The sequence below is a fragment of the Papaver somniferum genome, chromosome 7 (genome assembly GCF_003573695.1).
Source record: "Papaver somniferum cultivar HN1 chromosome 7, ASM357369v1, whole genome shotgun sequence".
Taxonomy (NCBI): domain Eukaryota; kingdom Viridiplantae; phylum Streptophyta; class Magnoliopsida; order Ranunculales; family Papaveraceae; genus Papaver; species Papaver somniferum.
Window position 1 is genome coordinate 242,151,963 of NC_039364.1, and position 72,089 is coordinate 242,224,051.

General features: G+C 37.9%; 4 protein-coding genes across 4 annotated transcripts; 2 read left to right on the forward strand and 2 right to left on the reverse strand.

The window, feature by feature from the left end:
• Positions 1 to 19,024: 19,024 nt before the first annotated feature.
• LOC113296273 lies at positions 19,025 to 19,645 on the reverse strand. The gene has a single exon (XM_026544585.1). The coding sequence runs from the start codon at positions 19,643 to 19,645 to the stop codon at positions 19,025 to 19,027; it is 621 nt and encodes a 206-aa protein (XP_026400370.1).
• A 20,593-nt stretch (positions 19,646 to 40,238) lies between these two features.
• LOC113300002 (oligouridylate-binding protein 1-like) lies at positions 40,239 to 44,706 on the forward strand. The gene is made up of 11 exons (XM_026549133.1): positions 40,239 to 40,682; positions 41,672 to 41,733; positions 42,003 to 42,105; positions 42,263 to 42,339; positions 42,462 to 42,611; positions 42,697 to 42,772; positions 42,893 to 42,923; positions 43,011 to 43,130; positions 43,268 to 43,353; positions 43,460 to 43,633; positions 44,097 to 44,706. Exons 1-11 carry the CDS (start codon positions 40,554 to 40,556, stop codon positions 44,412 to 44,414), a joined length of 1,326 nt encoding a protein of 441 aa, XP_026404918.1. The 5' UTR covers positions 40,239 to 40,553; the 3' UTR covers positions 44,415 to 44,706.
• A 310-nt stretch (positions 44,707 to 45,016) lies between these two features.
• On the forward strand, positions 45,017 to 46,970 carry LOC113300003 (pentatricopeptide repeat-containing protein At3g42630-like). The gene is made up of 3 exons (XM_026549134.1): positions 45,017 to 45,169; positions 45,577 to 46,782; positions 46,908 to 46,970. Exon 2 carries the CDS (start codon positions 45,751 to 45,753, stop codon positions 46,660 to 46,662), a length of 912 nt encoding a protein of 303 aa, XP_026404919.1. The 5' UTR covers positions 45,017 to 45,169; positions 45,577 to 45,750; the 3' UTR covers positions 46,663 to 46,782; positions 46,908 to 46,970.
• Positions 46,900 to 51,364, reverse strand: LOC113300001 (U-box domain-containing protein 52-like). The gene is made up of 11 exons (XM_026549132.1): positions 50,939 to 51,364; positions 50,327 to 50,439; positions 50,078 to 50,199; positions 49,713 to 49,903; positions 49,552 to 49,600; positions 49,119 to 49,407; positions 48,891 to 48,992; positions 48,389 to 48,817; positions 47,522 to 48,277; positions 47,345 to 47,426; positions 46,900 to 47,254 (listed from the first exon to the last, which is right to left on the reverse strand). Exons 1-11 carry the CDS (start codon positions 51,123 to 51,125, stop codon positions 47,241 to 47,243), a joined length of 2,334 nt encoding a protein of 777 aa, XP_026404917.1. The 5' UTR covers positions 51,126 to 51,364; the 3' UTR covers positions 46,900 to 47,240.
• Positions 51,365 to 72,089: the final 20,725 nt, after the last annotated feature.

Below are 72,089 nucleotides of genomic sequence, written 5' to 3' on the forward strand. Positions count from 1 at the left end.
AATCGTTTTTCCCCATCTACACTCCGATTTCATGATCGAATCCACAACTGGTCTCATAAATGGTATTAGATAAATCTTAATTACTCCGATTCTGTGGTCGAATCTACAATCCCATGGAATGGTAATGCTCACTTTATTATTCTGAATTCGTAGTCGAATCCTCAGCTGATCCTATGAATTAATAATAAACATTTTATTACTCAGTTTTGTGAATTATTCTCCACTGGATTCCACAATTAGTAATAAATAATCAACAACCGGGCGTCTGAGCTACCTCTAAGTAAGCCCCGATCAAATGGTGAAGGTGTATCCAACGACGATACACTAGCAGTCATCGCACGAACGAGTATTTCAAAAATACAACGAAACGATGAACCTATGCAAAATATAGAAGAAAATAATAATAATTAAAAATATTGACCAGGGTGCTAGGAGCATGGACACACGACAAACCGACCGTGTCATGGTCAATCCCACGCCAGTTTTATTTTTTTAATGCATTTTTATTATTTTTCATGATTTGATGAAAATTCTCTCATTTTATCAAATTTCCTTCGTCTCGAGGAAACTCCTCGGTTTCATGGTACTTCCATAAATCCATAAAAATAACATAAAATTAAGGAAAGGAGTGTGGGGCGTGACCATTGGCCAACCGGCCATGCCTTGGGCCCAACCGGCCCCACATCTCATGGTGTTTTCCTCAGTTTCGTCGAAACCCTAATTTTGACATATTTTCTCGAATGGATGCTCAATTGCACACCAGAAACTATCAAAATTCTCAGGACTGAGAAGCGGACGCCTTGGGGACACGAGCATGCTATCTTGACCGACCAAGATTGGCTCTTTGGCTCACGGAAGCCGGTCCCATCAATTTTCACAAGTTTTGACCTAATTTGCACAATTGCTCGTATTAGGTCCAAAACTCTCCCAAACACTTTGGATTTTCATGAAGTGATCGTCAGGAGGTCACAGGACAACCCAGGGCCGGTTTCATGACTCCATGGTCGGTCCCTCGCCTCGTCATAATTAATTAGCTTTTCTCACCTAAGGCTTAGACGAGCATTTTTGAATAAATGATTAAGCCATCATTTAATCATTCTTCCACCAACAAATCGTCAACTCTTCAGGACTTCTTCGTATTTGCTCACGTGAGCATATGGACACTACATGGTTGATCCACGGTCCCATGTAGTTGCTCCCTCCTTCGTCCCATGGTTAAAATTCTGACGAACCGTGAATTGATCATCAATTGATCAAATTAGGGTTTCTGAATCCAAGGATCATCATTCCAGATTCCAACCTTAATAATTTTACGACGACCTCATGGTCATTAATCTTATTAATTATGCTCGGTTCAACAACCAGTACTTTAATTAATATTTTTGGTACGCTGCCAATAATCCATCAGATGAGCAACACATGCTCAGATGATCAAATATTTAAAAATTCATCACATGAGCAGCATTTGCTCAGATGAGGAATATTTGCTCTAACCAAGGAATATTGGTTTAACAATCGATATTCAACGACCCATCGAATGAGCGATACTTGCTCACTTCATCGTAAGAACTATACATCTGTCTCATGACATGTTCAATTCATGAGTTTCAGAACATCATGTTCAACTCAACGACTACATGGACTCATCGTCCCATCAAACCACAAAGTCATCAATTAACTAACAAACCACGAGATGTCAATCGTGTCACTTGGGGGGATATCACTTAGGGTTTTGGTCTGGCGGTCTACGGCACGTGTGTTCAAACACACGATGGAATGTGAGCAAGTCGTGCAATCAGTTGAAGGAATTCACGAGGTAGTGGGTGGAAAATCGACCAAGTCTCCACACGTTGATCAAGTGGTTTCAAACACGATCTCCACTTCCCCACTACTTGATTCCATCAACTGTCACACTTCATGGAATCATGGTGTCTAAAATTCCAGCAATATAAATAAGTCTCTGAATCATGATTGAATCAGCATCATCAGTATCATCAATCTCACATCTCATCGACAAACACGAGATCATCAACTCATCAATTGAGCAACTACTCTCAATTGAGCAATTTCAATCACTCAGAGCTTATCGTATTCGGAGTTCACACACCCACAATCTTTGATTACCATTGATTCCACACATTTCTCAGCTTCCCTCCTACAGATCAACCCATCCTCTCTTGTGACCGAATTTACTCTAGAACGGTCATTGTTATGATTTAGGCCGGAGTACTACAGATTGATCTCTCGAATCTAAAGCACCCCCTTTGCAGTGGTGCATCTGTGTGAGGTTTAACGTTTCGCTCGGTTCGAGGAGTCTCCTCCGTACGATCGTCTCCTCAATTCCTTAAAAACCAGCAAATCGTTTTTCCCCATCTACAGATTGGCGACCACAGTGGGAGATCATTCTCTCGGTTGCAATCTCACAATTTCACAAGATGATTGATCTCAGGTCAGGTTCAGTTACGAATCCTAACACAAACCGTGCTAGCACTAGCAACAACAACAATCAGAATATCCCGGAGACAATTCTGACCTCCAACACTGATGGTGGTGACACTACTCCTCCTCACGCCGAAGGTCATCCACTGTCCGGACGACACCCTGAAGAAGTCAGAGGAGATCCACCGCCTACCATTCCTGATCTTATCAAAGCACATGAGACACTTGCAAAGAACCAGACTGACATGGATACTACACAGAAGGAGCTGTGTAATTATCTCAAAACTCTTACTGACAAGATGTCAGAGAAGACTCAAGAGAAGGGAAAGGAGAAGGAGAAATCCTCGGACGACGGCCCTGAAGTAATTCCAATCCATACAGTAGAAGACGACGAAGTCCACAAAACTGCTGCAGACAACTCATCAGCGAAGGGATCACGAATTTCATCACTCGCGAGGATCTGGAGCACCTCTTAGAGAACCATGGAAAAGGCAAGACATCGCATGACCATCGTCATCAACCTTTATCCTGCCGCTACGCAGAGGATTCCACTCCCCAAAGGTTACGTTTCTCCAACTTTCACCTTGTATGATGGAACTGGCAATGCTCGGGAACATGTCTCTCGTTTTCTCGAAGCCTTGGGAGAACATGAACATAATCATGTCGTCCGTCTCAAGGAATTCTCAAAATCTCTGAAAGGCAGGGCATACACCTGGTATAACAGCATCACACCAGGGACCATCAACAATTGGGGAGAAATGGTTAACGCATTTTACAGGAAATACTTCTTCGTGTCAGAACAAGTCACCCTCTCCGACCTTGGAAGAATGTTTCAGAGGGTCAGTGAAAATCCCAATGATTATGTGAAAAGGTTCAGAGTCCAAGCCCTGGATTGTCATGACCCAAACGTCACGGAGCAACAACTGGTGGACTTGTGCATCAATGCATGCTCCCGGTCTACAGGGCCTTGCTAGAAAACCTTCGATTCCAGACTTTCTCAGAGCTTCACGAAGCTGCGAAGAGGTCGGCAACCACTCTGCACCCCTCTTTTAAAGAGCAAAGTCTACAAAGACTGAAGATTCAAAAGACACTCGAGGAAGCAGGCGTCTGATCAACAAGCAGTATAACCTGCAACCTTCAACAAATGCTGTCGCGGAAGGGAGTAAGCGAAAAGCAGAACCACAACACAAGCAGACTTCCTCCACCCCTTCAAAGACACACAAGAAGAGAATTCGAAAATCCCTCCTCAGCATACGGAAGATCCAGAAGCACCTGATTTTCCCTGTTCAATGGAAGAAGTTAATGAACTACTCGATGCCTGGATTCAACGGCGCAATCAAATTGCCTTATGTCAAGAAGGAACCAACTGAAGAGGCCATGGAAAATCCTCGGTATTGTCGCTTCCATAGATACGTCAGCCATCCCACGAGTGATTGCAAAATTTTGAAGCGCATATTCAAAGAAAAGGTCGAATCAGGAGAGCTCAACCTGGGGACTGAGGGGTGCACAAAAACCCCCTCCCAGTCAGAACTTTTACCATCTCTAACCTCCTGTCAAGGAAACGGTCCAATCTCTGATCGAACATGTCTGCGAGCTGTTGTATCTTTCGAAAGCTCAAAGGAAAGACATGTTTGCTGCACTGAACCACATCGTGTCCGGAAGACGTCCGCTGATCCAAGAGACTACACCGGACCTTCAGCCACACACAAAGAAATGTATGACTGGGGACTGCTCACCACAGTGCACATTAAAGGAAATGAGTTCAAGAGGGCGTTCATCGATGTTGGTACCGCCGTCAACATCATCCCTTTGAAAACTCTCAAGATGCTGGTATTACTCGACGGAAGCCACCCACGCTCCCATAGCAATCAGGGACCACGAAGGAATCTCCAGAAAGCATACGGCTTCATCACTCTCAAAGTTACGGAAAGATCGATCTGCACTGAGGCCAAGTTTTTCATAATCCGGGAAGACCCTGGATACGACATGGTCCTTGGAGAACTTGGATTCATGCTGAAAGGACAACGATGCCTTCAACACATCCTGTCATCGACAAGGATTCCGAGTCGGAAGACGAAGCAGAGGACGCACCACCGTTTGAGCATCTGGAAGAAGTAAAAACTCTGATGGGACTTACACAGAACTTGGAGATAATCCGCACACCTTTGTCAGAAGGTTTCGAGCTCAGGCAAGTCTTATTCCTCCTCTTGCTCCAATATTACCAATGTTCAAATACGCTACTATGGTCCAAGGACTTCTCCCCATGAATAATTTAGCAGTCATCAAAAGCTACGAGTGGGTAACTTCACCTCAGCAATATTACACTCAATGGTTGGGTTCAGAACTTCTTCAAATCGGTCACTCCATCGAGAGGTTTATTGCTGAAGACTTGGCTAAGCATGATCAACACTATGCTGGATACTCTCTTCCGCGCGAGTGTCCATATGGGCCACAATCGTGGAATTCCATCAAACAGGGAATTCCGAATCAGCGGAAGATATTCAAGGCACGATCGACCAAGCCTAACAAGTTTCATGAAGGGGACCTGGTTCTCAAAGCAGTTCAGCGCGGTCTTCATTCTACAAGGAACTCCAATTGGGAAGGACCATTCATGGTCGCTGAGTCCGTGGCCGGAGGATACTACAAATTGACCAACACAGATGGCAGAACCCTACCAGTAATTCACGAAAATTGGCTCAAGGCGTTTATCTGAAATTATTGGACATTTAAGGTATTGGGCGTTTGAAGCACTCATGGCGTTGGGATTTAACATTTAGGATTTTTTTCATTTGTATTTCAATTCCTCCAAAACATTTGCAATACTTGCAATCAGTATTTGAATTCAGCAATTTATCAAAATTCACTTCATATCAAAACATTTGCAATACTTCGTAAAAGAAAATCTCTATCAAATCTACAAGAAAATCCTTAACCATCAGTCAATCCAAAACCATTTAAATATCAAAACCCAAGTATAAACCTCACATTTCTCAGAAGTTCAGAAGTTCAAGAGATCAGCAAGAAAAGGCTTTCGCTCATCAGCATCCTTCAAGATTTGCAAAGCCGCCCTCTCCTTGTTCAACTCCTCGGTCAGCTTGGCAATCTTGTCCTCCTTCTCCTTCACAGCATCATTTGGAAAGGGTATGTTCTTCTCACATGAATCCTTGATAATGTTTATTTGCTTACGAAGCCATTTCACGTTGAGGCCAAGTCTTTCTGAATTCTCCAAGTTAAACTCCCAATCAAAGAGTATATCTGGAGTCACGGTATTCCTGGGTCTCGTATGCATATCACTCACGACACGCAAGATAACGCCTACTTGCATGGTTAAAGCATAAGCACGCCCAGGGTTCCTGTCAACGATCATGTGGCCAAACTTCTTCCATATCGTCTCGTACAAGCGTGCATATCCAATGGGAACGCTGAATCCACCGACCAGTTCATGATACGGGAGTGAAGTGTTAAAGGGAGGATCGAAAGCAACCCCTGCAGTTGGATATTCATACACTATTATACGGTTCTCAGTCACTGGAGCGGCTTCCACGACCAAAGCAACAGTTCCTTCGGTATTCTCCGCTGCTATGTCGGTTTCTTCTATCACTGAGGCAACAACCATCTGGTTTCCATAACAGCAGCGACCTTCTCATGGCCTCGAAGTGCAGGGATGTGTCTCTTCATCAATAACTTCGGAAGGGTTAGAGTTATCATCATTGGCTCCAGTATCCTCAACTTCGGTATTTAGCACCTAATACGAAGATTACATGAGGTTAGAGTCACGAAGCCAAAGGAGATTATGAAACACAGTATACCACAAGGAAAATCATCAAATTCATCATACTACATTCAAGGCACGAGCAAATAACATGAAAGTCATGAAAACACATTTTACGATGAGTCCGTCTGAAGAAACTGAACTCTGCCTGTACTAGAGACGAACTGGGAGCAATCTACAAGGAATCTGAGGATGGGTCATATTCCATTCTCTTCGTATGGATGTCCTCTATGACATGTCAAAATTTCATGACAATCCGATGAACGAGCGAGTAGATGTGGCCAAAATATCAAGTGCGCCAATCTGAAAAAGTTCTGGAAGTCTCCTGGAAGTTTACTATTTCGCCTTTTTCAGGCTCTGAACGTGCTCAAAACTTAAAAAGCTTCTTAAAAACTTGGAAATTTTCCGGGCTTGAATTTGCACATGCAGATCATCAAAATCCGACTCCGGACGAAGATTCTACAGCGTTTCTACTAAAAAGCTGGGTTCTGAATTTTCTGACGACGAAATTCGACTAAGTTTTCATATATTCACATGGGTTCTCATTCATTCATTACAAGTCAGCACTTTTATACTTCTATGAAGAATATACAGGATATATACTTACTTGAGGAGTCTCCAAAGTGTCCAAGGGGTTGGAATTGTCCACATCAACGACAAGAGGAACATCACTTCCATCCGGCTCCGAATCTTGGGAATTACCTCCATTCCTATTCCCAGAGGATGATTGAGTTCCAGAATTCTCCATCTCCATGACGACATCCTCCTGTACACGTCCTTTACAATCAATATTTTCATCTATGAAGCACCCATTTGAACATGTGAAGAAATACTTACAGTTTCTTCGTCACTCAAATCAGCGATTGCTTGTTCAGTAGCAGAAAATTGAAGACCTTCAAGACTTGATGGAGTAAAATTCTGCAACAAAATTAACAACGTTGGCTTCATGATTCTAATGCTAATAGCAATGAAAGTCACAGTGAGAAATATTGGGAACTCACCAAAGCACCAACTGGGGACTTTACGGTATTAGGTAACAGCTTATAACCTTTATGCCTGCCTTCTCCGCCATGAATAACCGCCTCAGTCTCTGAGAAATCTACACCGATTCGAGGTCGTATATTACGACCGTCCTGTGGTGAAATCCAGTAATATAATCAGAATACAGTTCTTATAATTTCGTGAAGATTAAAAGAAACATACCTGAGAGCATCCTGGAGACGACTTTCGTTTATCACCAGAAAGATACTTCAATCTTGGTCGACTGGAAATCATCTCAGCCGAAGGAAGATCCTTGAATGGAGGTCTGGGAAATCTTACAAAGCCACGCAAACGCCAAGTTGTGATCCCAGAATTCTACATAACCTGGGGTTACATAGGCGAATCTATCAGAACCAGGAAACCAGTAGCTACTCTCTTCCACGTGAGTATGATCCAAATGAGTCATGAGTTGCTCAACTGATGGCTTCCTTCCGTATGGTTGGAACACACTGATCCATACCCATTTGTCGAGCTGCTCTATCAATATTATACTCCTCCACTGAAAGCTCTCCAAACGTGACTGATAGCAAATGACCAGGAGTGCAACTCAACATGAAAGATCTTTCGCCATCACTCAGATGCGCACCAGACGTCAAACTCGTGCCTTCTCCAGTATTGAAAGTCATCGGCTGAGAAACATAATCAGGGACTGACACCCACGGGCGAAAATTGAACTCAGATTCTTCATCTAACACATAAAACGTATTTTAGAACGAGGCTGCTTGGTGGACCAACGCATGATCCTAGCATTATCTTTCTCAGGGAAAGTATGGCGCGCATCAGTATTCGGTCCTTGCAGAACATTACGTGGAGTAGGTGCATAATTCTTAAAATGCTCCCACATCAAAGCTTGAAGAAACATCGTGTTGGCATAACACTCAATCTTCATAGAGCCGTTCGACACACTGGAGTCTATAATCAAGGAGTCCAGGTTGTAATACAAGGAGCCTAAGAATAAACTACCTATCGGAAGTTGCTCACCTTGAGCCATCTTAATAGCAAAGGGAATCACAAAAGGCTTCAACAAGTTTCCACTGTCTTCAAAAACGTCTCTGGACAACCATAAACATAAGAAAGCAGCAATGGGTAACATACCGTCGATGGGTTTATCAGAAACCTCGTCTTTGGGCCACCAGTGTGTCAACCAGGAAGCATAGCATCCTTTACTACCAGCCTTATTCGCTTTCTCCATTGCAGCTGTCAAGACATGAGAAACGGCGGTCTCCTCATCTGAAAGATCCCCAGGAAGATTGCCCGTGATCGGGAGATGCATCAGAGCCGCCACGTCTTCCAAGGTAATGGTAAACTCTCCCCATCTACATATGAAAGTGTGAGTGGGAATGCACCAGCGAGCAAACAGAGCCACAATACCACTTGCGTCATGATAAATGAACAACTCTCCAGAAGCTTGAATAGCTCTCGTCACCTGCGCCTGGTCGAGCATAGTCCTCACATGAGGAAAACCCAACATATGCCTCGCCCAGCCGGCAAATTTCTCCAAAGGTCGTCGAGAAAGCTTAAACTCTATGATTGATGAGGCGAAGACCCCTCGTTCAAGACAAAATCGAATCACTGTCTTAGGAGTCACCAATTTCTTCTGAGTAACAGTTCTGGGATTTATCAAAAGACGATACACTGGGGATTTCAAATGTTGCTCAGCTCCTGGAATATCTTTTTCAAAGAATGCATCATCTATGTTCGGGACATTCTTAATCCCAGGGATTTCGTCTTCGTCTCCCCCAACGGAAGTTTTCCATCATGTCTCATCTCTGGAGATACCATCATCAACGCACATCTCTTCCCTCGAGGCGTCGTCAGCTTGGGAATTGGACATCTTTGCTAAGTAGCTGAAAAGGTTCACACTACATTCTACTTCAGTATGCCGTCCAGATATAAATCAAGGAAATACAAGCAAAAATGGTAACTCTTAACTCTTACCTTTTATACTTCCACTAACAATAGTGATAGTAATGCTAGAGTTAACACCTCAAAATCGTTCGTCTCTTCGAAAACTGCAAAAACGAACGAAACTTTATTTAATTTCCGAAACTGATTTTTCATGAAATCACGGACACAATTTTCATAATGTGAACATTCACACAACTGACCTATGAAGTTTACAACAATAAAATATTTCATCATAAAATATTGTCTATCTTCGAAGGTTCCTCAAAACCCACGTTTCTGATTTTCGAAAAAAACAAATTAATGCAACTTGCTACATAAATTCTCAAGATTTTATCTAATGAAAACAAATTCATGCAAATAAAATATACCATCATATTTTACACAATATATGTCACGGCTGCATATATATAAAAAATTTTTTCCTTCGTATCGTCGTTATTTGTCTTTAAAACGAAGGTTTATTTCAAAAAATATTGTGAAAGCTCACATCTCATACATATGAAAAGTTTTGTATTTACATGAAAGCTCATAAGCAAAATTTTATCACTGGACACAAGTTCATCATACATATTTTCCTTCGTGTCATCGTTATTTGTCTTTAAAACGAAGGATTATTCCGATTTCATGAAAATTCACTTCTTTTATGATAAACCTTGGTACACATGAAAGCTCATAACTAAGTTTTATCACTGGACCTAGGTTCATATAAAAAAAAATCTCTCCTAAATCAGGGATTATAGTTAGTTTTCAAAACTAACGATCGAACGAACATACGTTTTCAAAAACGAGGGTTTTTCATAAAACTCACACTAATATACACACATGTATATATATAATTCATCATGATCAAAGCATGAACAATCATGAAGGATCAATCAGCAAAAAAAAAAAAACGCACCTGGTCGGCCGGAAATTGGCCGGCGGCAACGGCGACGGCGGCGCTGGAACGCGACTTCCTGCTGCTGGCGTGATGAAGATGAGAGTGATCAAGTGTGGTCGTGTGAGGAAAAAAAAGGATTAATCCCTTTTATATCAATTTTATTTCCAAAACCTAATTTTCTAAGGATTTCCTTATTGGGCCCGACCCGCGAATCCTAACCGACCACGGACTCGTCGTCCAAACCAGCGGTTCAACACCAATTTATCATCAAAAGCTCCAATCATGACATTGAAGCCTTCATCAAGTCGTGGTTTGCTCATGCTCTCTAAATCCGGTAACGTCTCAACTTACGACTAAGTTCAATTACTGGTATTATTATTTATGGCCGGAAAATCACCATTTAATGCTGACTGAGGAACACAGCTTTCCTCAGTAAGCAGGGGACTTAATGTAGATGGTGGATTTTCGACAAAGGCTAAATTCGTAAACTCATAATTATACGAAGCTCTGATTCAGCAATCAGACGTGAGTATCGAGACACGGTCTCTCATCGAATTCTCAACGGAGAGTACTTCTCTCAGAGTACATGTAGATATGTAGTCTCACGACTGGACAACGACATATCTCATGAATACTGAATACTTTCAGTGATTATTTCTATATAGCATCACGATGGACGGCTCCTAGACAGCTTGCTCTGCTTGTATAGAGCGATAACGTCTTCAGGAACAAACAACAAGTTTACCCTGACTATATAAAGGATATGACCTACCGAAAAGCTCGTATCAGGATAATTAATGCTCCTAGACAGCTTGCGCTGCTAGTATAGAGCCACAAAGTTAATTATTCCTAATTACAATTGCTCATATTCCATGGTCGAATCCACGACTGGTCCCATGGAATGTAAATAACAATTGTTCTGATTCTATGATCGAATCCACGACTTGATCTCATAGAATAACAATAACTATATTATCTCATTACTCCGATTTCAAGATCGAATCCACAACTGGTCTCATAAATGGTAAAGATAAATCTTAATTACTCTGATTCTATGGTCGAATTTACAATCCCATGGAATGGTAATGCTCACTTTATTATTCTGAATTCGTATTCGAATCCTCAGCTGATCCTATGAATTAATAATAAACATTTTGTTACTCAGTTTTGTGAATTATTCTCCACTGGATTCCACAATTAGTAATAAATAATCAACAACCGGGAGTCTGAGCTACCTCTAAGTAAGCCCCGATTCAAATGGTGAAGGTGTATCCAACGACGATACACTAACAGTCACCGCAAGAACGAGTATTTCAAAAATACAACGAAATGATGAACCTATGCAAAATAGAGAAGAAAATAATAAATAATTAAAAATATTGACCAGGGTGCTGGGAGCACGGACACACGATCAACCGACCATGTCGTGGTCAATCCCACGCCAGTTTTATATTTTTAATGCATTTTTATTATTTTTCATGATTTAATGAAAATTCTCTCATTTTATCAAATTTCCTTCGTCTCGAGGAAACTCCTCGGTTTCATGGTACTTCCATAAATCCATAAAAAATAATATAAAATTAAGGAAAGGAGTGTGGGGAGTGACCATTGGCCAACCGGCCATACCTTGGTCCCAACCGCCCCCACACCCACGATTCCTTATTATTTTATTATTATTATTATTATTTCTCTAATTTCATGAAAAAACTCCTTGATTTCATGGTATTTTTGCACAAATCATCAAATAATAATAAATTATGAAAACTTGTGGGACCGGGCCTTGGCCGGCCGGCCATGCCCTAGCCGGTCCCACACGCCCCTTTGTTTTATTATATTATTATTATTAGTTTTCCTTGAATTCATCAAATTCCTTGATTTCATGGTATTTCTCTCAAATTAGGAAAAATTCCCTCAAATCATCAAAATACTTAAACATATTAAAAAATAGGGAAACTCGTGGGACCGGTCCCTAGCCGGCCGGCCATGCCTTTCACGGTCCCACACGCCCTTGTTTTTATTATTTTAATATTCTTTGCTTCCTTGAACTCATGAAAACTCCTTCAATTCATGGAAACTCCATAAATTCATCAAATTTCTCAAAATTCATGAATATTTCATAAAATCGTCAAAATATTATAAAATTAAGGAAAAGGCACCATGGGACCGTGGTCACGACCGGCCGACCATGCCTTGACCATGGCGGTCCCACGCCTCCTCATTCCTTATTTTATAATTATTTTTCATCATCTCATGGTGTTTTCCTCAGTTTCGTCGAAACCCTAATTTTGACATATTTTCTCGAATGGATGCTCAATTGCACGCCAGAAAATATCAAAATTCTCAAGACTGAGACGCGAACGCCTTAGGGACACGATCATGCTATCTTGACCGACCAAGATTGGCTCTTTGTCTCACGGAAGCCGGTCCCATCAATTTTCACAAGTTTTGACCTAATTTGCACAATTGCTCGTATTAGGTCCAAAACTCTCCCAAACACTTTGGATTTTCATCAAGTGATCGCCAGGCGGTCACAGGACAACCCAGGGCCGGTTTCATGACTCCATGGTCGGTCCTTCGCCTCGTCGTAATTAATTAGGTTTTCTCACCTAAGACTCAGACGAGCATTTTTGAATAAATGATTAAGCCAGCATTTAATCATTCTTCCACCAACAAATCGTCAACTCTTCAGGAGTTATTCGTATTTGCTCACGTGAGCATATGGACACTACATGGTTGATCCACGGTCCCATGTAGTCGCTCCCTCCTTCGTCCCATGGTTAAAATTCTGACGAACCGTGAATTGATCATCAATTGATCAAATTAGGGTTTCTGAATCCAAGGATCATCACTCCAGATTCCAACCTTAATAATTTTACGACGACCTCATGGTCATTAATCTTATTAATTATGCTCGGTTCAACAACCAGTACTTTAATTAATATTTTTGGTACGCTGCCAATAATCCATCAAATGAGCAACACATGCTCAGACGATCAAATATTCAACAATTCATCACATGAACAGCATTTGCTCAGATGAGGAATATTTGCTCCAACCAAGGAATATTGGTTCAACAATCGATATTCAACGATCCATCGAATGATCGATACTTGCTCACTTCATCGTAAGAACTATACCTCTGTCTCATGACATGTTCAATTCATGAGTTTCAGAACATCATGTTAAACTCAATGACTACATGGACTCATCGTCCCATAAAACCATGAAGTCATCAATTGACTAACAAACCACGAGACGTCAATCGTGTCACTTGGGGGGATATCACTTAGGTTTTGGTCTGGCGGTCTACGACACGTGTGTTCAAACACACGATGGAATGTGAGAAAGTCGTGCAATCAGTTGAAGGAATTCACGAGGTAGTGGGTGGAAAATCGACCAAGTCTCCACACGTTGAGCAACTGGTTTCAAACACGATCTCCACTTCCCCACTCCTTGATTCCATCAACTGTCACACTTCATGGAATCATGGTGTCTATAATTCCAGCAATATAAATAAGTATCTGAATCATGATTGAATCAGCATCATCAGTATCATCAATCTCACGTCTCATTGAAAAACACGAGATCATCAACTCATCAATTGAGCAACTACTCTGAATTGAGCAATTTCAGTCACTCAGATCTTATCGTATTCGGAATTCACACACCCACAATCTTTGATTACCATTGATTCCACACATTTCTCAGCTTCCCTCCTACAGATCAACCCATCCTCTCTTGTGACCGAATTTACTCTGGAACGGTCATTGTCTTGATTTAGGCCGGAGTACTACAGATTGATCTATCGAATCTAAAGAACCCCCTTTGCAGCGGTGCATATGTGTGAGGTTTAACATTTCGCTCAGTTCGAGGAGTCTCCTCCGTACGGTAATTACCTCAATTCCTTAAAAACCAGCAAATCGTTTTTCCCAATCTACAGTAGCGACTTAATACAATGTGATGTTCAATATGGACTAGGTCCCGGGGTTTTTCTGCATTTTCGGTTTCCTCGTTAACAAAATTCTGGTGTCTGTGTTATTTCTTTTCCGCATTATATTTTGTTATATAATTGAAATATCACAGGTTGTGCGTTAAGATCAATCAGTTAGAATATCCAACCTTTGGTTGTTGATTTACATTGATTGACACTTGAACATTGGTCTTTGGTACCGTTCAAGTAATTCCTCTTATATTCAATCGGGCTCACAAATTTTTATTTGCTGATTGCGGATTGAATTAAGAGTTAGATACATTAAACTCTTTGATATACTTTATTCTAGATTGAGTCTGACGGTCTAGTTGATTCTCTAGAAAGTGTATTGGAGTAAGTCTTCTGAGATTTCCAAACGAATTGTTGGTTGTGGTTGTTAGACCCCGCATTTTCAATTGATGCGATGAAATCCAAGGCATCTGCGTACATATTGTTAATCTTACATAGGTGTCGGAAGGTAATATTGGGTATCTTCTATATGTAATTTCTATCCAATTGTAAATATCGCTGAAGACATGTGTCCGAAGCTTGGTGCCTATGACAATTTGTGAGTGACTAGTGAGTCTGACTTCGTCGAGTCCGGGATCGATTATTAATATTAGAGCATGTATGACTACTTCATATTCAGTGATATTATTTGTAGAAGAAAGTTATAGCCTTAAGCTATATACGATCCTTCGGCCTGTCGGGGTCGTGAAGACCATTTCGATGCCTGATCCTTCATAGTTACATGATCCATCGATCGAAAAATACCTCCCATCGCCTTGGATTTTCAGAACGAATCAGCTCGGGTGGATCGTCCATCTCATCATCCATTCCTTGTATCTCTTCGATCTCGTCGGTCTCGCCAAGTGGGAAATCGGCCAGGAAATCTGCAACAACTTGGGATTTTATTGTTGTATGGGATTGATATTCACCCCGATTTGTAAATTCGGCCTGCCCTGTCGGCATTATCAAGCACGGACTTTATTGGAGCCTTGGTGATGACTGTTATGATGTGTGCATGGAAATATGTTCGCAATTTTTGCGTTGCATACACTAAGGATAGTACAAGCTTTTCGATCTTTGTATAATTTTTCTCCGTCGAGGTTAGAGTTTTACTTATGAAGTAAATTGGTTTTTCTGCTCCCTCATCAATGCGAGTTAGCAAGGCACTTATCGATGTGTTCGTGAAAACTGATATATGTAAAGATCTTCGCCTTGATTATGTTTTTGTAATATTGGTAAGGTAGCTAGATGCTCCTTAATTTTCTGAAAGGCTTCTTCACACTAGGCACTCCATGAGAATCTCTCGCCCTTCTTTAGACTGTTAAAGAAATCTCTGCATTTATCGGACGATCTAGCAATGAACCTTGCTAGGGCTGCTAACCTACCATTCAATCTTTGTACGTATTTCACTGTGGCTGGCGAGGATATGTCAAGAATGTCTTGCACCTTGGAGGGGTCAACTTCAATGCCTCGGTTTGTAACTAGATATCCTAATAATTTTCCTGAGATAACCCCGAAGGCACATTTTTCCGAGTTAGTTTTTGTTAGAGCACTGCTCGGTCGAACTCGCAAGCGTTGCTATCTCAAACTTGCTTGTCAAGTTTAGGTGATCAAAACTATAAGTCTTGATTTCTAGTCTACTTATAGTTATGTCTCGGATTAGGATAAAATGTGTAGTTGAGCTTTAGACTTCACGACGTTCATCGATTGAAGACGAAGATCTACTGAGGATAGCTTGGAGAAACTTCATCAACAAAAGGTATATGGAGACTAAAATTTATCTATCACTCAGAAGTCTATTTTATTTTATCTCCTATTGAGACTAAGTCGTATAGCTATATAGACTTTTACATTATACACATTTGATATTTCGAGCCGAGTTTATCTCGCTTATCTATTACTAGAAATATGTGTTGGGGAGCTTTTTGCTTTAGCTACGTTCATCATTATTCTTGACAAGTTTAGTTGGAAACAATTTATTTGTTGGAAACTAAATAATAATTCAAAAGATGATCATGTGAAAATTTCCTTGAAACATCTTACAAAATTTGTGTGAGACAATCATTTGATGTCGACTCAGAATTTTTCGTATTGATCATTCGATCAATTGAAAATTACTTATAAGCTAATAGTTTGTGTGAGACAGCTATTGTCGTCTTCTAAGGATGTTTCAATGATTGAAATGGGCGTTTAGAACAATTAACCATTATGTGGATATAGCACAGTATGCATACCAGTATGCAAACTGTTGTGGTATGATTCAGGTCCGGGAACCAAGTTTGCATACCAGTATGCGAACGGTTTTAACTGTTAAAGTCCGGGAACCAAGTTTGCATACCAGTATGCAAACGGTTTTACCTGAGTTAGGTCCGGGACGACAATATGTATACCGCTTTGCGAACTGTCGGACATGACCAAAGTTTTACGTTTGCGTACCCATTTGCAAACTTAGTTGGTTAAATTCTAAAATCGGTTAAGTACGATTTCATACTCATGAACAAATATATTTATAAATGAAAGAATGCAATCTTTGCAAACCGTGGAATAATGTTCATGAATTGATTCTTGAATAAGTACTTTGTACAATCATGAATCAAATTCGATTTTGCTTCAATTCTGTCTTGTATACTTCTATGAGAATATAAACAATTAAACAACTTTATGAGTAACACAATTAGATTCATTTGATTATCATTTGATTTAGAAGTGTTAAATGAATATGGTTAATACAAAAGTGTTCATATGGCTAACTTCGGTTGAGTATTGTTGAGCCAACTTAATATACACGTTTAGGTACGGTTACCCATATCTAAATGAAGGTATATTTCATTTGTGTATAACAAGCTAAGACCATCTAACGATGGAGAGATATTGTTTTGATTTTAAGTAAACTTAGCTTGAATCTTAAATCAGGTTTTCATCTAACGATGAATATTAATTTCTTTGTTACTAAGCTAGTTTAGAATGCAAACCCATATTTGAAAGACTATATAAGGGAGAACTCTAGAAACTGGAAAACCTAATCCCCATACTTATTTGTGATACTAGTTGCGTACTAGAGTCGATTCTCCTTTAACCTATGTTTTTCCTAAAACAATTATAGGTTAACGACTTGAAGACTTCATTGGGATTCTGAAGCCAGACCCAACTATTTTCTCTGTAGTTGTGTGTTCTAATCTTACTTGTTCTGTCGTATTGAGTACTATCTTCTCTAAGATTTGCTCGAGATTTATCTCCGATAGGTAAGATATAAAAAGTAATCACAAATCTCTTCGTCTCATTCTTTGTGATTCCAGAATAACTTCTTCTACTACCATATATTTAAGTTATTGTGAGGTGATTGATATTTCTAGGCTGTTCTTCGGGAATATAAGACCGGATTCAATTGGTTCCTGTTGACCTTAATTTATCAAAAGACGGAAAAAAACATCATAGGTATTTATGTGGGAGACAAATTTATCTATCAGAATAGACTTTTCTGTGGGAACAGATTTGTTTATAAAGTCTTCGACTTTGGGTCGTAGCAACTGTTAGTTTTGGGTGAGATCATCTAAGGGAATCAAGTGCGTAGAGTCATCCTGGGATTCAGAGGCGTAAGGAACGCGATTCTACCTTAATCGGTGTGAGACTTGGTTAGGGATCAACTATATTCCAGTCCGAATTTAACTTGTAGTAGGCTAGTGTCTGTAGAGGCTTAATACAGTGTGGTGTTCAAATATGGACTAGGTCCCGGAGTTTTTCTGCATTTGCGGTTTCCTCGTTAACAAAACTTCTGGTATCTGTGTTATTTATTTTCCGCATTATATTTGTTTATATAATTGAAATATCACAGGTTATGCGTAGTTCAATCAATTGGTAAATCCAACCTTTGGTTGTTGATTGAAATTGATTGACACTTGAACATTGGTCTTTGGTACCGTTCAAGTTATTTCTCATATCAATCAGGCTCACAGATTTATATCTGTTCGATTGTAGATTGTATCGATAAATTGAGATATAACTCTTGGATGTTTATCCTTTATTGAGTCTAACTGTCTAGTTGATTCTATTGGAATTATATTGGAGTTAGTCCATATAGATTGTCGAACGAAATATTGGGTGTTTTTGTTAAACCGCTTTTTCAGTCTTCATATTATACTTCCTCATTTGTTCAAAGATATCTTTAAGATCCTTCGTATAATCTTGTGGAAGCTTACTTTTGACAAGCATGTCATCCACATATACCTCTAGGGTTTTATGTATTTATTTATCGAACATCTTTTCCACCATCCTCTGATATGTCACGCCGGCATTTTTCAGCCCCAATGGCATATTTGTGTAACGGTAGAGTCCTCGTGGAGTAAAAAATGCGGTATGTTCTTGGTCCTCCTCAGCCAATGGGATATGGTTGTATCCCGAGTATCCGTCCATCAATGATAATAGTTCATATCCATACGTTGCTCTACAAATTGATCGATGTTGGGAAGTGGAAAACTGTCCTTCGGACGTGCCTTATTAAGGTCGCTAAAATAAATACATATTCTCACTCCCCCATTCTTCTTTGGAACGATCACCATGTTAGATATCCATACTGGATACTGTACTTCTCGGATGACACCTTAAGCTTTCATTTTCTTTACTTCGATTTGAATCGCCTCATGGTATTAGGGTGCTACCTTTCTGATTCTTGTATCATAGGTTTATGATTTGGATTAATTTTCAAATGATGGTAACAAACTTCGGGATATATCCCTGGCATATCCTCCATTTGGAACGCAAAGACGTCGGAGTATTCCCTTAGTACTTGTACTAACTTTTCTTCTTCATCTGTGTTAATGAGGGTTCCAATTTTAACCATCCCTGGGTTTTCGGATGTTCTAATGTTTACTTCCTTCATAGGTTCTGAGGCCGAGAAGTTCGGTTTTGGCTTTCCAATTTCGTATAGGCTTTGTAATTGCTTTAAGGGCTCTATGGATTCACCCGAAGAAGGTCCTTTCACGATGTCTGAGTGTCTAGCTTCATTTGTTTATGCAATATAAGTATCAATCTCCTCCTGACTTTTAGCGTTTTTAGCTCTTTTCTTCCCCTTTTTTGGTAAATTGACCTTATTTTCACCATTTCGCACATCCATGTCGTAACAATACTTCGCTTCGCCGGAATCTCCTATGATCTCTACGATCCCATTGGGGGTTGGGAACCTTAACCTCTGATGGTAAGTTGACGCGAATCCTTTAATTCCATGAACCCAGGATCGCCCGAGAATAGAGGTAGAAGGTGAAACTACAGTTACTACACAGAAGGTAGTCGAGGTCAGTATTTTCCCTACACTAATCTCTAGAGTCACTTCGCCTCTAGGAAAGGTTGACGATCCATTGAAATCAAAGATATTATACGTGGATGGTATGAGGCATTTTTCTTTCAAGCCAATCTTCTTAAACGTTTCATATAATAAGATTTCGACAGAGCTTCCGCCATCGATCAATATTTTAGGCAGTGCCCATGGAACTGATTTTGGCTTCTCTTCTTCCTCTTCGTGTTCGGGCAGTGCAATAGCCATCGTGACCACTAGAGAATCATTATGGTTTCTTCCACTATCTGGTGCTTCGGAGGATGAAAAGTTGATGGGATGTTTCATCAATTCCTCCATCGGAGGTTCTTTTGCCACGCTAAAACCTCATTTCCTTCAAAGTTTCGTTTATGGATTCGTCCCGTGATGTTTCCCTCCAGTGTAGGTGCAGTAACATCCGAATGGGAAATCATATTACATCCCAAATACTGTTTTTCTCATGGGATCTTCACACGATGTACTGGGGATCCTGTCGCCTGGGGAGGAGCTGACAATGCGATATACTCCTGGAGCTTTCTATCTTCGATCATATCTAGTACCACCTTCATCAGATCTCTACATGGGTTTGTAGGATGATTATAAAATTGTTGTAACTCACAATAATCTTTCTTATTCTTTGCATGCTCGAGTTGTTTTCCTCTGTTCCATGGAAAAATGATTTTGTACTTTCCATCGATCTTCTTAAAGATTTCTGAGATGGGGGTGTTTAGCTTTGTGTAGACGGGGTCCACAAATTTTCCCTTCTTTTGCTGGCTATGGTCCCGTACTTTCCATTCTCCACTTCTCTGTTTTTCGAATCGGGATGACTCGTTGTGAGCTCGTTAGAAGATCTATGTTTCTACCACATTTTCTCCTCTACTATTACCTTGGACTAACTTGTCGTATGTCCCATATTGAAGTTCTTCGAGGGCCATGTAATCCTCTTGGATTTACCTTAGCTTTCGCAAGCAGGGTGGCATCGTTTCGTACATTCTCACAAATATAGGGTCTATCTTTCGTAGACTATTTTTGAAACCTAAGATCGCATAGGCTTCGGGGACCCTTCTGGTTTCTGCACGGAATTTCCTCCATCGTGTTACCAAAAATCGCAGGGACTCAGTAGGCCCTCTACTTAATTGGAACAACATGTCAATTCCTGTCTTAACACGACTGTTATGCATGTAGGCTTCCAAGAATAGTTTGGATATGTAGGCAAATGATTTGACTGATTCTCTTGGAAAGTTATTGAACCACATCAGGGCTTCTTCTTTTAGACAAGCCGGGAAAACCTTGCACATCACGACATTGTACTGACTCCATTGTGTTAACGTCATTCGATATGATCGGAGATGTTCAATCGCATCGCCTGTTCCATTAAAGATAGTTGTAAAGTTCGGGAGAGAACATTTTCTTGGAAACGGTTTGGATAACAAACTTGCCGCTAGGGGCGATTGTCCTTCTTCCTGCATTACTTCCGTCAAATTTTGGCATCCTTGCCTTCTGGTGGCTTCTTTGTACATTGCCTCAAGTTGGCATTTTCTCTCTTGCAGTTTTGTCATCGATGTGTATCTTTTAGACCTTCTTTTTCTACGAAAATCCCTTTCAGGTGAGAAAGAAACCTCTGGATAGCGATACCTTGATTGCCATGAATCCTCATCGGATTGTCTTTCGTGCGATGTGTGCTTGGAACGAGTAGACTTCTCTTTCGAAGTTTTCCCTCTCCTAGGATTTCCACCCGATGGGTTCTCGGGTTGGTCAGTGGTTTTGGTTTCGTCCTCACTTTTCTTCTGGACACGTTTGTGTCTGGGGTTGACATCGGACGATCCTTCTGAATGACTTTCTTCATCGTTTAGGGATGCCTTGCTTCCTCGTTGGAACCTATCCTTCGTCGCCTCGTTTGAGGTGTTTGGTATGACGATGTGTTCATCGTCTTGTAAGTGCTCAAGAGGATTTTCCTTCTCGGGGACCTCCTTCGGTGTGGTGGATGGCGCCTTGTTCTTCACCAGGTGTATCAATTTTCTGTTTTTGTTTTCTAATCTCTTGATACGTCGTTCTATATTTTTCATTCACTCTTCTTGCACCATTTGTGCTTTCATGATAGCTGCGAGGGCAACAATGTTGTTATTAAGGCTGGAGGAGTCCTCCTTTCTTACCATGGTGTTTACTATTGGGTTCAGCAGTCCTTTTGGTTGAGTCAAATGAATTTCATCTTGTCCCTCGTAAAGATTGTCCTCATCATCGAAATCATAGTTATTCGTCAAGCCTTCCCGATATTGATTCTCCGGCTATCCTTCGCCTGAGAAAACACCATTGAGCAGAGCTTCTCCTAGCTCCATCGCGTCGAGTCCTTCGGGTAATGTGCCACCAGTTTCTCATAGGTTTGTACGAGAAGATCGTCTCGTCCCATCATCTTACCTGCGAGATATGCAATAATACTTAATTTATCTTTTCTTTCAGAAAAGCGGCACTCTATGTTTGCAGTTCATGTGCAGTTTCTTGGTCATAGTTCAGACTGTACAGTTTTTAGTTCAGGGAGACTTTGCAGTAAGTTTTGTAAATATGTGAGGATGACGTTAAAACAGTCCCCAACTGGATAAAGTTTTGGTGTCAGGAAAAAGTGTTTTTTTTTTTAGTAAACTACCTCCTCCTGCACGTCATACCTTTAATGGGTAAAAACCAAATTATGACAATTAAGTATGTTTTTCCATGTTTGGAAGTGTTTCTCAACGCCTGAATTTTTGATTTTTACAAACTTATGTTTGATAAATGATTATATATGTACTCTTTAATATTTTTTCCTTGCTTAGATTTGCGTTTCCAAGAGGAAGAGTTTATGTTATATATGGAGTTTTAAGAGGCGAGAAATACCTCAAAATGCCTTCAACCTTTGAGCCTTTTCAACTGTCGTAGTGTATTTTCGTTCTACGAAGTTTACTTGCTTATATTCCTTTCTAACTCGTTCATGGAGGAGGTTTTGTGAACTTTTTCAAGAAGTCTATGACTCTCTAATGTTCTAACCGTCTACTCTCCCGAGCCTCTTTAGGAAGGTGATGAATCGATCATAGAAAGCATAAATCGGGAAGAACAAACGATATAGTTTTAGATCCGGTGCTTTTTGAGGATCTACAGGACTTTGCAACCATGAAATCATGTAGATCTTGTTGTGTCTGAGATCGAATCGCTAAGTCTTATAAAGATCTATGAAGTAAAGAAAAAAATAACTTTTTTCATTGAATTTTGAAAAACTTTGAAAAATTTTCAAGGGACGTAGACAAAATCTTCATACCTCCCTGTTTCTAGCGCCAAAATGTAGTTGCATCTCTTCTGATGACTACACCCAAGTAGATCTAACGACTATAAAATCATAAACATTCAAGATTCAAAGTAAAAAAATATCCAAATAACACGAAAGTAAAGATGAACACAAGTATTTAACGTGGTTCGGCCTTGTAGACCTACATCCACGGTGAAGAAAACTATCTATTTTTATTATTGAAGGTTTTACCCTTAGATGAATTACAAATATCACTTAAGATTCCCAATCTTTCTTTCTCTGAATCTCTCTTTATAACTCTTTGGAGAAAGACCATCTAAAATTACATGTTCATCTCCTTCTACATAGACTGGTATTTATAGACAAACTGGACCCGTGAAGATATGATGCGGTACTACTGAGCTGATAGTATCATCGTACATCTCATCGTCGATCGAACTGGCTCTTCATTTCTCTTTGATAGACGCATTTATGTGTCCACTTTGATATCAATTACGTGTATTGTTAGTACTCGATTTTGTATTTATTTGGCTTTTTACGTCTTTGTAGGTGTTTTTGGAGAAATAAGCTTTTGCGGATAATTTGGCTCGAAATGCGGTATTTGGACCTCCAACAGAAATTACTAAAGGCACCCATCAGTTGGATAAGAGCACCCACATGATAGTTGATAAGGGCACTCTCGGATTGGATAGGGGGCACCCTTTCTTCATCGTTCAAAAGTTCAGTTTTGGTGGGAAAACTGAACCAATCACCTGCGTATTTTTTGTCCGAATTGTGGAAGAGACTTGATGGGATTTAATCGTTGTTTTCGATTGGGATTGACTGGATTGGGACAAACAACGTTGGTATGGAAGATTAAATGGACTATATTGGGCTAAATCATTGATATGAAGTTAAACAGGGAAACGTATTCATCGGGTTTCAATTTGGAAGATTTGGACGAGATTGAGCCGGAGATTTTCACGTTAATGATTTGGTATTACCCTGTTACATCAAAACAGGGTAGGTTTGGTTTCAGAATCAGAATGAATGAAGTTTCTATACTTATTTCGATTAGGTAAGGAGTAAGCTATTCTCGGAAAATTTCCGAGTTTTATATGGTACTTATGTGGAAGAAGGGAAGATATCTTATTTGCTGGATTTGATTATGTCTTAAAAAGGATTTTGAGGAACCAGAAGACGTGTAAAGGAAGATTGCAAGTTGAGATAAACTCGTGACTTGAAGAGAAAGTACGATACTTTCTATCCAAGGAGATAAGCTTATTTTTGGAGATTTAATCTATCTGCTATCAATATATAGGGCTATAGGTGGTCATAAAAAGGTTGTCGAGAGTTGGGGGTGGAGCAGAGGCAGAGAATCACGCTGCAGGTGGAGTTGCAGCAGAAGCAGGAGAAGGAAGAAGAAGAAGTTGAAGAACAAAGACGCCCAAAGTCTGTCTCAGAGGCAGTCGTTAATCAACAGCAGACAAACATTGTCGTTGTTTAGTATTAGTTGCGAAAGACTTCCAGAAACTGTTCTCTATCTTTTAAAGCTGATTCTTCGTAACAGTCAGTCTGTAACGCCTATATAGCGTTGCAAACTGTCAGTGTTCTATAATTTCTTCAATACAAACACCTTTTGAGTCATGTTTCTATCTTTTGAGTGTGTTTGGGCATGATGAGCTAAACCCCAACACTGGGATGACGGAGGAAGCCTTATTCACAATTGTTTGGTACCTATATTTGATTATTTATGAATTTTTGCACTTGATTCAATTGATTTATGATTTTTACTAACTATTTGTGATTTCGTTTGATGGCGTATGCTTAGACGTAAGAGCTTTTGTATACCATACTTGTGATTTACATCTAATATTTTAGAAATCCACCTTGGCAAAGAAATAGAGTCCATAAAAAGAGCTAGAATTGTTGTGACTCATTATATGAACCAACTGAATGTGATTAATGGTGGAAGAACGGGCACCTAGATCAGCTGGTCATCCTCGTTCCTAAAAGTTTCATGCGTTCCAGGAGGTCCCAGATTCGAGCCCCCAATGGCGTAATATTGCACAAATTAACATGAAAGGTAGAGCTAGTTTTCCCCCCTTATGACACAGTCTCATCCCCCATCCGCTTTGGCTCATTTGGATAGGTTACCCATGAGGCTCGCTGGTAGGCTAGCACAACAACCTGTTCAATTAATGTAGTAGTATGTCGTTGGAGCTTAGCTTGTTAGGCTTCCAATTAGTTTCATGTAATAATCGTTATCCAATAATTATATATATATTTTCTTTATTTTTATTTTTTAATTCTGAAAACCAAATCTTCACAAGTCTGAGAATCAAACTCTATTTACCACTATCAAAAATTACATCAATTTTTGGCGTCGCCGACGCAGACTTGTTTTTAGGTTAGGTTTTAGATTTTACTTTTTTTAGGTTTATTTTTATTTTATTTATTTCCTTATTTTTTTGTTAGATTTTACTTTGGGTATTTTTGTTTTTGGTGTGCAGGTTTTGCTGGAAACTAAAGGTGGAAAGTTGGACTTTCCTAAAAGAGCAGAAAATCCCAAACTTTTATTATATATTTTTGGAACTTTTATATTTTTTTTGCTTGTTTGTATATATTTTATTTCAAAAAAACAAAAAAAAAAACACAAACACGAAAGCACACGTGCACTTCATATTGCATCGTCTGACACCGATTAGTAGGAAAACACGTGGTTTAGTAAGGTGAACCCTCTGGGCGTTATCGTCCGAAATACCACAAGCCTTAGCCTCGTACCTTTGACCAGTCTCTGACTGTAGGTATATTTTTCTAAAGGTAACCCAAGCTTACCCAAAATAGTGAACCTCAGCATTTGCATTTGCACGTGCACGGATTATGTCGAAATGGTATTATAATAGCCAATACAATGAATATCCGACTGAGCAACATGTACATTATTCTTATTATGACCATAGTAAAAAAGAGGGGGTCTAACAACCTCACCCAATATTTATCTTTGCAATCTGTATGGACTAACTCCAATATACTTTCAAGAGAATCAACTAGACAGTCAGACTCAATCTTAAGAAAAAGTATATCAAAGAGTTATATCTCAATTTCTCAATTCAATCCGCAATCAAACAAATAGGAATTTACGAGCCTGATTGAATATAAGAGAAATAACTTGAATGGTACCAAAGACCAATGTTCAAGGATCAATCAATTTCAATCAACAACCAAAGGTTGGATTTAATTGATCGATTCAACACACAACCTGTGATATTCAAATTATATAACAAAATATAACGCGGAAAAGAAATAACACAGACATCAGAAGTTTTGTTAACGAGGAAACCGCAAATGCAGAAAAACCCCTGGACCTAGTCCAGATTTGAACACCACACTGTATTAAGCCGCTACAGACACTAGCCTACGCCAAGTTAACTTCGTACTGGAATGTAGTTGAGCCCTAATCAGTCTCACACTGATCAAGGTACAGTTGCGTTCCTTACGCCTCAAGAACCACGCAGGATTCTGCGCACTTGATTCCCTTAGCTGATCTCGCCCACAACTAAGAGTTTCTACGACCCAAAGTCGAAGACTTGATAAACAAACTTGTATCACACATAAAAGTCTATTGAATAGATAAATCTGTCTCCCACAGGAATACTTACGAGTTTTCGTTCCGTCTTTTGATAAATCAAGGTGAACAAGAACCAATTGATAAACCGTACTTATATTCACGAAGAACAGCCTAGTATTATCAATCACCTCACAATAATCTTATTTGATTAACGAAACAAGATATTGTGAATCACAAACGATGAGACGAAGATGTTTGTGACTACTTTCAATCTTGCCTATCGGAGATAAAATATCGAGCAAATCTTAAAGAATATAGTACTCAAACACAATAGAAAACAACAAGATCAGAACACGCAACTACAGAGAAAATAGTTCGGTCTGGCTTCATAATCCCAATGAAGTCTTTAAGTCGTTAACCTACAGGGTTTTGTGAAAAACCTAAGGTTAAAGGAGAATCGACTCTAGCTTATACAACTAGTATCACACAGGAGGTGTGGGGATTAGGTTTTCCAGTTGCTAGAGTTTTCCTTTATATCGATTTCAAATCAGGGTTTGCAATCTAAGTTACCTTGGTAAAAAAGCATTTAATCTTCACCGTTAAATGAAAACCCGATTAGATTTTCAAGCTAATTTCTTTCTACCGTTAGATCGAACTTATCTTGTTATACACAAATGAAATGTACCTTCATTTAGGTTTGAGAAACCGTACCTAAACGTGTACACTTAGTCGGTTCAACAATAGTTAACCAATGGTTAGCCATATGAACACTTTCATATCAACCTTATTCATCTTTACCATAACTAGTTCAAATGACTCAAATGAAACTAGTTAGAGAGTTGTTCAATTGCTTAGATCTCATAGAAGTATAAAAGACACAATTGAAGCAAAATCGATTTTGATTCACTCGAATCAATTCATGAACATCATAGCCACGGTTTGCAAAAGATTGCATTCCTTATCGTATAAATGTTTTAGTTCATGAACAAACCGATTTTAGAAAGTAACATACTTAAGTATGCAAACAGGTACGCATACCTAAGTAGCCGGACCGAGTTTGGTTACGCCAGTACGCATACGGGTACGCATACCAATTCACACTTCCAAACTCCATCAGAAATTCACGGAACCGAAACTTCCGCCAGTACGTGTATGGGTACGCATACATAGGTTCCGGACTTCCAACAACCAACCAGTACGCGTACGGGTACACATACTTAGGTTCCCGGTTTTGGATTTTACACAAATGTGAATACACACTATGTTTATATCCAAACATGGTTACTTGTTCTAAACTATCATTTCAATCATTGAAACTTTCTTAGAGGATGACAATAGTTGTTATCCACAAACTATTAGCATCAAAGCGATTTTCAAGTTATTAAAATAATCAATATGGCTTTCGTCAAGAGAAAAGATAAACTTGGTTAAAGCGAAAGCTTACCAACACATATTTCGAGAAATAGATAAGTGAGTTAAACTCAGCTCGAAATAGCAAATGTGTATAATTGAAGTCTATATAGTAATACGACTTTTGTCTTAAAATAGGAGATAGAATAGATAGACTTTTGAGTGATAGATAAGTTCATGTCTCCACATACCTTTTGTTGATGAAGTTCCACAAGTTCCCTTGAGTAGTTCTTCGTCTTCATTCGATGAACGCCGTGGAGTATAAAGCTCAACTACACTTACTATCCTAATCCGAGACTTAGATATAAGTAGACTAGAAATCAAGACTTATAGTTTTTGGCAACTAAACTTGACAAGCAAGCTTGAGATAGCAACGCTTGCGAGTTCGACCGAGCAGTGCTCTAACAATCTCCCCCTTTATCAATTTTAGTGACAAAACTATCAATACATATGGAATACAAAATAAATAAACTTTGTAGCTTCTCATCCACATGCTTGATCTCCTTGGTTCTTCAACATTACTCGAAATCTTCGTCACTTCCAAGTACTCCAATGATTCAAAATGTGTTCAACTCAGCTTCATCGTTGTTGAAGATCCGTAGCTATAACAATGAGAAAACAGTATCTCTCAATAATTGTTATACAGTGTCATAGTATTATTACACAACATCAAAGTTCAATTGCATCACAACTTCGACAACAATACTATGGTGATATGTATCACTCCCACTTAGTCAATACTTCATCTCACATGAAAACCAATCCCCTTACATACTGATCCGTAAACCATATGTATTTTTAGTGTGAACTACACATTAATTCTCCCCCTTTTTGTCAATAAAATTGGCAAAGGTACAAAAATTAGTGGGATCCTAATGAAATTTCCATAAGACACTTCATGACCAAAAGAGAAGCACATATCAACTTGTTTAGATGCAATCATATAGCCGAAACTAAATGCATTCATCGAGGAGTTTATAAAGATACAAGATAGCCCCTATAATATTCCACAGCCGCACTCCCCACAAAGATTTGGCAATTAAGCACAAGTTCAATTAAGAACTCTCCCCCATAAAATGTCATTCCAAAAGGAACAACAAGAGCGACCTTGCTTTTACAAGAAAAGAAAGGTTTCTTTGGACATTAACAAATCTCATGAAACATGAATTTTGTATCCAAAATACTCAATTAAATTAACCACAAGAGAAACCATGATTAATTTAATCGGAAATGCTCACATAAGAAAACTTACGGAGCCGCACAGTATTTACACAAGGATGTGGATCAGGGAAAGACCAATACTGCGGAATATTCAAAGATTCATTCTATTTTTCATCGCTATTTGCATAGAGACATATAATAGACTTAACCTTTGTAAACAAAAGTTCATCCTTTCTTCCATCAATATTTGCATAATGACATCATAGGCTTAACTTTTGTTTATCAAAAGTTCATTCAATCTTTTATCAATATTTTCATAAAGACATATGAAAGACTTAACTTTTGACCATTGTGGGACAATCATAGTTCACGGACGCAAACACACATATCCCATAACAAGTTGCAATATATAAAACCATAAAGATTAATACTGCAAAATCATCTTCCAAATAAACTTTAGAATTTAAATAAATAAATCTAAAAATATTGCAAGACGAAAATCGTTGGAAATGGCTATGTGTACTCACAATGATTGCTATTCCAAACCCTAGTTATCCTTCTTAAAACACAAGAATAAATTCTCATAAGAAGTTTCCTACACATAAAATGAAAATTAAGAGACAAGAAGCTTACTCATCATCTTCATCTTCTGAAACCATCCAAGAGGCTTGAACAATATCCATATCTTCCTTGATTTCCGGAAACTTAGTTGCAATCAAACACAGTTGACTTTACCATTGAATTGATCTTACACACACCCTTGTGAATTTGTTGAAGAAGACTCAAGGTGGTAAGATCACAAGAATCATCAATGGAATCACATCTTTGTCTTTTGCACATATTCTCCTCCATACACTTAAATGTACATGGGCGAACAAGTTTGGGTGTTCCAAGAGAGTTGTCGATTGGAGCAATAGAGTGTTCATGGAAAAATTGTCCAATCAAGCAAGGAAATCCTAACTTCTTGTTTGGTGAAGTCATCGAAACCATTTGAAAAATGATGAATCCACAAATATCGAGACTTGGGGTACCCAATTCAAGGAAATAGACCAACTCTGCAAACTCGCGACTCCAACGAGAATTTTCAATTGTGGAGGGAAAAAGATTAGAGATACCAAGCTTTCTGAACGTCATCAAAACAAGAATAAGATAATTAATAGGAAAATTTCCTTCATTCCGATTGACACTCATGCCACAAAGACCATGTGAGATGGTTTCATATGATTGTCTTTCATCATTTGGTCTAGGAAGGCGAAAATTACCCAAAGGAATTTTGGTAATCCTTGAAATAAACTCTATATTAACAAGAATCCTTTCTCTATTTATCATGGTCTTGAATTCTATGTCATCAAGATTAACATCATGGATGTTGGCATAGAAGATTCTTGTGAGAGTATCAAAACCTTCACCAAGACCATTAAAGATGTTTCCAAGATTAAATTTCTCAAAACAAATCAAATCTTCTTTATGACCACTAACCATATCCAGCTTCTTTTCTAGAATAAAACCACTCGAAGAAATCCTTTCAAAGATCATACTACTAGAATCATTGACAAATCTAATTCTAATAAAGTCTTGATTTTGAGGAAAAGTCATGCTAGAAGATGATGAATCCAAAGTTTTTGAAACCTTCTTTGAAACCTTGAAATTTCCCATAAGACCTAGAAATTGAGAGTACAAGGAGAAGGAAGAACTTACTTGATTTGCTCCTTGATGATGAATGAAACCCTTAGTTACTTATGAATCTCCAAGGATGAATTTTAATGGAGATGATACATGAACCCTAGAAACATTCACGTACGCGGACAAGAGAAGGAAGAAGAATGGTACGCATACCTTAGTTATTATAGACCCAAGAATGGGTTTGGACCCGTCCATGAACCGCGACCCACAAAAGGAAAATAGGATTTCTTAAAATGTTTACCATCCAAGGTTCACACACTGAGGGAATCAGTACGGTGCAGTAAGACAATAGTAGAGGGACTACTAGAATCACTCTTAACAAAATAGTCAACCGTTACTTGCCCCACTTCAAGTTATATACAGATGGGATAAAGCCAATCTTGTTACCAAGTGGCAAGAAGTGCAGAGAGATCCTTCTGCAACTTTTCCGGTTGATATTTGTGACATGTGCCATGTGTATAATCATAGTAATGATGATACTCAGGGTTAATAGAATTTTTAAAATCCTTTTTCCTATGACAAGGGAACGACGTTTTCCTATCATTAAAACCTACACAAAACTCACCAGAATTTATGTTATCAATTTCATATGAGTTGGTAGGAAACATAGTTCGTACACATGATTTTTCAGGCACAAAATTTTTATCAGAACAATTCAATTCCTTAATTGAATTAAGTTTTTCTAAGAATCTAAAAACGCTTTCAAACGCTTTAAATAGATCTTTGTCGATTGATCCATCACGATAGTATTTCTCAAAAAGATTAAGAGTTAATCAAGTGAGATTCCATATCTTTGAGCGTTGACCACGTTTTTTCGAACAATTTTTCTTAGAAGAACTTATAATTTTTTCTTAGACTGTTCCTCATCATCCAAGTTTTCCAAAGTCTTAGATGAAGCGAGATTATCTTGAGAGACCGGAGGTCTTATGGATAATAAGCTTTGAACAATATTTAAAAAATTCTGGCGTGCGTTACGGATGCCAAGAACAAGTTTCCCAACTAGATTTCCTATAGGGACGGACTTTAGGGATCACTCAAACACAAACTTATTAGGTTTATAGTATTTGCTTGCTCTGATACCAATTGAAAAAGCGGGGGTCTAACAACCTCACCCAATATTTCGCTTATCAATCTGTATGGAATAACTCCAATATACTTTCAAGAGAATCAACTAGACAGTCAGACTCAATCTTAAGAAAAAATATATCAAAGAGTTATATCTCAATTTCTCAATTCAATCCGCAATCAAACAAATAGGAATTTGCGAGCTTGATTGAATATAAGAGAAATAACTTGAACGGTACCAAAGACCAATGTTCAAGGATCAATCAATTGCAATCAACAACCAAAGGTTGGATTTACCAATTGATCGATTCAACGCACAACCTGTAATATTTCAATTATATAACAAAATATAATGCGGAAAATAAATAACACAGACACCAGAAGTTTTGTTAACGAGGAAACCGCAAATGCAGAAAAACCCCAGGGCCTAGTCCAGATTTTAACACCACACTGTATTAAGCCGCTACAGACACTAGCCTACTCCAAGTTAACTTCAGACTGGAATGTAGTTGAGCCCTAATCAATCTCACACTGATCAAGGTACAGTTGCGTTCCTTACGCCTCAAGAACCACGCCGGATTCTGCGCACTTGATTTCCTTAGCTGATCTCACCCACAACTAAGAGTTGCTACGACCCAAAGTCGAAGACTTGATAAACAAATATGTATCACACAGAAAAGTCTATTGAATAGATAAATCTGTCTCCCACAGAAATACCTATGAGTTTTTGTTCCGTATTTTGATAAATCAAGGTGAACAGGAACCGATTGATAAACCGGACTTATATTCCCGAAGAACAGCCTAGTATTATCAATTACCTCACAATAATCTTAATCGATTAACGAAACAAGATATTGTGGAATCACAAACGATGAGACGAAGGTGTTTGTGACTACTTTTCAATCTTGCCTATCGGAGATAAAATCTCGAGCAAATTTTAAAGAAGATAGTACTAAATCACAATAGAAAACAGCAAGATCAGAACATGCAACTACAAAGAAAATAGTTGGGTCTGGCTTCACAATCCCAATGAAGTCCTTAAGTCGTTAACCTACAGGGTTTCGTGAAGAACCTAAGGTTAAAGGAGAATCAACTCTAGCTTATGCAAATAGTATCACACAAGAGGTGTGGGGATTAGGTTTCCCAGTTGCTAGAGTTCTCCTTTATATAGATTTCAAATCAGGGTTTGCAATCTAAGTTACCTTGGTAACAAAGCATTCAATATTCACCGTTAGATGAAAACCTGATTAGATTCAAGCTAATATCTTTCAACGTTAGATCGAACTTAGCTTGTTATACACAAATGAAATGTACCTTCATTTAGGTTTGAGTAACCGTACCTAAACGTGTACACTTAGTCGGTTCAATAACAATTAACTAATGGTTAGTCAGATGAACACTTTCATATCAACCTTATTCATCTTTACCATAACTATTTCAAATGACTCGAATGAAACTAGTTAGAGAGTTGTTCAATTGTTTAGATCTCATAGAAGTATACAATACATAATTGAAGCAAAATAGGTTTTGATTCACTCGAATAAATTCATGAAAATCATAGACACGGTTTGCAAAAGATTGCATTCCTTATTATATAAATGTTTTAGTTCATGAACAAACCGATTTTAGAAAGTAACCTACTTAAGTATGCAAACGGGTACGCATACCTAAGTATCCAGACCGAGTTTGGTTACGCCAGTACGCATACGGGTACGCATACCAATTCACACTTCCAAACTCCAGCAGAAATTCACGGGACCCAAACTTCCGCCAGTACGCGTACGAGTACGCATACCTAGGTTCCGTATTTCCAACAACCAACCAATACGTGTACGGGTACGCATACTTAGGTTCCCGGTTTTGGATTTTACACAAATGTGAATGCACATTATGTTTATATCCAAACATGGTTACTTGTTCTAAACTCTCATTTCAATTATTGAAACTTTCTTAGAGGATGACAATAGTTGTTATCCACAAACTATTAGCATCAAAGCGATTTTCAAGTTATTGAGATAATCAATATGACTTTCGTCAAGAGTAAAGATAAACTTGGTTAAAGCGAAAGCTTACCAACATATATTTCGAGAAATAAATAAGTGAGTTAAATTCAGCTCGAAATAGCAAATGTGTATAATTGAAGTCTATATAGCAATACGACTTTTGTCTCAAAATAAGAGATAAAATAGATAGACTTTTGAGTGATAGATAAGTTCAAGTCTCCACATACCTTTTGTTGATGAAGTTCCACAAGTTCTCTTGAGTAGTTCTTCGTCTTCATTTGATGAACGCCGTGAATTCTAAAGCTCAACTACACTTACTATCCTAATCCGAGACTTAACTATAAGTAGACCAGAAATCAAGACTTATAGTTTTGGAAACTAAACTTGACAAACAAGCTTGAGATAACAACGCTTGCGAGTTCGACCGAGTAGTGCGCTAATACATAATATGAATAGTGGTTGGGAACGCTAAGCTTTTCAAGGTTATGGTTCATCCCATGGTGAGCCCAATTACTATTCGTTCACCCACCAGTCATATGAACAAAATAATGCTTCTATTTCTCTAGAAGAGTCTCTCAAGAGTCATACCTTATTTATGAAGGAAACCTTTAATATTCCAGACGAATCCCTAGAGCAGTCAACTAAGATGTCTCTAGAAGAGTCTCTCAAGCGATTTACTGAGAGTACAAATAGGATTGTGGAAACACTGGCTCAAGATTGTCTTAATTTACGATATAGTGTTTACAATACTACCCATGAAAATAAGGATAGTTTTTATTCACATTATCAAGATGACGAGGTTAGAATTGGTAACACTACTTTTTTAGACGAGGTTAGACCATTTTCATGTTATTACAATGATGATTATGATGAGGATAGTGTTGAGGAAGAATCTGAAATACGTAGGCTTAGTAATCGGAAATTTATTACCCCAATTGAGCTTCACGAAAATATTATTTCTGATTCAAATCTTAATAATTCTAATGATTATTCACCTATATATTCAAGAGGATAAGGATTTGACTAGAGATAACACATCTTTAGATGATATAATATTTCCTTTTGATCACAAAGCCAATAATGGTTTAGAGGAATGAGTTTATTCTGAGAATATTATTTTAGAGTCTAGTGATTTAAAAACAATAGTTATAGATGAAGAAGATAAACTCGTAGAGATTTTAAATATGAGTGAGGATGCATCACCTGAGTATAATCCACAAGAAGCAATTGACCATTTTCAGGATTCTGATGATCTAGAAATTAGGGAAATTGTAGCCAGTCTATCTGGAGACACCCAAAAATCTAAGTTTGGGGGTGATTATCACTCTCCTTGCGCCTTACCTTTAGATCTTAGCAATATCCCTCACTTGGGACTTGACATATGTGCCTCAACCATTTTACAAGATTATCTTCATACATGTTTTCCTGAATCTAATAACGTCCAGGAAGAAGTTCAGTTGTTAGAAACCCATCCTCTGGTTGATGTGTTTTACCCAGGCTATGATACCCAGATTGATTTTGTTTTCCCACCTAAAACTTTTCTTCCAATTGTGGGAACGTTTGAATTTGAAATGTATCAGTTATTGAGTTTTGAACCTAAGCCTAAGTACTTTAGGAGATTAGAAACTACATATTTTCTTAAGAAAGACCACCACTTTCATTGCGGTCAACTGGTTGAGTCAAATATGATTGACTTCGAGGATCCTCAATTATTCAGGTTATTATTATGTGCTTCTAAATTTTTCCAGACCTTAGAACCTGATCTTTCAAATCCTACTTATGAGGAGGTGCAACCAGTGAAAATATTTTATTTAGACCCATTTATAGAACCTGAACCTGAACCACAACTAGATGTAGTTATCTTAAATAGGAAACTAGGCAAGGGTGTGCTATGTTTATTCACTTTTTTGGTTTGTTGCAGTTTCCTTTTATCTGTGGTAACATTATTTGACGCAGACGACCCACAGTAGTTTCGGCTATTGCTATATGATTTGAGGTGACTAATTCGTTCTTAAATCTGACTGAAGACGTTAAACTTAGCACTTCTTGGGAGGTAACCCATGCTCATGCAACACGGTAATATCTTTCCTTAACTCCATTGCTTCAAATGGTAACAGTTTCTCCTTGTTCATGCTTTTAATTTTATCTTTAGAACATTGAGGACAATGTTAGATTTAAGTTTAGGGGGTATGGGAGAAACTTTTTAGTTTCATTATTTAACTCCGGAGCCTAGAAATTTATGCCTATTAAGGATAGAACTAACTAATCTAAGTGAATGGAAGCATCTTGGTCGTAGGAGTTAAGGAACCAATATGAGTAGATGGAAGCATCTAAATAGAGTCTATTCAAAAAACCACAGAGCTCAGGTGTTAGAAATAACATGGTAGTTTCGCCATATCTCGCTGAATCCTTTTCACCTTCTGTTTTTATTTTATTTTGTTTTTAAAATATGTTTCTCTAAGTGATTTGGTGGGGCACACACATCGAGTTGTTACCACCGCCGGGATGAAGTTGAGTGATTGAGTTATTTTATGAAAAAAAAAGAAAAAAAAGTTGAAAAAAAAAATCGAGACCAGACCATCAGACCAACCGGAATAAATTGTTCAATAAAATCATGCTAGCTGAGTTGATCTATAATTAGGGTTACATACCACTGGTTCCCTTGTATATGTGATATTAGTCAGACCAGTATCTCAGTCCATTAGGATAGGTTCATCTTGGCAGTGGCCTTCAGACAGATATGGGAAACACCATTCACCTACGTTTTCTCTATATCCATCTTCTTAATCTATTCATGTGATTTGTTTATTCCGAATATTGATCTCCATAGTGAAACTATCTGAGTAGAGCTCTGTCACTTATATATGAATTTTAGTATGTGAGTGCAAACTCGTGTACATTAATTGGAATTTTGCATCAGGGTACTTCCTTCTGTAGTCAATGAGAGTATGCCAACCAAGGAGGTTCTTTAGTGCTATTCCAAGGTTCTGCATAGATAGCTAGGGTTCGGAGTAAAGGTTTTGTGGATACACCCCTGGTAAACCCTCCCGAGACTATAACTCGGCCACTAGGACCACCTAGGGGTTTAAAGGCTTGTTGCACACGCTAAGTGCAATCGCGATGCCTGCGACAGTGAGTTAGGATTTTATTTTCTAGATTTGATTTGCTCGAGGACTAGCAAATAATAAGTTTGGGGGTACTTGATAGACGCATTTATGTGTCTACTTTGATATCAATTACGTGCATTGTTAGTGCTCGATTTTGTACTTTTTTGGCTTTTTATGTTTTTGTAGAAGTAAGCTTTTGCGGCTAAATTGGCCCGAAAAGTGGTATTTGGACCTCCGACAGAAATTACTAAAGGCACCCTCAGTTGGATAAGGGCACCCATATGATAGCTGATAAGGGCACTCTCGGATTGGATAGGGGGAACCCTTTCTTCACCAGTTCAAAAGTTCAGTTTTGGCGGGAAAACTGAACCAGTCACCTGCGTATTTTCTGTTTGAATTGTGGAAGAGACTTAATGAGATTTAATCGCTGTTTTCGATTAGGATTGACTGGATTGGGCCAAACAACGTTGGTATGGATGATTAAATGAACTATATTGGGATGGATCATTGATATGAAGTCAAACAGAGAAAGGTATTCATCGGGTTTCAATTTAGGAGATTTGGACGAGATTGAGCCGGAGATCAAGGAAAGGTATTCATCGGATTTCAATTTAGAAGATTTGGACGAGATTGAGACTGATATTTTCACGGTAATGATTTGGTATTACCCTGTTACATCAAAATAGGGTAGGTAGTGGTTTCATAATCGGAAGGAATGAATTTTCTAAACTTATTTTGATTAGGTAGGGAGTAAGCTATTTTCGGAAAATTTCCGAGTTTTATATGGTACTTACGCGGAAGAAGGGAAGATATCTTATTTGCTGGATTTGATTATGTCTTAATAAGGATTTTTGAGGAACCAGAAGACGCGTAAAGGAAGATTGCAAGTTGAGATAAACTCGTGACTTGAAGAGAAAGTCCGATACTTTCTACCCAAGGAGACAAGCTTATTTTTGGAGATTTAATCTATCCGCTATCTATATATAGGGCTCTAGTGGTCACACAAAGGTTGTCGAGAGTTGGGGGTGGAGCAGAGGCAGAGAATCACACTGCAGGTGGAGTTGCAACAGCAACAAGAGAAGGAAGAAGAAGAATAAGAAGCTGAAAAACAAAGACGCCCAAAGTATGTCTCAGAGGCAGTCGTTAATCAATAGCAGAAGGACATAGTCGCTGTTTAGTATTAGTTGCGAAAGACTTCCAGAAACTGTTCTCTATCTTTTTTAGCTGATTCTTCGTAACAGTCAGTCTGTAACGCCTATATAGTGTTGCAAACTGTCAGTGTTCTATAATTTCTTCAATACAAACACCTTTTGAGCCATGTTTCTATCTTTTGAGTGTGTTTTGGGCATGATGAGCTAAACCCCAACACTGAGATGACGGAGGAAGCCTTCTTCACAATAGTTTGGTACCTATATTTGATTCTTTATGACTTTTTGCACTTGATTCAATTGATTTATGATTTTTACTAATTATTTGTGATTTCGCTTGATGGCGTATGCTTAGACGTAAGAGCTTTTGATATACCATACTTGTGATTTACATCTAATATTTTAGAAATCTACCTTGGCAAAGAAATAGAGTCCATAAAAAGAGCTAGAATTGTTGTGAGTCATTATATGAACTAATTAAATGTGATTAATGGTGGAACCCGAAGTCCTAGTTCCTCTCCATATCGTGACAATCTTGTATATATATTTTCTTTATTTTTATTTTTTAATTCTGAAACCAAATCTTCACAAGTCTGAGAATCGAACTCTATTTACCACTATCAAAATTACATCACTCTTCTTCCGATGTATCGCATGACCTCTTCTTCGGGTTGTTCCCTTTTGTGTCGTGTTGCACTTCTATCGTTTGTAGTATTTCATCCGAGCTTCTGGCATGATGTACCTTTTCTTACAGCTGTATCGCATCTCTTCTGATTCTCATTAAATGCCTAGTTCTATTTTTAGTCTTGACCGTCAGTATAATTTGACCACTCCTTACACGCATCCTTCATGAGGCTAAGTAGAAGGCGTTTTGGTTCTCATGTAATCACTATTCGGGCATGATTCGGTGTATCCTTCGTAACATCTTATCATGAGATCACCTCCTGTGATGCTTACACGTGGCGATTGGCTATTTAGCCCTCACAACGCAACTACCATACTATAATCCTAATCCGAGAATTGACTTTAGTATACTAAAATCAATATATAGTTTTATGTGTCTAACATTCACAATAAGCTTGAGATAGAAAAATTTGCGAGTCCGACCGAGCGATACTCTAACAAATATGAATATGTTATTCTACAAATAAAGAAATATAAAAATGTACGCAAACATCGTTAATTCGCTTACGCTATTACAACAAATATCTTCACGTGCACCATCGCTTATGGTAACTGAAACTGAAGTAGAAATGAGTGATCACGTCATCCCAAAAGGATGCTCTACAGAAACATATATGACTCTCAAGTAATCACTAAAATGTTGTATGTTTTTAAAAGAATAACAATTTAAGGAGACAAGATGTGTGGATTAGAGGATGAAGATGTAAACACATATTCTTTCGTTACTATGCAAAGAAAAAAGGTTTTACTTCATCCAATCCTCCAAAATATCATGGTGTATACAAGAATCCATAATACTGAACTTCTTACCATGGGAATCTAGTGGTCTTAACAAGAGAAATAACAAGATTTGGAAGAAACTACCACATGTAACTTAATAATTTGACTCATATGGGGGAAAGAAATTCAAGAACTTTCGATGGAAAATATAGATCTGCTATTGATGTAATTTTAGAGATTAACGCCAACTTAGTGTTGTTATCATCTAATGACATAAGATTTCACTTGATTCATATTAATTGTATTTTGTACAATTGGGAGCAATTTTAGACTGAGTATAAATCTTGTAAGTCAAGTGACGATATCATTAACCTTTTCTTTATATAACGTTTTCTCAAAAATAAAATAAAATAAATAAAGATTGACGTTAGTGGCACTGAAACCTCAAAAATCCACCAGATAATATGGCCAGACATGAGATACAAACCTAATTAGGAGTGAGCATGGTCCGGACTGGGCCTTCCACATCTAATCCCAATACGTAACATATTTTAAATTTTGCATCCACATTCAATCCAACATCCAACAATTTTTTTATCTAATAGATGCAAAGATGGACAAATTGCATATGGATCATCCAGAGAACCTTTTTTTATGGTCAAACTTTAAAAAACTAACAAAACTAACTTGAATTTTCCTCTCACGTTCAAGCCCTAAAAGTTTGATGTACTGTTAAAATACTAAACTGACCTCATATTTTATAAATATCTTACAAATTTCCTTAATTTAACGGGTGTGAATGTCCAACGAATTTTTAAGACTTCACCTGCACTTAATCAAAACAACTCTATATCTCAAAATATTGCATCTGAATCCAATCCATTAATGAACTATTCGAGCATCCACTCATAAAAATGCGGTTGAGCGGAATCCGATCCGCGGATTTCTATGATCATGGGTTGGGCCTATGCTCAAATTTACCTAATAAAGGTTTTTCTAAACCCGTGAGCGTACCCATGGGTTGGACCAATGGTCCATATTTTCAATCCGGTTTTGTATATCATCTTTCTGTCTCTCTCTTCGAAATCTCTTTTCGAAATCCTACTAAACAAAACGAAAGAGACGAACTGAAAAAAGAAAACCTCACCCCCAAAATCTCTCTCCTTCGATTTCTAGGGTTTTCTTTGCCCTAATTCCATCATCTCTTATGATAGTCTTCATCAACACTATATCTCATTAGATTCAACTATATTATTCATTCTCTGATCTTCAGAGAAGCTTTTCCTTCCTTTCTAGGGTTTTTTTTTCTTTTTCTTTCGGGAAAGAAATTTGAATTGTATTAGTTCTGATTTTTAGGGTTTTTGGTCGGATCCTCGATCGGTTTTTTTTTTTTTGTTTTGTTTTGTTTTGTTTGTAAAGAAGAAATGGAACAACAAAGATTAAAGCAGCAGCAACAACTGCAACAACAAGCTCTAATGCAACAAGCAGCTTTAATGCAACAACAACAGCAGCAGATGTATCATCCTGGTGTTATTGCTGCTGCTATGTCTCAGGTTGGTGATTTTTTTGATTTTGTTGTTCTTTTGAATTTAATGCGACCATGAACATGTGACACTATATTCTTGTCGGATATTAATTGACAATTAAGAGAACAGTATGGCATTGATTGTGTGAACGTTGAAAACCTAAGTTAAAAACATAGAAAACAATCTAGTACACTACAGTAATAGTAGCAGTGAAACCAAGCAGCATGAGAAAACATGAAAGTTTATGTTTTTTTTTTTGTTTGGTTTTGATAACTTGTGTGAACCTAGGTTGTACCTAAGTTAAAAACATAGAAAACAATCTAAATACTACCAATAATAGTAGCAGTGAAACCAAGCCTCAGGAGAAATCATGAAAGTTAATATTTTTTTTTATTGTTTGGTTTTGGGTACACCGTACATGTGTGTTTTTATCACTTGTTCACTATTGTTTCACCCTTTCTTTTCTGGCAAAGAAAGGTGTAGTATTTAATTGGGAAGGGAAAACTGTTCGAAAAGAATTAGGCTTTCCCTTCTGTGTATCGTTGTTAGCTCCGTGAAAATCTTTCGCCTCTGATTTACTCTGCAACGGTGCAACTATTTTCATATGTATGTTCTTCAAGATCAAGATGTATGTCATGCAGCTACTTGAAATTTCACATTTTGTTATCAATGGGAAGAAAATGGGTACTTTAAGGGGATCAGTTTTCACCATATTGTGTGTCAATTGTGTACAGTTTGTGTGTTTGTCATGGAACTACTTAAAGACTACCATAGAAGTAGTTTCTTCAGTCAAAACTTATCAAAACAAATCTTATCAAGTTCAACTGTTTCAACAAAAATGTATACGGGCATACTAGTGGAACTGGTCTACGGTCAAGATACGTATCTTACGTGACCAATAATATTAACATCAGACATTTTTTTTTTTGCACCTTTGGCTTGATCAAGTGTGTCTTACAAACTTGATTCTTAATTCATACTAAGACTTCTCTTTTTCTTTGTACTACATTTTGCAGATGGAACCAGTTCCAAGTGGAAATCTCCCTCCTGGATTTGATGCAGCTTCTTGTCGCAGTGTGTAAGTTACATGTCAATATAGTTTTTCTTAAATTTGGTTTTTTCTTTTTACGATTATTATATTTCGGAGGAACCTTCTGTAAACTAGTTTCTGCAACTGATGATGGTATGATACCTGAGTCCTCATTTGCATCATTGGTTATTGGTTTCTGTGTTTGGTATTCTAGGCCTTGAAAATTTGACTTGTAGTTGTTGTAAGTTTGAGTTAGCTATGCTCTTTCAAGACATGCACCTGAGTACTTTCTTGATTCTTCTTGTTCTGTGATTCAGATACGTGGGCAATATACATGTCAACGTCACCGAGAGCCTACTCGCTGAGGTTTTTCAGAGTACAGGCCCTCTTGAAGGGTGCAAACTTATAAGAAAAGATAAGGTGTGTTATCTGGAAATCATCTGTAGGCCCTCGTGATTAGCTTTTCTTTCTGATATTGCTGAAAAAGGCCCATGCGGTTTTTGTTTCAAGCTTCGTCCTGCTGATCCATTTTTCACCCCTTCATTATTTTTAAATTGCTCTATGATATGTTCTGCAGTCATCATTTGGCTTTGTTGATTACCACGATAGGAGGTCTGCAGCTCTAGCAATAATGACATTGCATGGGAGGCAGCTGTAAGTTGGCGTCCTGTTTTGTATTTATCACGCAACGCCCATATGCTCAATTTCCTAACTTAAGATTGCTGCTATTATGTGTAGCTTTCTTTTAACTCTTTGGTACTTTAACTCATCTGCAGTTATGGTCAGGCTATTAAAGTAAACTGGGCATATGCTAGCGGCCAGAGAGAGGATACTTCAGGGCACTTCAACATCTTTGTAGGCGATTTGAGTCCTGAGGTTACTGATGCGACTCTATTTGCCTGTTTCTCAGTCTTCCCCAGCTGCTCGTAAGTTGTAATCCAGTTATTTTCTTGTCCATCGATTTATTCTTTAACTGCTTGAGGATTGATGTATTGGTGAAATTGATTTCAGGGATGCAAGAGTTATGTGGGACCACAAAACCGGGCGATCTAGAGGATTTGGTTTCGTTTCTTTCCGCAGCCAACAGGTACTACTCTTTTTGCAATCACTTTTTAAGATTGATTTAAGATTGATATTCACTTGAAGAACCTGGACTGAGCTAGCAAAGATTTGTTAACCCTCTCTTATTGTATTTGATTATTTACAGGAAGCCCAGAGTGCGATAAATGACTTAACTGGTGAGACCTTTTTTCCCCTCTAATTTCTGGTATATCATTTGTGGGTATATTATATATTGTATCTAATTTCCGACCGCGTCTTTCTAGGTAAATGGCTCGAGAATAGGCAAATTAGATGCAACTGGGCTGCTAAAGGAGCTACTTATAACGAAGAGAAACAGAGTAATGAAAACCAGAATATGGTTGTACTTACAAATGGATCCTCAGGTATCTTGAATTTCTCCTAAACATTATTAGATTTGGGTTACTCACAAATCTGCCAAGTGCAGAAGTGCTGCATGATCTTCAGTGTTTAGACTAGTCTAGTTGGTTTAACTTTCCTTTTAATCTCACTTGTTCTGCAGATGGAGGTCAAGAAAATGCAAATGAAGAGGCTCCTGAAAACAACCCAGCATTTACTACTGTGTATGTAGGCAACCTAGCTCATGAGGTAATGAAACAAGGAAATTTTAACAAAAGTGTTGAGACAATGCATTCACCTTTATAAATCGAAGACAGTTTTGTTGACTCACGTTTTGGTCATGGATATGTTACAGGTTACACAACCTGAACTTCATCGTCAGTTTCATATCCTCGGGGTTGGGGTTATTGAGGAAGTACGCATCCAGAGAGACAAAGGGTTTGGGTTCATTAGGTTCAATACCCATGAAGAAGCAGCCATGGCTATTCAGATGGCCAATGGGAGGATAGTCTGTGGAAAATCCATGAAGGTATTTCTGCACTCCTCTTTATTATTGATATTGTTCATCTCTTAGTTATTGCTATTCTTCATCATGGTATGGTCTCTTCTATAGTAACTAATCTAGGAATGTAAGTAATATTATAAGACTAAGGGACAGACAAACATATTCATTTTGGTTCCCTCCCACACCTCATTATTCGGATGGTTACCAAACCATCTACTCTTGGCACATTTCTTGGATCCTTACTGAGTATTGAGTGGAATACTGTTGGTAACAATAATATCATGTACTTGTATATGGGTTGAGAAACAAAATATTAGAGTGTGTACTCAGAGAAAGCTGAGTTACCTTCTTTGAAAACTTGAGAAAATTAGATGGAGTACTTAGTTGGGAACTGGGGCAAAAACTTGTTTCTTCAAATGAGTAACTTCTCACTGGAACAATCACCGACTTGTTTCATACTTTTAAATGACTAATTTTGTGCTTGCAGTGCTCATGGGGTAACAAGCCAACTCCTCCAGGGACTGCCTCAAATCCTCTGCCTCCTCCTGTCACCCCTTACCAAATAGTTCAAACTCCGGGTATGAATCAGGGTTATTCAGCAGCAGATTTGTTGGCCTACCAACGCCAACTTGCCATGAGCCAGGCTGCTGGGTCTGGTTTATCTGGACAAGCTCTTGTTCAAATGGCTGGCCAGCAGAATCTAGCTGCCCAGGCTTCCATGGGTTTAAACTCTGTTGGGTCCCAGGCAATGTATGATGGATACGCCAACAACTCATCTGCCCAACAGATGATGTACTATCAATAAGGTCAAAGAGGGTCATCTCAGGGCCTTCTCATTTTGCTGGCATGTTGACATTAGATTTTGGGTCTTGTTATTTCTCTTTTCTCAGTTTATTTATCTTTGTTAGATTTTGCTCCATATGGCTGGGTTGTAACTGATGAAAAGTTGTTTTTTCTTTTTTCTTTTTTTGTACTTTTGGTGTTTTTTTGTTGCTTTTCTTTGTTTTCCTTGGGAAGTTTATAAAAGGTTTAAGTTCTGTAATATGTCATTATTATATACGAGTAGAAATCCACTTGCTCTGTCTGTGCTCTTATTATTTCCTTGTGGCTTTTGCTTTGAAGCCGCCTTAGAACTCTCTTATATGGCCCAACTGTTTTGTAATCTTACTGTGCCATCTTTTCTTTCATCCTCTTTATTTCGAGAACATCAGAGGCCTATCATTCTGAAATATACTGCATTTGATGAATCGGAACCCTTTCTATTTCGCTGAACACAAGTATTCTTGGCCAAGTTAGTTTATAATACAAGTGGTCAGTTTGCTAAATCCTTAACCAGGAACTCGGCCTTCTATCCTCTGTTCCCGGATCCGTCACATGCACCCGGTTTATATACGACTACGGCAGATATTTCCGCAACACAATGTCCAACATATCCTAATACGACCGAAACCAGTTCACCCCTTAATCAGAGAGAATGGATAACACATCAACAGACGAAAAGCATTTAGGGTTTCTTGTCTTCAACAGAATGAATCACCAACTCCAAATTCACCTCAAAAGGTAACACATTTCTCTTTTTTTTTTTTTAGTTCAGTTCAATTCTCTTTCTTATAGTAGAATCAAGTCTGAAATTTTGAAACGAAACACAAAACCCAGACTCAAATTTCCATAAAATGGTAAACACAACATTATTTAAGAGAAAATTCTTCTCTTTTTTCATTTCTGAGGATAAGCAGCAATAGGATAATGTTAATCTAGTCCCAGATCCTCTGTGCAACTTGGGTTACGCTGTTAAGGGAGGAGATTAGGTTCATTGGCCCTTTCTCCCTTGGGAGTTGGTGTTCAAGTTGAGTTAAGTTCATTGGCAGAACATCAAAGTTAACTACTGTTTGGCTCTATTGCATTATTTGATTGAATTGCACATTCAACATGGAAGTATTAATATGTATTTCTTTTGAACCGAACAGATAAATTATCCTTGGCGAAAGAAAAGAAGTGAGGGTGAATTTGATAATGTTGTTAATTTTGCATCGGCAATTCACATTTTGGGTAAGAAAAAAAGGCCTGATCTAGCTAAGGAACTGCTTGTCGAAATAGAATCTGAAGGTTATGTACCTAGTTGTGCTACTTTGTCAGCTCTGATGCTGTGTTATGTAGATAATGGACTTGTATCATATGCCAAGGCTGTATGGGAAGAGATTATAAATAGTTCATTCGTGCCAAGTATTGAAGTAATCTCTGATTTAATTGATGCATATGGAAATTTGGGTTGTTATGACGAGGTGTTTAGGATACTGCGTGATGTGACTCTGAGGAACTTTAATTCATCTTCCCAGGTTTACTCGTTGGCTATCTCTTGCTTTGGTAAACGAGGGCAGCTAGAAATGATGGAAACCGTGATTAATGAAATGGTTTTGGATGGTTTTAGAGTGAATTCTATCACGGGAAATGCCATCATTAAATATTATGCGGAGTATGGTTGTTTGGAGGAGATGGAAACTGCCTATGGTAGGCTCAAAAGATCTAGGATTCTTTTGGAGAGAGAAGGAATTAGAGCAATGGCTTCTGCGTATATCAAGGAGAAGAAGTTTTATAAGTTGGGGGAGTTTTTACGGGATGTTGGTCTTGGTAGGAGGAACGTAGGAAATCTTCTGTGGAATCTCCTTTTGTTGTCTTATGCTGGTAACTTTAAAATGAAAAGTTTGCAGAGGGTATTCTTGAGTATGTTAGAAGCTGGGTTTTCTCCTGATCTTACTACATTTAATATACGGGCGATGGCATTTTCGAGAATGTCTTTGTTTTGGGATCTCCATTTAAGCCTTGAACATATGAAACATGAAAAAATTGTCCCGGATATTGTGACTTATGGGTGTGTGGTTGATGCATTCTTGGAGAGAAAACTCGCAAGAAACTTGGATTTTGCTTTAAGCAAAATGAATCTTGATTCTTCTCCATTTGTTTCAACTGATCCTTTAGTGTTTGAGGTTTTCAGGAAAGGTGATTTTCATTCAAGTTCAGAGATACTTTTAGAATCCAAATGGAAGGAGAAATAGACTTACAGGAAGCTAGTAGCAATCTGTCAAGAAAAAGTACCGTAGTAACCAAATCTTTTGGAATTATTGAGAGGTGTTATGTCGGTTCATAGTTTTCGAATCTGGTCCAGTTATCATCAGGTATTCGAGAATTTATATTACAGACTGTTATGAAATTGTTTTTCTTGCACATATTTTGCAACATGTTCAATGTATTGAGTGGTAAGCGGTAACACTTGATTCATGTTTTTTTTTTCTATTTGCAGAAAAATGGTTACATGAGAAAATGGCTTTTGATCAGAATCTATAGCTGGGAAAAGCGAACCACTGTAAGTTTACTTTCTCCAAAGCAAATTGGTGACATGTGCATTCAGTAATCGAGCGTTTGTCTTGTCTCATGAAAGCCTATCAGTTCTTTCTGCAAAGTATCTCAATATTTCACTTTCTTACTTTATAACACAAACTTACTACTGATGATAACTCGACCAGATTGGAAAAACAGTTCTATATATATATACATGTTTTTGAGCTGAATTCACCTCCTTGCCTTCATATCCTATATCTAGTGTGAAAGAAAGGCTGCAAGACCTTAGTTTTACTTACGCTTCTGACCCTGTAAATGCAAAAACAATATTTAGCACTCTGGCCTTCTTAATAATATAACATCGTCAAGTATTGGTTAAAGTGTTTGTAGAATTCATACTTGACTGCTTTTCTGGTAAAGATGAGTTGCTTATCGAGCTATCAAATCCTGATGATATTAAGTGAGGGTCGCTCATCACTTCCTGCATAAGTTTTTTTATTGTAGTTATTAGTATATCATAGAACAACTGGTAAAGTTCCTCTAATACTAGTACTCGATTAAACATTCTCAACTCACCTGGTTCGTAGCAATATAACTGTTGTTCGGTGAAGCATTTGCACTTCCGGGGATCATGTTAGGCATGCAGTCATCAGCAAGCGATCGCAATCTTTCAAGCTCTGGTAAAATCACCTTTGCAAGATCAGGACGGTCTTTTCTCCTCAACTCTGCACACTTTATCGCTAGGTTAGCATAAGATAAGGCCTCTTCCATAGGCCAATCAGTCACGGCTGGGTCCAGCATATCAGCAAATGTTTCCTTCTCTATAGACTGTTCTACACGATGTGTCAGACCCATTGGTGGTTTGGCCGTGATTATTTGTAAAAGCATGATACCTAGGGAGTAAATATCTGATTTTATACCAAGCATTCCTGTTTGTTGATATTCAGGATCGATATAACAAAAAGTTCCCGCCGTCGATGTTATTCGGTATTGTGTAACACAATCATTCACAGAAGGAGGGACAAGTCTAGCCAAGCCAACATCAGCAATCTTGCTAACATAGTTGCGATCCAGTAAGATGTTGCCAGGTTTTAGGTCTCGGTGCACTATTGGCTCCGGTTTTGTCTGGTGTAGGAAAAGCAATCCAGTAGCAATATCTGCAGAAATTCGAAATCTCAATTGCCAAGAGAGAGGTGGTCTATTTCCTTTTCTGAAGAGACAATCATCTAAGCTCCCGTTAGCCATATACTCATAGACTAGACAACCATACTCTGGGCAGGCTCCCAAGAGGAGAACCATGTTAGGATGCCGAATGCAGCTCAATACTTCAACCTGCATTGGAATATTGGAGTTCCAGTTACGTCTTCAAACTTACAAAAACCTTTGTAACTACTTCAATTTTCTAATTTGTGATCTTAGCAAAGAAGTTTATGGGAGCCATACCTCCTGCTGAAACTGTGATCTTCCCTGAGCTGCATCTGGTCGAAGTATTTTAATGGCAACCTGTGTGTGATCGAGATGACCTTTAAATACAGGTCCATAACCTCCTTCTCCAATCTTTCGAGCTTCATTAAAATGGTCTGTTGCTACCTCAATCTCCTCAATTGTGTACTTCCTGTACCTGATATCAGATTTTGAAAAAGTTTCAAACATTTTCTTCTTTTCCTGAGCTTCTTCTAGTGCTTTCATCTCTGCACTAACTCTCTTCCGTGCCTCCAACTCTGCAACCCTTTGAGATGCTTGAGCAGCCTCCATTGCTGCCTTGCACTTTGCTTTCTCTCTCTCTGCAAGCACTCTCGCTGCTTCTTCAGCACGCCGTGCGTCCTCCAACCTCTGTTGTTCTTCCATTTTCCAGCGGTGAAGCTCTGTTGCCTTTATAGTGAAAATCTCATCTGAGTTGGACTATATGATAAATTAACGACGTCAAGAACCAAAAGAAAACTACCTTCTGTTGTGCAGTGAGGGCTTCTTTGCAGGCTGTGCTGTACATGTCCATTGTTTGCTTTAGCTCTAGCTTTAGTCTCCTCATCTCATTATCCACATCATCCTGCAAGTTCAACAATATTAAACGTGAATGGACTGTTCAGAAGGTTTGAAATATCATATTTATGGGATTCAAGTTATCGAGCAATCATCTCAGCTTTCTGCTGTGCTTAAGACAAATTTGTCTTACATTATTTTGTGAACTATGTGAAAACCCACTCTCCTGCGAAGCCATTGAGAACCCGATTGACTTGCGTGCTGATTGCATCGAGTCAAAACTATAACCTTCATAACTTGGTGTACCCGAGCTGGTGGAATATCTTGAGTTTCGATCAGTATCCAGATGGTCGTAGAAAGAAGGGAACATTTGGTCTGTGCTTGGTCTACCAGAAGAGCTCACAAACGATATATCAGTTTCTGGTAATGAGAAATCAGTGTACACTTTTCCATTCATACCTCCCCCTCTCGCGAAAGGTGACCTATATTACAAATAAAAACATCTCAGTCTTTTCACAAATTGGAAGGCAAACCATGCACATTAAACGTGACCCATTTATTTAACTAGTTTGTCCTAAAAACAAAGACGAGAAGAGAAGGAGAAAGTTTAATCTGTCGTGGCTTACTTGATGGAGTCCAGGTTTTCAAGCACTTTACGAGTCTCTGGTTTCGTGTCTGTGGATGGTGATATTTAATAATTTTAGAATTTACAACATGAGATATTACGAGTAAGATGAGTAAGATCACATGTGTCATTTCTTAGTTTATTTTTTCAGAGTTTTCTTACCTCTTGTGCTAGTATCTCTTGAGAGTGGTGGTTCATGGTCCGGTATTTTGGTCATGAATGGGGGTAGGGCAGGGGCTGGCCGTGAGGCAGATCGTAGGGATGACATCTTCCCTTTGGAGATAATATAAACAGTACAGAAATCTGGTGCTCCCTTGGACACACTGTTTGCAACATCTGTGTTTCTGAACCTCCTGTGAACAAATTGTTTATTGTTATTAGATCTAAAATATTAAGATTTGTCAATAGTACTTCCCTTATTTTATCCTTATAATTTTGTTTGGTTGCTCATCCTATCTAATACAATCTTGTGCAAATTTGTATTTGGACTGTCCAAGCAGAATAAAGAACTTAGCAGGAGTAGTTACTTGAAAAACCCGCCCTTTGAGGAAGCACCGACGACTAAATTTGCAATTGAAGAGTGGGCAACAAACTCTGTTATTGCTTTTGCTATATCTGTGGCTTCGAGTGTTATATCTTGGCATTGTATCTGAGACAAAGCATTAGATTCCGAAGACAATATCAGGTTAGAACTCAGAGGTTTCCTTTTTTTTCTCGTTTGCTTTTAATATGCAGTTTGTCAGATAGATGTAGAACAAAGATAAGTGAGTACCCACATCTTTTCGTGAACAAAAGACACGGAAGGGAAGGAAAACATCGTTGCTGTCCAGCGCTCTTCTGGACGATATTGTTACTTCGGTGCCGTCCGACATAGTGGTACGACCTTCCGCTGCATTCCTCGAACAATATAACAAAAAAAATATGATTATTTATCAAAGACAACAATTTCTTACATAGGAGGGACATCGTCATCAATTTGATACATGAGGTTACATAGTGATCTCTAGGGCCAACATAGGGATGCATCAAGTGCTAAAATTTGGTGACTAGAACATGCTAATAGATAACCAGTACCTAGTATGATGTTACGTAGGCAGTCTGTATTTGTAATACCATGCCGGATGCGCGTATACGATCTTGTACTAAAATCAAACAGATCACATTGTACAAGGAGCACAACCCATGTATGTATATGCATATAGATTTTCCAATATATATCGGTACTAATCTAAAACTTGTTTATTGATCTCATGCATGTAAAAAGTTTTCTGATGAATTCAGTTTTTAGGTTCCGTATCAGTATGAGAAGATTTAGTGTTCAATGGTGCAAAATGCATGGTACCATGATGAGATGAAAAAGATAAAGAGTAATAGAAAGATGAATGTACCTTGTGCAGAACGAGAAGATGGTGGTTTGGGATTGACATGAATTAAGAAAATTGATTGACCCTTTGTAACAAGATGATCGGCGGCCCATTTGAGAGCTTGTTGGCTTGATTTATCTCTGTTTACAGCTACTGCCACAGACCCATTTCCTGCACCATCCTTCTTGTCACTGCTCTTTGATAACCACATTTCTTTCTTTCTTTCTTCGTTTCTCCGTCTTTTTGGATTGAAAAAATTACGTTGTTTTCTGTCTACAGATTCAGACTTTCTTGTTTACCTTCAAAGATGAATTTCAGAAAACAAACAGAAGGGAAAGAAACACTCTCTTTCTCAAACTTGTTTTTACAAAAGGACTCTCCATTATTTGAGGACAGTTTTTCTATTTTGACCATTGATTTTTGTCATACTATTTTTGGTGTAAATGATTACTTGCTATTATTCGGGCAATGAGGTTGTTTAACCCCTTGAATGCCTTTTCACCGTGTGGATCATCAGACTAAACACCTGAAAAAATTATTGGGGTTGGAGGTCCAACTATTGGGCACCCTAGCTATCTTAAACCAGAAGATTTGGCTAGTATGGACGCTCTCTCCGTACTTTTGATTATGAAGCATCTCCTATATAGCTGACACATCATTTTATTATTCTGGCCGGAAAAAATTTAGTTCGATTTTATTTTTATGTAATGGAAATACACTACAATATCAATTAATCACAAATCGGCAATCTACCCTAAAATTAAAAATTATGATTATATGCCAACAAGGTTGCCTTCAAATGATCATGTTCTTCAAAATTCACATGGGAATTTTCAAAAAAAAAAGTTCATTAAACTATAGTACAATTGCATGTGGGTATTTAGAGTCGTTTAATACAATTTGATTAAGAAAGCATAGGCTCGTGTGGTCTGATTAAGAAAGCATAGGCTCGTGTGGTCCTAAACTGTTGTTAAATTTATTTTTCGCCTGAGTTGGTTAAACCGTCCGCTGCATGAATCCCTTTCATGTCGTCGTGATGTATATTGCAAAGTGGAATTTGGCGTATTTTTTGTTTGATTTCCATAATCATTTCAGTTATGTACCAAGATAGTTCAGAAGGAGTGATTATGAAGCGAATTAGGGTTTTCGAGTCCGTCTCGAATAGAACTTTCGGCCAGTTCTTTTCAGTTCCCGATGCCATGAGCATGACCCATGTCTCAACTATCAAGGCAATGGTTATGCCTAAAGGTTGTGCTAATGCCATCACAGATCTGGCTTCCGAATCTCTCTGCAAATGAAGCTTGCTCCCGTCATTCTCGGATATCCTCTTGCCACTCCATCATTATTGATTTGAATCCAGTCAAGATTAGTGTTAGAGCATTGCTCGGTCGAACTCACAAGTGTTGCTATCTCAAGCTTATTGTCAAATCTAGTTGTCAAAACTATATCTTGATTTCTAATCTACATTTAGTCAAATCTCGGATTAGGATAGAAGTGTGTAGTTGAGATTCGGATATCACTGCGTTCTACCATTTGAAGGCGAATATCAACAAGAGCTCTAGAGAACTTCTTCAAATAAGGTAAGTGAAGACTAAACCACCTATTTCTCAAGTTTTCACCTTTTATATCTATGAGACATTGTCGCATGACTAAATTAAACAGTACATGCATAATAGAAAATTCGAGTCAAGTTTATCTTGAATATCGTTCTCGAAATATGCTAAACTTAAGAACATTTGTTCATACTTGATGAATTTGCTTAAGAAAAATTAATTGCTCATAACCTAAATTGTGATTCAAGATTTAATCATTTGAAAATAGCCTGGAACAGTGATATGTGTCATTGATGTTATTCGAGAATGTTTTCTATCGATTATTAGAGAGATATAGAACTATTGTAAATCTGGATACAGGACACCATGCATACCAGTTCACATACTGGGAGAACTGTTATAAATCCAGAGTCGCAGTACATGTACCCAGTACACGTATCGTCGTAGCTATAGTTCGACAGCGAGTGGTACGCATACCCGGTATCCATACCATAAAATGATCTGTGAACTCGTGAACCAGGAAAGGTACGCATACCATAAAAAATTGTGAGTTCCTGAACTTGTTGTTGTCTTAAGGTTACACATACCCGATTTACTATGACAAGAATATTCACGAACAGCTACAGTACACGTACCCGGTACACGTACTTACCATGTCGAATATTTTCAGATGCATCGGAATTAATTCTGTGAGATAATCGACATTTGAATAACTCTCTAAGAACACATCTAGACATGATTGATCACATGACTCAAGAAAAGTCTTAAAGTGTTATATGAAAATGGTTAAGCTTATTATTGTTCAATTGGCTAGTTTCGGCTAACTTTTATGAACCAAGCATTATACACGGTTCGGTTACGGTTTATCCTAACCAGTGTATATTCTATTATTTTAATCTCAAGTCAAGTTTTTCATCTAATGGTGATTATTAATTGCTTGATTCCAAAGTTACCTTAGCTTAAATCTAAAGCAACCTTGATCTTGAAAGTCTATAAAAGGGGAACCTCAAACAACTGGGATCTTTGAATCCCTGACACTATTCTTGTGTGCCCTAGTTGTAAACTAGAGTCTTCCTCTCCTTAAAACCCTTCTGGGGTTTAGCGACTAAAAAGACTTCACCTAGGGATTCGTGAAGCCAGGTAAAACTATCCTTATCTTGATAGTGTAGTTCGTGTATCCTGATCTTGTGGTTATTGTCGATCCTTTCTGCAACAAACAAGATAGACAGAAATCATAAAGTTTATTCGTCTCAGACTTTGTGATTCCACAAGTTTATACTTGTGAGGTGAATAATAATCTAGGCTGCTCTTCGGGAGTCATAAGACCGGATTTTGAGGTTTGCTAGACTTTGTCTATTGCAATCGATTTCCTACCTCACCTTGATCTTTGATCAGAATGGAAATCACATATAAGCTTATCTGTGGGGGGCATCTTGATTTAAAGTCTTCAATTAAGTTGAAGCAACTCTTAGGTTGTAAAGGACGTCATCTAAGAGAATCAAATGCGCGGAGTCCTGCTAGGATTCAAGAGGCATAATAAGGAGCGCGACTGTAACTGAATTGCTGCGACGGTTTAATTCGATCTCAACTACATTCCAGTCCGAAGTTCTAATTGTAGGATAATGTCTGTAGCGGCTTAATATAGTTTGGTGCTTAATTCTGGACTAGGTCCCGAGGTTTTTCTGCATTTGCGCTTTCCTCGTTAACAAAATTTCTGGTGTCTATGTTATTTCTTGCCCGCATTATATTGTATATATTTATCATTGAAATATCACAGGTTGTACGTTAAAATCAGTCGAAGTAGATAAGTCCATCGCAATTGTTGGATACGACTTGATTGATTCTTGGATATTGATCTTTGGAATCGTCCAAGTACTCTCACAGTATAATCAGGTTTACAGACTAGTCTCTGTAATATTCTGATTGTGAGAGAAAGAGATATAAGCTCTTCATATATTTCCATATTGAGATTCATTAAGTTGAACTCTCGGAATTATATTTGAGTTTAGTCCATACGGGTTTCCTAAGAAAAAGTTGGTGGTGTATTTTGGTACCCCCACGCTTTCAATTGGTATCAGAGTAGACAAACACGTTTAAGACCTAATAAGTTTGTGCTTGAAGCAAACTGACTATATGGACAGGAGTGCAATATCGATAAGCGTACCGCCAGCCTTTGATGACACAAATTACTTATGGTGGAAAATTGTTATGCATTCCTTTATACAAGCCTGTGACTTTGAGACATGGAAACTTGTGGTTGTAGGATACAATCCTCCAACAGTTGTTAGAGACGAAAACACTGTTGAGAAAGGTTTAACAGAATATTGTGAAGCCGAGATATGTGCTGCAAAGAATAATTTTAACAGATTAAATGTTATTATTCACACCATAAGCCAAGATCTTCAGCACCATGTGACTTCATGCACTAAGTCTAAAGATGCTTGGGATATCTTAGAAACCGTATTTGAAGGAGATACCTCGGCAGAAAAAAAGCTAGGCTTCAAAACCTAAATTCTGACTTGGAAAATCTTTGTATGTCTGATGAAGATTAGTTTGATGAGTTTAATCGCAAAGTGTGTGAAATTGTTTATGCATGTTTTGCAGTAGGGAAGACCATTCCTGAAAAGGATATTGTGATGAAATTCTTCGATCTTTACCAAAAAGATACGAGTCTAAGAAACATGCCATCATGGAAGGAAATAACTTTTCAATACTTTACAGAAATACCCTAGTTGGAAAGTTAAAAATCTTTGATCTAGAACTCAGCAAAAGAGACAGTCATTACATCTCGTGGGAAGAAATTCTAGCGAAAAATCTCTAAGTCCCGACCAAATTGATGAGAAAGATGAGAATATCCTTAGTTGCACTATGTCAGTATTTATACAATAGATGAAGAAAACTCTCAGACAGAGAAAAGGAAAAATAATAAATAACCATAAATTAAGAATATGGATAAAAAAGGTTCAATTAGACAAAGATTCTCTAGTCTGTTCCAAATGCTTGGTCATGGTCATCATAAGTCCGTGTGTCCCAACAAGGATTATTGTGAAAAAACTAAAGCCTGGATGGAAACCTTAGACCATTGTTCCGAGGATGAATCGGCCAGTGCAGTTTTACTCACATTTATTGATAATGATCAGGTTCATGATTCAAACAGTTCTAGCCATTCCGTACAACAAAATATATCTTCTTCAAAAGAAAAAATCATCTCGTTTAACAAAGGATGAATTTCAACTGGAAAAGGATAAGTGGACTAAAAAGATTGAATGTCTGGAAGGAAAACTGTTTAAGTTGAAGCAGGAACAAAAAGAGACATGTCATCCGATTGATCCTACTACTCATAAAAGGAAGAAACAAGTGTGGACTAAAAGGATTGAATGTCTGGAAGGAAAACTTTTTAAGTTGAAGCAGGAACAAAAAGAGACGTGTCATCCGATTGATCCTACTACTCATAAAAGGAAGAAACAATCTTTTCCGAAAAATCCTATAAGAGTTGTTAGAGCATAGCTCGGTCAACCTCGCATGCGTTGCTATCTCAAGCATGTTTGTCAATGTTAGTGATCAAAACTATAAGTCTTGATTTCTAGCCTACATAGCTAAGTCTCGGACTAGGATAGAAAAGTGTAGTTAAGCTCAAGGACTTCATGGCGATTCATCATACAACGAAGAAGATCTATACAAGGAACCGTGGAACTTCATCAACAAAAAGTATGTGGAGACTTGATCTTATCTATCACTCAAAAGTCTATATATTCTATCTCATACTTCTTATGAGACAAAATTCGTATGTTATATAGACTAGATCATACACATTTGACATTTCGAGCTGAGCATTCATTGCTTATCTTTTATCTCGAAATCGTGTGTTGTTAAAGCATTTCTATTTGATCAAGTTTATCTTCACCTAGTGGCGAAAGTCATGAAAAGTTTCAATCACTTTGAGAATTGCACTGACGTGAATCGGTCTGTGAATAACGGCTACATAGCGTCCTCTGAGAATGTCTCAATGATTGAAATGAGAGTTTAGATTACATAACCATGTATTCCTTGAACCGAAGTTTTCGAACTTTGTTGATCAAGAAAAATCCGGAGGATTGTGGAATTGGCTTGCCAAGTCCGCGAACCCAGTCCGCAGACTCAGTCCGCGAACTGTCGGAAGTTCTCGACCGAGAATTTCTGCTGGATTTTCCAAAACTCGTTTGTGTGCTAAGTCCGCGAACTGGCGGAAGTTCTCTTTCCGAGAATTTCTGCTGAGTTTGGAAAACTCAACCGATTAACTTAAGTCCGCGAACTTGTTTATGAGCTTAAGTGATTATGATCTAAAGATGTGCTCTGAACATGAAACATTAAATTACTAAGGAATGCTTTATGCAAACCGTGGCTATAATGTCCATGAGCCGATTCAATCGAATCGAATCATCTTTGTTTTAATTGTGTCTTGTGTAGTTACATAAGATCTCATAGCAATTGAAAAACTCTTTAACTAGTTCATTTGAGTCAATTGAACTAGTTATGGTGTAGAAGAACAAGGTTAATATGAAATGCTCATATGGTTAACCTTTTGGGTTACTATGTTGAACCAACATACACGTACACGTTTGGGCATGGTTTTCACAAACCCAGTAAACGTTTACCCAAGTGTGAGTGACAAGCTAAGTTTTCGATCTAACGGTTGAGAAATATTAGCTTGAATCTAAATCAGGTTTTTATCTAACGGTGAATAAGGATTGCTTTGTACCTACGGAAAATCCCTGATTTGAAGGATATATAAAGGAGACATCTAGCATTGTGCAAAACTAATCCCCACACGTCTGTGTGATACTAGTGCACTCGCTAGAGTCGATTCTCCTTTAAGCTTTGGTTTTCTTCTCTAAAACCAGGTTAACGACTTAAAGACTTCATTGGGATTGTGAAGCCAGACCGATAATAATTTTATCGTAGTTGTGTGATCTGATCTTGCATCTTCTATCGTACGAGTACAATCGATTGATTGACTTGAATCGTGAGAGTTCTCCGATAGGCAAGATAAAGAAGTCACAAACATCTTCATCTCACTGTTTGTGATTCCTCGACAATCCGCTTGTGTAGTCAGGAAGGATTGTAGAGAGGTGATTGATTAATCTAGACTGTTCTTCGGGAATATAAGACCGAATTATCAATTGGTTCCTGTTCATCTTGATTTTATATCTTAAGACGGAACAGAACCTAGGGTTTATCTGTGGGAGACAAATTTATCCTTTGATAGACTTTTCTGTGTGAGACAGATCTGTTTATTATCAAGTCTGTAATTTTGGGTTGCGACAACTCTTGGTTGTGGGTGAGATCAGCTAAGGGAATCAAGTGCGTATTATCCTGCTGGGATCAGAGGCGCAGGAGTACAACTGTACCTTGGAGGTGGGATACTGATTGGGGTTCAACTATAGTCCAGTCCGAAGTTAGCTTGGAGTAGGCTAGTGTCTGTAGCGGCTTAATACAGTGTGTATTCAATCTGGACTAGATCCCGGGATTTTTCTGCATTTGCGGTTTCCTCGTTAACAAAATTTCTGGTGTCTGTGTTATTTCTTTTCCGCATTATATTTTATATAATTAAAATAATACAAGTTGTGTGTTCGTGATCATCAATTGGTAATCCAACTTTTGGTTGTTGATTGATATTGATTGATCCTTGGACATTGGTCTTTGGTACCGTCCAAGTTATTCCTTGTATTTGATAAAGACTCGCTATTGTTTTTAGCTTGAGTAAAAATCAAATCAAGAGGGAGATATTAACTTCTTGAGATACTTTTATCTAGATTGAGTCTGACCGTCTAGTTGATTCTCTAGTACAGTATTTCAGAGTTAGTCCATACAGATTGCTAAGCGAAATATTGGGTGGTGTTGTTAGACCCTCTCTTTTTCAATTGCTATCAGAGCAGGCAAACACGTTAAAGACCTTATAAGTCTGTGTTTGTAGCGATCTGATTATGGACGAGTCTATCTCTAATAACGTACCAGTTCATAAATTACCAGATGATTCTAAAAGCTTGGATTCACCTGAGAGAACTGTCACATCTAAGTCAATATCCAGACATTCTCTTGATGTAAAAACTGTTGATTGGGAAACTCTCCTAGAAGAACAGTTGGATGAACTTTCTGATGAAGGTGATTCAGATATTGATAGAGATGTTGATGAGGAAGTCTCAGAGTATGTTAAGTTTTTGGATTCGTGGAATATGAAGAAGATTACAACTTCTCATGTCACACCTCTTCTGACTCATCTCTGTCGAGAAAACAAAAAATTGAGAAGATATTACGCCGGTTTTTAATTTTTGGAATCGTTCTACCGAATTGATCCTCAAGGATTCTGAGGAACACCTACGTATGAAGTCACTTGAATGTGATAATCTTTATCAAAAGTACTTTTTGTTGGAAGAGAAACTTGCAGAATCTGAAGCAAGGTTTAACTCCCAGCAAACAAGTTTTGACGACAGAGAAAGCGCTTATCTCACTCGAGAAAAACGCCTTGAGGCTGATTTAGCTGCTGCTCTTGATAAAATCAAGATGTTGGAAGATGACTTGAAAAAGTTCAATACTAGTTCAATCAAATTAACTACTATGCCAGGAGAAAGTAAAAATCATCGTGATACACGAGGATTGGGCTATAAGGGAATAGATGCTCCAAGTACTAGCAAAGAGGTAAAATTTGTCAAGGCTAGTGATTCTTCTCAACAAAAGTTTTCCACTGATGGCAAAAGTGAAATACCTTCTCCGGCCGTTAAGGTTCAAAAGAGCAAAGTATATCAACCTCCAAAACCAGCACACATGAATCCGGGTAACAATGTTCCTTATATTTGTCATTATTGTGGAAACAAAGGTCACCTGGAAAGGAGATGTCGTTTTCGTATAAGGAATGAAAAACTTCATGATATTCTTGTTTGGGTGTCAAAAGAAGTTGTTAAACCGGGATCATATGTTAAGGCTAACATTCTTGACATTACGGGTTGTAAACGTCCAACCTTTAGGCAAAGGAATCAGTGCTGTGATAATCCTAGATTTTCCTATAAAAGTCATACGAAGCATTTTCACAATCGTAATGGTTATCAAAAGGATAACTTCGTAAAGACGAAGACAAGATCTGATGCTCCCAATTGGAGAAAGACTAACTTGCAAAAGAATAGTCAATCCAATTATCTTTCGGAAAATCTTGAAGAGAGTAATGGGAAGAAGGTTTCGGTCGTTCCTAAACACACTCAAAAGTGGATACCAAAGAAAGTCAATGATGGTTTGAGTGTGAAAAGGAATGATCTCCCAGAAAGTTCCATGACTATGGAGAAAGCAGTATCCATGATGCTGGAACTTAAAGAATTCTTTGGGAAGATGGATTTGGATGTGAAAGGTTCTAAAAGTGATCTCTTTGATGATAATCCAAAGGTCACTTGTGGTGAGCAAGACTTTGTTCACCCCAACGCAACTTGATTGTGTTAAAAGTGCATCCTCACCAAGGAATGCCCTGCTTTGTATACAGTGAGGGAAGCACAAGAATTGGGGCACACAGATTATGTTCGGTAAGGCGGTAGAATTCGATTGGATTCATATAAAAAGGTATGTGCATTATGAGTTTGTCTTGTTGCCTAGGAAACTTCTTACGAGAATTTTTATTCTTATTTTTGAGAAGGATTACTAGAGTTTGGAATAGCCATTATTGTGATTACACATTGCTATGTCCAACGTTTTCATCTTCATGTTTTTAGATTTATTGTTTTAAATTCTAAAAATATTTGGAGGATGATGTTATTGCAGTATTGATCTTTATGATTTTTTGATATTGAAATTTGTTTATGTGATATGTATTGTTTACGTACTTGAACTTGAAGGTCCCATATTGCGGTCAAAAGTAAAGTCGTTCATGAATTAGTATCCGTATTGATGAAAGGACGAATGGAATTTTGACAATTACAAAGTTATGCCTATGCAATCATGTATTTGATGGTAAATAGGATAAAATATTTTGTTTGACAAGGATAAAGTCTATTATATCGTTATGATGGAAAATAGAATAGATCCTTGTATGTTATCCACGGTATTGATCTTCATTGATCCATCTTGTTATGTTTTACCGAGAAGGCTCCATTGAGTGTTTTATGTTGAGCACGATACAACTAAGTCGATTATTCTTATTGGCTTGTTGGTTGTTCCATAAGATGCTATATGTTGAGCATTAGGAACTAAATTAATCAACCAGTTTGTTTATTTAGTTTGTACTCCATAAGTTTTCTTTCTTATGTCGAGTACATGTACGGTTAAGGTTGTCATATTCTATGATGAACTTAGTCAGGGTTCCATAAGTTCTTTTATGTTGAGCCCAAAATAATTAAATTAATTACTTAGGTGATTAGTTTGGTTATTTGTATTCCAATTAGATTAATTATAGGTTCTCTTGTAATTAATCTAGTTGAGTTTTCATATATTCCACAAATTCTTGTGTTGAGTATATGAACGACTATACTAATCATGTTCTATTGGTTAATGTAGTCGTATATTCCGTAAGGTTTTCCTTATGTTGAGTATGTGAACGATTAAGTTAGTCATCTCCGTATGATTACCTTAGTCGTAGATCCGTAAGTTTACTTATGTTGAGCACTTTCAATTAAATTGATCACTTTTGTGGTTTGATTTAGTTGCGTTTTCAATTGAATTAATCATGGGTTTACTTGTGATTAATTTGGCTGCGCTTTGGATATAGAAAATTATTCCTATGGTTTTTGGTGTCCAATTAAAAAAATCCTTCTTTTCTTTCGAAATTAAGGTCGCCCTTGTTGTTCTTTCGGGAATGCCATCAAATGGGGGAGAGTTCTTTTGAACTTGTGCTTAATGGTAATACCTTGCGGGGTGTGCGACTGTGGAATTTTATAGGGGTTATCTTGTATCTTAAAACTCGTTGATGAATGCATTTAGATTCGGCTTTATGATTGCATCTAAATTAAGTTGGTTGTATTTTTCTTTTAGTCTATGAAATGTCTCTTGTGGAAATTTCATTATGATCCCGTTCTTGTACCTTTGCCAATTTTATTGATAAAAAGGGGGAGAAATAATGTAGTTCACACTACAAATACATATGGTTTTCGGATCATTGTGTAAGGGGGAGTGGTTTCCATGATCGAGATGGAGTATCGACTAATGGGGAGTGATACATATCACCGTAGTATTATTGTTAAAGTCGTGATACAATTGGACTTTGATATTACATAATAATACTATGACACTGTATAATAATGATCGAGAATCTCGATTTCTCTCATTGTTATAGCTACGGAACTTCAACAACGGTGATTCTAAACTTACAAACTTTGGGATCATTGGAGTACTTGGAAGGACGAAGATTTCAAGGAACGTTGAAGATTAGACTATGGAATAGGAGCCACTAAAGTTTATCTTTTTTGTATTCCATATGTATTAATAGTTTTGTCACTAAAATTGACAAAGGGGGAGATTGTTAGAGCATAGCTCGGTCAACCTCGCATGCGTTGATATCTCAAGCATGTTTGTCAATGTTAGTGATCAAAACTATAAGTCTTGATTTCTAGCCTACATAGCTAAGTCTCGGACTAGGATAGAAAAGTGTAGTTGAGCTCAAGGACTTCATGGCGATTCATCATATAACGACGAAGATCTATACAAGGAACCGTGGAACTTCATCAACAAAAAGGTATGTGGAGACTTGAACTTATCTATCACTCAAAAGTCTATCTATTCTATCTCCTACTTCTTATGAGACAAAGTCGTATGCTATATAGACTAAATCATACACATTTGACATTTCGAGCTGAGCATTCATTGCTTATCTTTTATCTCTAAATCGTGTGTTGATAAAACATTTCGCTTTGATCAAGTTTATCTTCACCTAGTGACGAAAGTCATGAAAAGTTTCAATCACTTTGAGAATTTCTTTGACGTGAATCGGTCTGTGAATAACGGCTACATAGTGTCCTCTGAGAATGTCTCAATGATTGAAATGAGAGTTTAGATTACATAACCATGTATTCCTTGAACCGAAGTTTTCGAACTTTGTTGATCAAGAGAAATCAGGAGGATTATGGAATTGACTTGCCAAGTCCGCGAACCCAGTCCGCAGACTGTCGGAAGTTCTCACCGAGAATTTCTGCTGGATTTTCCAAAACTCGTTTGTGTGTTAAGTCCGCGAACTCAGTCCGCGAACCCAGTCCGTGAACTGGCGGAAGTTCTCTTTCCAAGAATTTCTGCTGAGTTTGGAAAACTCAACCGATTAATTTAAGTCCGCGAACTTGTTTGTGAGCTTAAGTGGTTATGATTTAAATATGTGCTCTGAACATGAAACATTAAATTAATAAGGAATGCTTTATGCAAACCGTGGCTATAATGTTCATGAGCCGACTCAATCGAATCGAATCATCTTTGTTTCAATCGTGTCTTGTGTAGTTACATAAGATCTCATAACAATTGAACAACTCTTTAACTAGTTCATTTGAGTCAATTGAACTAGTTATGATGAAGAAGAACAAGGTTAATATTAAATGCTCATATGGTTAACCTTTTGGGTTACTATGTTGAACCAACATACACGTACACGTTTGGGCATGGTTTTCACAAACCCAGTAAACGTCTACCCAAGTGTGTGTGACAAGCTAAGTTTTCGATCTAATGGTTGAGAAATATTAGCTTGAATCTAAATCAGGTTTTCATCTAACGGTGAATAATGATTGCTTTGTACCTAAGGAAAAACCCTGATTTGAAGGCTATATAAAGGAGACATCTAGCATTGTGCAAAACTAATCCCCACACGTCTGTGTGATACTAGTGCGCTCGCTAGAGTCGATTCTCCTTTAACCTTTGGTTTTCTTCTCTAAAACTAGGTTAACGACTTAAAGACTTCATTGGGATTGTGAAGCCAGACCGATACTACTTTTATCGTAGTTGTGTGATCTGATCTTGCATCTTCTATCGTACGAGTACAATCAATTGATTGACTTGAGATCGTGAGAGTTCTCCGATAGGAAAGATAAAGAAGTCACAAACATCTTCGTCTCACTGTTTGTGATTCCTCGACAATCCGCTTGTGTAGTCAGGAAGGATTGTAGAGAGGTGATTGATTAATCTAGGCTGTTCTTCGGGAATATAAGACCGGATTATCAATTGGTTCCTGTTCACCTTGATTTTATATCTTAAGATGGAACAAAACCTAGGGTTTATCTATGGGAGACAGATTTATCCTTTGATAGACTTTTCTGTGTGAGACAGATCTGTTTATTATCAAGTCTGTAATTTTGGGTTGCAGCAACTCTTGGTTGTGGGTGACATCAGCTAAGGGAATCAAGTGCGTAGTATCCTGCTAGGATCAGAGGCGTAGGAGTACAAATGTACCTTGGATCGGTGGGAGACTGATTGGGATTCAACTATAGTCCAGTCCGAAGTTGCTTGGAGTAGGCTAGTGTCTTTAGCGTCTTAATACAGTGTGTATTCAATCTGGACTAGGTCCCGGGGTTTTTCTGCATTTGCGGTTTCCTCGTTAACAAAATTTCTGGTGTCTGTGTTATTTCTTTTCCGCATTATATTTTATATAATTGAAATAATACAGGTTGTGCGTTGGTGATCATCAATTGAAAATCCAACCTTTGGTTGTTGATTGATATTGATTGATCCTTGGACATTGGTCTTTGGTACCGTCCAAGTTATTCCTTGTATTTGATAAAGACTCGCTATTGTTTTTAGCTTGAGTAAAAATCAAATCAAGAGAGAGATATTAACTTTTTGAGATACTTTTATCTAGATTGAGTCTGACTGTCTAGTTGATTCTCTAGTAAAGTATTTCAGAGTTAGTCCATACAGATTGCTAAGAGAAATATTGGATGGTGTTGTTACACCCCCGCTATTTCAACAGTAGTCAACAAAAATCTCCATGTTTTAAAGTCTTGAAAAACCCTCCCCAAGAGGAATTTTAAACTGATAACAAGGACACAACATTTGTATCCCAATGTCTCTTTGTTTCTTGTGCAAAAATCAGGATTATCCAAAGGATAAAAGTGGTCCAAAGTCTCATTTTTCTACAACTACTCCTTTTCAGAAATAGAAGAAAAATCACAAAAGGGAAGAGTCAGAACTCTCAAAGGAGTTGAACCGAATGATTCACAAGTTGCGAAGTCTAATAAACAGTTTCAAGAAAAAATTGCGTAAAACAAAGGTAATAAACTCGCCTCTTATCTCTCAGACTCTTGATTCTGTAGTTAAAAGACTTAGACTAAGAAAGTCTATTCCTGAAAATCCACCTGATCCTCCACAATGTGGAAGGAATCGACCCAAGCAATAACTTTTCAGTTGATTCTCGTCTCTTCTTAGATGAGAATATCAACTCAAGAAAAAAAAAAGGTTGGTGTCTAATCAGGTGTATCATCTGTGGGCATAGTAATAACTGTAATAAGGTTGAGCCCTGCTTCCCGAAACAATTCTTGACATAACATGTCTAATACTTCTTGTGCTCTAAATTTATTTATAAATCTAAGTAAAGGGCAGTTTATGAAAAATACTTATATACCACATGATCATGCAATTATGACAAAAACATGTGTAAATCACATCAAGTCTAGGATAAAGGCTATAACAGGAATTATAGGTTCTTCTAAAAATATATCTATTCTCTCAAGGTTCCGTAACCGGTTTCAAAAAAGTATCCCTCCTTTAAGAATCAAATTAGGGTACGATAACCATGTCTTATTCAACATTTTCAACCAAGGAGGATGAAGTATGGATTGTGCAATTTCCCATAAGGAAAATCTGGTTTGAATCATCACAGAGTGATTCATGTCAGGACAAGTGTGAAACTACTCCTAGTGACAATCTTCCATGTTCTCAATTTGATGAATTATCTTTCAAGTTAAACCTTGTGTTAGAACAAGTTCGAGCACTAAGCTGTGAACTATAATCCTTTACAAAGAAGCTTGAGGAGAAGATAGAACTTGTTGAATCGAGATTGAACCTTATTGAAGAGGTACTTGATGAATACATAAATTATGAGAACAATATGGGAATCTCAGAGTAACCTATTTGGTTCATTTTTATAGGAAGCTTCTTGTGAGAATTTATTCTTGTGTTCAAGAAGGATAACTAGGGTTTGGTATAACAAATATTGTGATTACACAAGATTTTTCCAACGATCTTCTACTTGCATGTTTTTAGATTTATTTATTTGAACTCTAGAGTTTTTGGAAGATGAACTTGCAGTATGTAATCATTATTGGTTTAATATATTGCAAAGTCTTATGAGATATATGTGTCCTTTGGTTTAATCACACTTTTGTGAAATTACTTCACTATCTACTCTGTAAGATTTTCTTATGTTGAGTCATATCGATTAGAATTGTCTCTTTGTTCGTAACTGGCGTTGATATTAATATATGTCGATATTTAGGATACAAATCTATGTGATTTTTTAATGTCTGGCAAAATCCTTCTTTTTCATTAAAGTAAGGTCACTCATGTTGTTCTCTTACGATTAACATCGAATGGGGGAGAGTTCTTAAATTAACTTATGCTTATTCGATATATCTTTGTGGGGAGAGTGGATGTGGAATTTACAGGGGATGCTTGTATCTTAAATCTCCTAGATAAAATCTAGTTGTTATATACTCTGTGATATCATTTAAATAAAAGTTGATATGTGATTCATTTAAGGTTTTGAAGTATCTTTTGTTTGAGTTCATTACAATCCCATAGTTTTCGTACCTTTGCCAATTTTTATTGACATAAATGGGGAGAATTAATTAGTAGTTTCACACTACATACATATAGTCTACGGATCATTATGTAAGAGGGAGTGAATCAATATCTATGGGTTTCACATATTATGCAAAAGATGTAAGTATTGACTAAGGGGGAGAAACATATCACCGTAGTACTACTTCGAAGTTGTGATACAATTGAACTTTGGAGAAGATAATAATATTATGTTTCTGTATAACGACGATTGAAAATCTATTTTCAAAGTTGTTATCTCTAGGATCTTCAATAACAAAGATGTTGAGTTGAACACGTTCAGAATTATTGCAACTTGAAGTAACAAATAATTCAAGGAGTTGAAGAACCAAGGAAATCAAGCATGGTAAATTCTGGAGTTTTGAAGCTTTATTTTTTAATCCATATGTATTGATATTTTTATCACTAAAATTAACAAAGGGGGGAGATTGTTAGAGCATTGCTCGGTCGAACTCATAAGTGTTGCTATCTCAAGCTTGTTGTCAAATATAGTTATCAAAACTATATCTTGATTTCTAGTCTACATTTAGTCAAGTCTCGGATTAGGACAGAAGTGTGTAGTTGAGATTCAGATATAACTGCGTTCTACCGTATGAAGGCAAATATCAACAGGAGCTCTAGATAACTTCTTCAAATAAGGTAAGTGAAGACTGAACCACCTATTTCTCATGTTTTCACCTTTCTATCTATGAGACATTGTCGCATGACTAAATTAGACAGTACATGCATAATAGAAATTTCAATCAAGTTTATCTTGAATATCGTTCTCGAAATATGCTAATCTTGAGAACATTTGTTCATACTTGATGAATGTGGCTAAGAACAATTTATTGCTCATAACCTAAATTGTGATTCAAGATTTAATCATATGAAAATAGCCTAGAACAATGATATGTGTCATTGATGTTATTCAGGAATGTTTCATATTGATTATTAGAGAGATATAAAACCACTGTAAATCTGGATACAAGACAGTATGCATACTAGTTCACATATTGGGAGAACTGTTATAAGTCCGGAGCCGCAGTGCATGTACCCAGTACACGTACCAGCATAGCTATAGTTCGACAACGAATTTTTGGTACGCATACCCATATCCATACCATAAAAAGTCTGTGAACTCGTGAACCAGGAAGGTACGCATACCTAGTATGCAAACCGAAAAAGATCTGTTGGTTTCAAAACCGGAAAGGTATGCATAATCAGTACGCATACCATAAAAGATCAGTGAGTTCCTGAACTTGTTGTTGTCTTAAGGGTACACATACCCGGTACACGTACTATGACAAGAATATTCACGAACAGGTACAATACACGTACTTGGTACACATACCTACCATGTCGAATATTTTCAGATGCATCAGAATTATTTCTATGAGATAATCGGTATTTGAATAACTCTCTAAGAACACATCTAGACATGATTATATGGAAAATCAGTCTCAACCCTCGTCCTACAATTGATCACATTTGTGACTCAAGAAAAGTCTTAAAGTGTTATAGGAAAATGGTTAAGCTTATTGTTCAATTGGCTAGTTTCGGCTAACTTTTATGAACCAAGCATATACACTGTTCGGTTACGGTTCATCCTAACCAGAGTGTATATTATATTATGTTAATCTCAAGTCAAGTTTTTCATCTAACAATGATTATTGATTGATTGATTCCAAAGATACCTTAGCTTAAATCTAAATGAACCTTGATCTTGAAATTCTATAAAAGGAGAACCTCAAACAACTGGGATCTTTGAATCCATGACACCATTCTTGTGTGTTCTAGTTGTAAACGAGAGTCTTCCTCTCCTTAAACCCTTCTAGGGTTTAGCGACTAAAAAGACTTCACCTAGGGATTCGTGAAGCCAGGTCCAAATATTGTTATCTTGATAGTTCGTGTATCCTGATCCTGTTTTGATTATCGAGCATTGCTCCAAGAAACAAGATATTTAGAAACAACAAAGTTTTTTTGTCTCAGACTTTGTGATTCCACAATTTTATACTTGTGAGGCGAATAATAATCTAGGCTTCTCTTTGGGAGTAATAAGACCGGATTTTGAGATTTGCTAGACCTTGTCTATTGCAATCGATTTACTACCTCACCCCGATCTTTGATCAGAAGGGAAATCACATATAGGCTTATCTGTAGGAGGCAGATTGGTTTAAAGTCTTAAATGACGTTGAAACAACTCTTAGGATGTAAAGGACGTCAGCTGGGGGAATCAATTGCGCGGAGTCCTGTTGGGATCCAAGAGGCGTAAGGAGCGTGAGTGTAACTGAATTGATGTGACGGTTTAATTCGGTCTCAACTAAATTCCAGTCCGAAGTTCTGATAGTAAGCTAGTGTCTGTACTAGCTTAATACAGTTTGGTGTTCAAGTCTGGACTAGGTCTCAGGGGTTTTCTGCATTTGCGGTTTCCTCGTTAATAAAATTTCTAGTGTCTGTGTTATTTCTTTTCCGCATTATATTGTTTGTCTTTATAATTTAAATATCACAGGTTGTACGTTAAAATCAATTCAACTAAATAAGTCTATCCCAATTATTGGATACGACTTGATTGATTCTCGGATATTGATCTTTGGAATCGTCCAAGTACTCTCACAATATAATCAGGTCCACAGACTAAACTCTGTAACATTCTGATTGCGAGAGAAACAAATATAATCTGTTCATATCTTTCCTGATTGAGATTCATTAGTTGAGCTATTTGATTATATTTGAATTTAGTCCATACAAGTTTCCTAAGAAAAAGTTGGTGGCGTATTTCGGTACGCCCATATTTTCAGTTAGGCATGTCCCGACCTACCGATATAGTTGTTGTTGTTATGATGGTGCTTGTTGGATTTAATGATAGTGGATCACCTGGTAACACTGGAGGCAGGATCTCATTTTCCCAGGTGTATTCTTGCTGAAGTTTGAGTGTCAGTTATGTATTATTTTCTGTGTTTGAATATTTTTAGTGATATATTAGTTCGTTTCTTGCTATTCATAAGGACCAGAATAGAAAACATAAGGAGGTTATGGTTGAGGATGAGGCATTTTTTCAGTAATTATGTAATTGTTGTTTGGGGAGTCAAGAGGGTGTGGGGATAAATGGGTGATGTTTGGCTGGTTTGAAAGCCGAAAGAGGAGGGTGTTCCGAGAAAAAGATGCGAGTTATCATTGTAAGTGCATTGATAAGCACGTAAGTGCTACATTTTATACCCATATTTATATTAGCCAGGACTCAATATTTGACTAATGACACCATTTTAGTGCTTTTGTAGAAAGTACAGTAAGATTCAATCATCCGATGAAAATAGGCTTAGCAAGAAACTAAATTGGCATTTTTGATTTACCATGCCAGACGAGTCAGAGCCGGATTAAAGTTTGTTGGCTGGCTGGCAAGCCAACTCAAGTGCCACACCACCATAGGCATTGACTAAGTTAAACAAAGAGAGTTTTCTTTGTTTGAGCGTGTGATTCCACTAATGGGCCAGGGGAAGAGTTAAAAGAAAACGAAGGACGTGGCCTACTCCACTATTGAATGTCCTAGTAATATGTTAGAGCATCATCGACATTTCATGTTCTTTATGCAGAGAAGAAAGTCTCATTTTGGCTAGTCGAGAAGCTGCCTCAAAAGCAGCAGCGGGTTGAAGGTTCCAATTGTTCTTAATGGCTAAAACATGCATGAAACAGTAGATGGATATGATGGATGAACTGTTGGTGGCAGTGGTGATTTATACAAGCTGCTGACACCGGTGGAGGACGATGCTGTGGACTAAAGCAACAATGAGGTTATTATATTGTGATGGGTTTTACCCAATCTCGGCATGGGTTGATAGTTCAAATGAGTTTGGGACTGTGCATGAAGACAAAACTGAGGGATCTTACAGCTTGCTAGAGAACGGAACTGGTGATGCTGGAGTTGAATGAGATTGAAAGATCGAGAAGATGTTTGCTGGAGTGGTCTTGTTTAAGGTTGTACGGTCGAAGTGTAGTTGGTGCACGTGGCTGGATTTGTCGTGGTCTTCTATGTGATCAGTGGAGACGAGATTTGGATGGTCAGAACTGGTGATGGCTAGTTAGATGAAGTTGGGTGTGGCTTGTCGTAGTCAGTTACTGGACTGGGCCTACGCTGTTGTTTGCTAGGTCGTATTTTGGAATTCTCGCAACACCCATATATGATGAACAGAGAAAGAAGATGAGGGGGGAGCCGACTACGGGAGCGACAACTTGGAAGGAGGAACGGAGATCGAGAAGGAGACAAAAGGCGACAGTTCCTACAGGGTTTGAAGTTTTATTTCTCCTATTTCCGATTTTGATTAGCAAATCATCTTTCAATTTATTCATGGCTTTTGAGAAAGTCAAGCATGTGTTCAGCCGTTTCTGGATCATAATTGTATTGAGGGCATAAGTTGGAGGTAATTCGATGGATATGGTTTAGAATAGGAAAGGTCTAACGATCATTATTAATTGTTTTTCACAAAAAAAAAAGATGATTTGTTTGTGGACATGGTAAAGTCCACGGGAATCTTGTGTCTGGAAGGGGATTCAGATGTAGCTGGTTTCCTGTCTGGTTTAGGCATTTATACCCGGAAGCAGTAGTGTAACCGTCTGCGAATGTGACCAAATTAGCATTTCTGTGGGGTCTCTCTTGTGGAAAGTAGATGTGTATGATTCTCTTGGCTTCAAGAAGGGGGAGGTGGGAGGCGGGTCGTTTATCTTTTCATGCTTCCAATTGTGAGAAATATGAACTATAATACCTGCCACTGTTTGGATAGGGTAGCATTGGGCAGAGTCCAAATTCATACATTAGGGGATCCAGTTCACCTGGATATGAAGCGTTCCCGATATGATGAAGGACATGTTGTTTAATTGTAGGTATGAGGGGTGTCGGTCCCTTATAATGTGGACTGGATGAGGATGGGTTGGGTATTGTATCTTGAAATATGGGTTGATTTTTTAGATTTATTTCTTCACAAAGGATGCCCCAGATAAAGTCATGTTGCTCATGTAAACTTCAAACTCTTTTCATTAACAAGGCTTTATTATGTTCTCAGCTTTTCCTAATGGCAAACCCTCCTTCCATTTTGAGTTTGGTTAACTTTTCCCAACCCAATGGGTGAAGCATACCAACTAAGAAATCATGCCCCCAGAAAAATTTCTGGTGATACGATCTATTTGTCTATGCACTTGCACGATGAAAATCTAGTTGTGTGTGCATAAGATGGTTGTAAGTAGGAGTGGGATAATTTTTTTGAGTATTTATCTGCATACAGGTTAAAATATTTGTTCATCCAACATTTTGATTTTTGTTTCAGTCTTTGAAAAAGCGGTGAGAAGATGTAATGAGAATCTATTCCCCGCTTGAAGTGGACTCCCAAGTAGACAGGGGGCTTGAAGTGGATGGCATGTTGAAAAGCTAGTGTTTTCTGTTAGAGCATAGCTCGGTTGAACCCACCAAGCGTTGGTATGTCAAGTTTGGTTGTCATATTTTAGTGAGCGAAAACTCATTTACGGAGTCGCTTGATTATGTACTAGATTCAACTTCGTATAGGTTAGCTTGAAAGTATTAGGATATGAGACATTACAAGTATTGCGAAGACTTGAAGAAGTAAGGAGCTACAACGACAACATCATCCTTCCACTTGAGGTTACTGATATTTGACTTGAACTGTTTTTTCATTTATCTAGGTCAAAGATCAATCTAAAGACTTCTTTGGGATTGAGAAGCGTTGAACCCACCAACGGTACTAATAGATATTGTCGATAATCTTGCAAACATTGTCAGACGAGAACATCGGGTCTGTATATGGTAATCTTGCAACCTTAGTTCAGTAATAGGTTGTAGTTTCATCCAATCTGATATATTTGACACCTCAACC

Bases quoted from the DNA above. Each gene is read 5' to 3' on its own strand.
- LOC113296273 (XM_026544585.1), bottom strand. From the start codon at position 19,645: ATGGAGGAATTGATGAAACATCCCATCAACTTTTCATCCTCCGAAGCA.
- LOC113300002 (XM_026549133.1), top strand. From the start codon at position 40,554: ATGGAACAACAAAGATTAAAGCAGCAGCAACAACTGCAACAACAAGCT. The intron at 42,106-42,262 runs GTGTGTTATCTG...TATGTTCTGCAG, and splicing joins AACTTATAAGAAAAGATAAG to TCATCATTTGGCTTTGTTGA. The intron at 43,354-43,459 runs GTAATGAAACAA...GATATGTTACAG, and splicing joins TAGGCAACCTAGCTCATGAG to GTTACACAACCTGAACTTCA.
- LOC113300003 (XM_026549134.1), top strand. From the start codon at position 45,751: ATGCTGTGTTATGTAGATAATGGACTTGTATCATATGCCAAGGCTGTA.
- LOC113300001 (XM_026549132.1), bottom strand. From the start codon at position 51,125: ATGTGGTTATCAAAGAGCAGTGACAAGAAGGATGGTGCAGGAAATGGG. The intron at 49,904-50,077 runs GTAACTACTCCT...ATTTGTTCACAG, and splicing joins TCAAAGGGCGGGTTTTTCAA to GAGGTTCAGAAACACAGATG. The intron at 49,408-49,551 runs GTAAGCCACGAC...TTTGTAATATAG, and splicing joins GAAAACCTGGACTCCATCAA to GTCACCTTTCGCGAGAGGGG.